This window comes from Ursus maritimus, unplaced genomic scaffold, assembly GCF_017311325.1.
Source record: "Ursus maritimus isolate PB19 unplaced genomic scaffold, ASM1731132v1 scaffold_29, whole genome shotgun sequence".
NCBI lineage: Eukaryota > Metazoa > Chordata > Mammalia > Carnivora > Ursidae > Ursus > Ursus maritimus.
Window position 1 is genome coordinate 28,729,493 of NW_024425452.1, and position 72,089 is coordinate 28,801,581.

Below are 72,089 nucleotides of genomic sequence, written 5' to 3' on the forward strand. Positions count from 1 at the left end.
CCATATTTGAAATTCATCAGTGGCAGTATCTTATCCTCTTGGATGTAACTTGAACTAGATGACAACTGGGGCCCCTTTCAGTTTGAAAAATCCTTACCCTGGCCCATAAGACCCTGTGTCTTTGTTTGATGCCACTCCCTCTCTGTTCCAGTCACACAGGTTGGCCACCAGTCCCAAAAGAGATCAAGCTGTTCCCTATTGAGGCTTATGTTCTTCCATTCATCTGGAACATTCTTTCTCTGCTCCCATTTGCTAGCTCCTACAGACCTCACCTAAAAGCCCACTCCTCAGGGAGACTTTCCCATAATCCTTAATTAAGGGTGCCCCATCCCACTCTCCATCTTAACATCCTGTTCATTACTTTTCTTCCACGTACCACAATATGGTTTTGTCTCTCCTTATTTAATTTTGTCTCACTGGAATATAAATTCCATAAGGACAAGAAATTTTCTGTCCCACTTTATCCTTTATAATTCTCACCAGAGGACATGGTTTCTAGTACACAGACTTTCAATACATTTTGTTTAAAGAAGTGATTGAAAGAATCATTGAATTCTTTCGAGTCAACTCAATTTGTCAAGCTCTTAAAAAATAGTGTTAAAAGTATTCCTTCTCTCATGCCTGTCTCCTGCTTTCAGATCCAGATTGGATGCGTTGTAATTAGCCACACTATAGGGAAAGGATTTTGAAATTGTCTCTTCATCCTATGATGTCAAATCATGTCAAATCAAGGGCTGGCGATTTCCTCATTCATTTCCAGGTCATCACGTCCCTGATTTTCTCCTTTCATTGACTCACTTTGAATGTGGCTTCCCCATTAATCCGTTCATTCATATATTTGGTGAGCTTTTGCTATGTGTTGAGCACTATTCTAAAAGCAAGACCTAGAGCAGTTAAGAAAACAGACAAAAATTTCTGCTTCCATGAAGTGCCACTCAAATCAATTCCCACACATAAACTTCCTTGAAGAGTAAGGGTACAGTTCATCTGACTTTATTTCCCTCTAAGTATCTGGCATGTTGGCTTATACGTAATGAGTGATTAAGAGATACTTTGTAAAATAAAGTAACGAAATATAACAAAACAAAACCTCAGACAATGCTAATCCTACAGAAGGTGATCAGAGGCTCTCAAAGAGGGCTTAGAGGACCATGGCTCAGAGAATACACGGGATATTATCTTTGACTTTTTTCCCTTACCACCTCACCTTGAATTCACCCCTTTCCAACACACAGAAATGTTACACATCTAATCAGGTACAGGCCCCTGTACATTCCACTTCCTGCAGCTTTCCTTCTCTGTTCTTACTGCCACCACTGAAATTCTAGACTTTTTTGGCTCATTCTCAGACAATCTCAATAACAATAAAGTCCATTTGCCCAGTTCTTTCTCCTTCCAACCCATTATATACTATGCTGCCAGATTAATGTTTCTAAGTCTTACTGTTAATCATTTCAGTAATTTCCCCAAATGTCTTCAGTATCTTTCCACTGCTCATCAAATTATATGCACACCTTATTCTATTGGTCAACAATCTCTATAGTATAATCTGAAATGACTTTTTAGAATTTGCATCCCATCATTTTACTTTGAATTATTGATAACCCAGTCAAATAGAACTATATTCCCCAAACCTACCTGACTTCTCATAACACACATTCAAATGCACATGCACACTTTTAAAAATTCCTATTAAAAAGGGGCACCTGGGTGGCTCATTTGGTTAAGTGTCTGCCATCAGCTCTGGTCATGATCCTACGGTCCTGGGATTGAGCAGCAGGCTCCCTGCTCAGTGGGTAGTCTGCTTCTCCCTCTCCTTCTGCCCCTCCCCTTGCTCGTGCTCTTTCCTGTGCTCTCTCTCGTGTATACGCTCTCTTTCTCTCATAAATAAATAAAATCTTTAATAAAAGAAATTCCTGTTGAAGAACAGTGACTGTTCATTAAGGAAATAGACACCCATGTCCCATTATGGAGTTTATTTCCCAGCTCCCTGTACTGCTGCCTGTGTGGCTTTTGACAAGTTACCTAATCTTTCTGGGCCTAAATTTCCTCCTCGATAGCAGGAGATAATATTGCCTGCCTCACAGAGTTGTTATAAAGAAGAAATGAATTGGTATATGCCAAGCTCCTAGAATAGTGACTGCTACAAAATGTATTCTCAAAACACCATACCTACTCTCAGAATTCTACTAATTTCTTAGGGATAGGAAGCCTCTTTAGACTCCCCAGGTACATTTGAGTTTTCTTTCCTTTGGACATTTTCTGGTATTTTGTTGACCATCTTTTGCCATTTAATATGTTCTTTCACATTTTGACACGCTTGTAAGTGTGTCTGATTTCCTCTGATTAAAATGATAAACCACTTAAAAGTAGATAATCTGTATAATGCATATTTTACATACAGTTTCTAAAATAGTGGCTGGTACATACTCAGAGATTAAAACAATTTTCTAATGAAGTGAATTTCACTATAACTAGACAAAACAAGCATATAACTTGTTTAAAAACATTTGGTGTCCTACGCCATATCTACAAATGTTTTAATTTTTTATATCTATACATCTACAAATGTTTTAGATCAGTGGTCATCAAAATTTGGACTAGGGATCCTTAAAATAAAACTATTCTCACAATCTATAATACTAAGACAGTTGCCTTTTTCATTCTCGTTCTCTTGCAGGTATACCCTGAGTTTCCCAGAAGCTTCATGACATGTAATAATGTGATAATATAATAGATTGAATGCAGAGGTAGATATAAGAACCCAGCTGTCTTTTTAAAAACCAAATATTTTAAGAAGGCTCTATATCTTTTGAAAAACCATTCTTCAGGAAAACAGAGTCTTATCATTTGGCTAATTCACAGGCTTGAAAACCCATTGTCTGGTAATTACTGTCCACAAAACACAAAAGCTTGGAAGACAAAGCCGAGCAGAGGGAGTAGCACTTGGAGAATTTATTTCGGTGTTAGTCACAGGTAGAGAGAAAGGGACATGTGAAAGAAGCAAAAAATCGTGGAAAATAATCAGTGTCATTTCAAAATGCTCTGCTGATACTTAGGTTTTCTATTGCTAGGTCACTTTAACTCCAGGAGTCTCTAAGGCATTGTGTGCAGTGGAAATGGAGCGAGTTTTGAAATCAGAAGGTGTAAGTTTGAATCTTGGTTCTGTTTATCTCAAACCCTTTAGGGTCGCATTCCCTACTTCTTATTGGTAATAAGAACTGCTTCCACTTATAGATTATTTACTCCCTACTAGAAGCTTTAGTCTTCATTTAATTGTGAAAGCACAACAAAAAATAAGACATGAATTACTAGTATTCTCAATTTACAGGTAAGGAAATTTAGTTTTATAAAGACAAAGTAATGTGCCAAGGTTCTCAGAAGATAAGTGTCTGGGCAGATTTAAATCTAGATAGCCTAATTCAAAAATTCTTATTCTTAAACTGTTTATTATAAAACCAAGTGAAGTTATTTGTGAGAAATTACTTTGTAAGCTGTAAAAAGTTGCCTAAGTGATAATTATTATGACTTTAAGTGTTTTGTTTCTTTTATGTGATCTTATTTCCTTTCAGAATAAAAGTTTATTGATATTTATGCTAGCAATTTTTGTTAAGAAAAGGTTGCATGGCATGTGATCTTATTTCCTTTCAGAATAAAAGTTTATTGATATTTATGCTAGCAATTTTTGTTAAGAAAAAGTTGCATGGCATGGAAAGAGGAATCCTCCAGAAAAAGAAAAGAAACCTTTTTGTGTGTGTGAGTTTCTCTAAATTATTTCATAATAGAAAACTTTTTCCATAACATTAATTTCTATATCGAATCATTAGTCTACTGCAGAATATGCATGCTAACCTAAGCACTACCCCATGCTGTTGAAAACTTTCCTAAACACTGTTTGTAATGGATGCATACCTTTCCTTCAATGGATATAACATGAGTAGCATAGTCATTCCCCTGTACTGGAATAGAATTTGTTCCTGAGTTTCAGCTTCTATAAATAATGCGAAGATGAACATTTTTGAGCAGTTTCCCTCTGTATGGGACATAAATTCTTCTAATAGTTTTTCAGTTCAATGTCAGACTGATTTGTAGGAGCAAATAAGAGTGCTCATTGCACTATGTCCTTCCTTGCCAGAGCTGATTAATCTCATTTAAAAACAATTTTCCTTATTTGATAGCCTTCAACAGTATGAACTTACTATTTTTTCATTTTAGTTTTTCTCAAGTTTTGAAAAGCAAATTATTTTATTATATTATTTTTCAGCCTTATTGAAGTATAATTGACAAATAAAATTCTAAGATATTTAGGGATCAATGTGATAATTTTATATATATATATATTATATATATTCTAAAAGGATTCTCCCCTTCGAGTTAATTAACACATCCATGCCCTCACATATTTACTTTTTTTTTTTGATGAGGACACTTAAGTTCTATTCTCTTCACAAATTTCAATTATACAATACAGTGTTATCAACCTTAGTCACTATGCTGTGAATTAGGTCCTCAGACCTTATTCATTTTATAACTAAAAGTGTGTACCGTTTTACCAACATCTCCTTATTTCCCCTACCTCCCAGCCCCTGGCAATCACTTTCCTACTCCCTGTTTCTATGAGTTTGACTTCATTTTTTTGTTGTGCATGTAAGTGATACTATGCAGTGTTTCTCTTTTCCTGGCTTATTTCCCTTAGCATAAGGCCCTCGAATTTCATAGAAGACAAATTTCACAAATGGCATTCCCTTTATATACATACCACATTTTCTTCATTCATTCATCCATGGAGGGACACAGGTTTTTCTATATCTTGGCTGGTGTGAATAATATTGCGACAAACATGGGAGTACAGATATCTCTTCCAGATAATGGTTTCATTCCCTTTGGATATATACCCAAAAGTGCAACGACTGGATCGTATGGTAGTTCTATTTTTAATTTCTTGAGAAAACTTCATACTGTTTTTCTAGTGGCTATACTCGTTTAAATTCCTACCAGCAGTGGACAAGTGTTCCCCTTTCTCCACATCCCCACCAGCATTTGTTATTTCTGGTCTTTTTAATAATAGACATCTTAATAGATTTGAGGTGACATCTCACTGAGGTTTTGATTTTCATTTTCCTGGTGATGAGTGACGTTGCACATGGGTTCGTGTGTCTGTTGGCGATCTGTATGTCTTCTGTGGAAAGGTGTCTTTTCAGATCCTCTGACCAATTTTTAATCCAATTGTTTGGTTTTATTGCTATTGAGTTGTATGTGTTCTTCTATATTTTGGATATTAACCCCTCACCAGATATAGGAGTTGCAAATATTTTTCTCCCATTCAGTAGGCTGCCTTTCATTTTGCAGATGGTTTCCTTTGCTGTGCAGAAGTTTTTTAGCTTGATATAGTCCCACTTGTTTATTTTTGCTTTTGTTGTCTTGTCTGTCTTTTGGTGTTAATTCCAAAAGAAGACTGCCAAGGCCGTTGTCATGAAGTTCGCTTCCTGTTTTTTCTCCCAGGAGTTTTATGGTTCCAGATGTTATGTTCCAGTCTTGTAACAACAAACAAATTGCTAACAAGGTAGAATTTCATTGTAAGTGCTCACCAGTAATTGGATTAGATGTCCTGACATTTAGTATTATTTTTGTAAAAGATACTGATTTAGCTACAGAAGCTGAGGGTATGGTCACACACTCATACACAAAATGGCACAAGCGAGTTTTTGTTTGGCAAGGAGAGGGAGAAAGGTCTTGTAAAGTGGCTATGAGGACAAAGAAGAAAGAGGAAGGCAGTGGAGCATCTGATTCTCCCGGCCTTTTGGACTGGGTTTGAGTTCCTATGAATAAGGAAATAAAGAAAGAGAAGGTGCTGAAACTGCTCACTTTGGGAAGCTTTACATATGCTCAGCTATTTTTAGGGCTCACATCACGAAACACAGCATGAGCTGGAGAGGAAGCCTCTCAGTCATGGAATAGAACCAGCTTTGGCTGAAAACTGGAAACTTGACAAAACTTGTAATCGTAGCTCCTAAAAGGGGGGGGGTCAAGGCTATTTCCAGTGCTGCCTTTTGCCACGAACAGGCATATGTAGTACATGGAACTATAGAAGAAGTTTGCTGTTTGCTGTGGAGTTTCACCAGTAAGAGCATCAACTCTGGAGTCAGCCTGTCTCCGTTCAAAACTTGGCTTTGACACTTGGTGGCTCTGAAAACTTGAGCCCCATTGTGCTTCAGACTCCTGACCTGTCAACATGAGGGTGCTCATAGTACCTGTGGTATGTGGTTATTGCAAGGATATGATAAAATAATCTGTAATAAGCATGGCATAGTGCCTCGCACCATAGTAAGTGCTCAGTAAATTATCTACAGCAACTCTAGCTGACAAAATGGCCTTGCATACATAATTTTTAGCTCTTTCAGGGCATTATAAAGTAACTGAGGGAAGATAAGGCTGAGGTCCTGGCTTCTTATAATCAGGGACTGATAAGCCAGGAGACTTTTGTGTTACTGTTGAAAGGGGCTAACAGTTACTGTTATTGCTAAAAATCTTTAACCACAAAGAATTCAAGGTCGAATAATTCAAGAAAATAGTCCAAATTTTTAGTTCAAAAATATTATTAAATCCCAAGGCTTTCGCTTCTCCTTCTCCATAATGTTTACCCTTAAAAATGGAATGTACAGAGTAAGAATGAAGATGAGCCATGAATCTGGATGATGTAACCCGAAAGAGCATCAGAATGGAAGTCAGGAAGTGTGGTTTCTTGTCTCCGATCTGTAGGCATCCTTGGGGTAAGTCAGTCATTTTACAGCCCTGAGGCTCAGTTATGTTAGCTGAAAAATAAGTATACTGAAATATATTTTCTTATAAAATGGAAAGTGTTATACTGTAAAAAAAAAATCTCTGACTTAGTTATCAGAGAAACAGATCTGAATCTCGGCTTTACACTTCCTGGCTATTGATCATGAGGTCACTTTACTTCTCGGTCATTTCACTCCATGGATGCACTTCTCTTCTCTGTCTCAGAACACTGAGGAATATAGACATTATAGTGCCTTTAGGTTACTTGTTGACGCACCATCTCAAAACAAATTAGAACACGTTATAAGTAAAGGTAATCAAAAACAGTCATGGAAGAGATTTTTTTATCTTTGATTTGACTGAATATACCACATCAGACAAAACTACTTTAACTCATTTGCTTCAGTTCCTATATTAAAGATGAGAAAGTTTTTAAGTTGAATATGACCTTTGAGATTATGTACATCAACCCCACTATTTTATATGTTAGAAGACTAACCTCAAAATCATGGTCAAGGAGCTAGGGGAATTGTATTCTTTTTCATCTCAGTTCTATCTAACATGGCCAAATTCATCATTTCAAGACCTATCTATGCTTTGTAATATAAGTTAATTCTTTTAAAGAGCTAGGTACTAATTTAAAAAAAATTCTCAAGATTTTTATTGATGGCTTAGAAAAATTTACATGTCCTAATATTCTTTATTCTTATAGTTCAGGTGAAATCTCATCCGTTTTTAAACAGCTCAGTAAGTCAGCATGAAAGGAAACATTCTCCTTTTCCTATGTGAAAAATGTAAAAATAAGTAAGTGTGCCTGTATCATGAGATAGAATCAGGAAAGGAAGTATTGCCACAGAATCTAGCACTGATATGAAAATTTTAAAAAGAAATTGCTCACATATAAGTAATTACAAACCATTTTAATAGTTGGAGTCATTTTAAACTAGTCTGCCTACTGTCAAAAGCCTTTAAATTAGCACAGGACTTTCATCAGCCTTTCCTAGCTTCACTGAAGTCAGGACTGTAATATAATCTGATGATTAAATGATCAGGGCTATCCTTTGCCAAATAGAAAATGGTATAGAAGCTTTTACAAAACATACCATTGTCTATCTGAGAAGTGTTTCTATAATAACAAAGTTACTGTAAGTACCCCAAAAGGTGATGAGTTTCTGCTGGGTGTGAAAGTTACCTGCAGTCTGTGTGTGTGTGTGTGTGTGTGTGTGTGTGTGTGTGTGTGTGCTCGTGGTGGGGAGAGGGGGGAGCAGAGGGAAAGAGAAAATCTTAATGGAGCCTGACATGGGGTTGATCTCAAGACCATGACACCATGACCTAAGCCAAAATAAAAAGTCCCAGGCTTAACCAACTGAGCCACCAAGGTGCCCCTACCGGGGTTTGTAAAGTGATAAAGCCACTGAGTTTATGATGAATTACCTCTCATTTCAAAAGTGCATCCCCAAATTCTGAGAATTAAAGCCTTACTGTCCCAGTGTTTTAATCATCTCTCTCTCCCACCATTTTATTTATTCGCTCTCTACTGTAGGAACAGCAGGCCCCATTTCTGACTGTGCAGGAATTGGAGGCCCACATCAAGCTGTGTGACATGCTTGAATGACAAAGGAATGGAGTGATCCCAGGGACTGTGGAGTCAGGGCAGAGATATTTATTGCTTAGCAACCCCAACTGATGTCAAGAGTTTTGCTAAATGCAGATGGTAAGTAGGACTGTCAAAAATCAAAATCACTTTGCTATAATTCCTTTAAATTGTTTTCAATAAAAAATATTAATTAATTTACCCATGTATTTGTTTGATTGATTGATATAACAGCTTTCTGGCCAAGCACTAAAGTGGCAATTACAATTGCTGATCACACTAACCGGTCATAGAAATACAAAACTTAAGAGAAGAGAACTCCCACACTTCTGGAGGATAATCAACTACTTTTCTGAATTGAAATTCAAGTGCATTTCTCTAATCACTGTTGCTACTCAGGGTCTAGGAAAGTAACAAATGATGGTGGAGTCTTTGGAAGCACATTGAAAATAATGGCATGTTACTTAAAAACTATCATTTATCAACAGTGTAATACAGTAATACCATATTTACCTTTCCATGTTGGAGGCCTTTCTTTTCAGGAAAAGTAAGTAACCGATTATATTCTCATTCATGCTAAGTAGAGTCTCACAGGCTCTTTAATTAATTTTAAATATGCCATATGGAACCAAATATAAATATGAAGCATTTCTTTAAATCAAAAGTATGTACCCAGTTTACGTCACCATAAAAATCATACCTGCTGTTACCAGGAATTACTACCGTGGGAACATGCTTTACCGGTTTCCACGTAGCTACAACCAACAACTGAAAAGAAGAGCTTATGGAGCTTTTGGATGTAGCTCCTTAAAAGGAAAGCCCAGTATGAGGATAGTACCCCTTTCCCAATCATAAACAGTGGCATGTTTTTTTCTAGCTAACAGGATGCCAACATTAGGAAAACAATAGACAACTCTCTCAGTAGTCATCCATATGGTACAGGCCAGCAGTAACGGGAAACATTTTATCCGACAAATTAGCTAGATCCTAATGATCCACAATGCTCAATTAACAAAAATGATTTATTTAAAAAATTAGACACAACACATTTAGAGAAAGAAGCAAATGAAAATAAGACCAGATTTTCAGGAGGTTTTTTTTCCTGTCATTTTTCCTGTCTTTTTCTTTTCTTTATTTAAGTATTTATGTGTTTGTTTGTTTGCTGAGATTTTCAATTTTTTCCTGAGTCAGTTTCAGTAGTTTGGGTGTCTTTAAAAAAAATTAGTCTATTTCATCTAGGTTATCCATTGTTGATACACAATTGTTCTCATATTCCTTCATAATTTGTTTTACTTCTGTAAGGTCAATCATAACATTCCCTTTTTCATTCCTGATTTTATTAATTTCAGTCTTCTTTATTTCTTGATTATTTTGCTAAAGGTTTGTCAATTGTATTGATCTTTTCAAAGAACCAACTTGTGATTTCATTAATTTCTCTATTGTTTTCTAGTCTTTATTTCATTTATTTTTACTCTAGCTTTCTTTATTTTGTCTTCTTTTTGTACTAGATTGTTTTGTTTTTCTAGTATTATAGTGGAAGTTTTAGTTATTAAATGGACATCTTTCTTCCATTTTATTTTATTTTATTTTTTTATTTTTTAGAGGGGGAGAGTAGGGAGGGAGAGAGGGACAGAGGGAGAGTCAGGAAGAGAGAATCTCAAGCAGGATCCATGCCCAGTGCAGAGCCAGATGCAGGGTTTGATCTCACAACCCTGAGATCATGACCTGAGCTGAAATCAAGAGTTGGGTGCTTAACCAACTGAGCCACCCAGGTGTCCCTTTCTTCCTTTTTGAGTTAAGAATCATAGCTACAAATTTCCCTGTAAGCACTATTTTAACTGCATTTCATTAAGTTTCTGTATGTTGTGTTTAAAATGTCATTTATCTCAAAGTATTTTCTAATTTCTCTTACGATTTCTTTGATCCACTGGTTGTATATGAATTTTCACATATTTGTGAATTTGCCAAATTACTTCTGTTATTGGCTTCCAATTTCATTCCATGTGATCAGAGAACATACTCTGTATCACTTAACATTTACAGGGATATGGTCTATCTTGGAAAGTGATCCGTGTGCACTTGAGAAGAATGTGTATGCTTCTGTTGTTGGATACAGTGTTCTATACATATCTGTTAGGTCTAGCTGGTGTATAGTGTTGTTCAAGTCTTCTGTTTCTTTACCAATCTTTTTACTGTTTTATCAAATACTGAAAGTGAGTTTTGAAGTCTTCAGCTATTATTGTTGAACAGTCTGTTTCCACTTTCAGTTCCGTCGGTTTGGGGCATATACTTTGGGCCCTAATATTAGCATATATGTTTATAGTTATAACTTCTTGATGGCTTGACCCTTTCATTATTACAAAATGTCCTTCCTAGTAACAATTTTTTGTCTTAAAGTCTACTTTGTCTGCTATTAGTAGAGCTACTCTCACTCCCTTTTGGTTACTGATTGCAAAGTATGCCTTTTTTCATACTTTTATTTTTAACGTAGTTTTGTCTTTAAATCTAAATGTGTCTCTTGTACACTGAATAGAGTTGGATCATTTTTAATCTATTATACTAGTCTCTTTATTTTCATGTGGGATATTTAATACATTTACACAACCTAATTACTAATAAATTAGGGTTTATGTCTGTGATTTTGCTACTTATTTCTATATGTCTTATATCTTGTTCATTCTTCTATTCCAGTACTACATTCTTTTGTGTTAAGTAGGCATTTTCTAGTGTACAATTCCCTTGTTGTTTCTTTAACTATAAATTTTTAGTTATTTTCTTAGTGGTTTCCCTGGGAATTATAATTAATATTTTAACTTAAAAAAATTTAGCTCAGATTAATACCAACTTAATTACAATAGTGTATAAAAACTTTACTCCTATGCAGTCCATTCCCATCCCCCTCCTTTGTGCTTTTATTGTTATACAAATTACATCTTTCTATGCTGTATATGACTATCAACAGATTTATAATTATTGCTTTATGCAGTTGTATTTTAAATTGGTTATAAAAGACAGAGAACAAACGGATGGTTGCCAGAGGAGGGGGGAGGGGGTGGGAGATGGAAAAAATGGGTGAAAGGACATGAGAGGTATAGGCATCCAGTTATAGAATGAATGTCTTGGGAATAAAAAGCACAGCATAGAGAATATAGTCAATGATATTGTAATAGCATTATATGATGTCAGATGGTAGCTACACTTGTAATGAGCATAGCATAATTTTTTGAAGGAAACCCTTTATGATGTCTAATAGGGAAAGTCTGATAGTAATGAATACGCTCAGTTTTGGGGTTTTTTTTAATCTATAATTGTCTTAATTTCTCCTTCAATTTTGAAGGATAGTTTTGCTAGAGATAGCTTTGAAGGATAGTTTTAGTTATCCTTTCTTTTCCCCCCCCCAGCACTTTGAATGTATCCTCATACTGCCATCTGGCTTTCATTGTTTCTGATGGGAAATTGGCTGTTAATCTTATTAGGAATCCCTTGCACCTAATGAGATGTTTCTCTCTACTCTCTATATTTTCTCTTTGTCTTTGGTCATTGACAGTTTGATTATAATTTGTCTATGGGATGGATCTCTTTAAGTTTTCCTACTAGGAGTTCATTGAGCTTCTTAGACATGTCAATCAATTTTTTCATCAAATTTGAGAAGTTTTTAGCCATAATTTCTTCAAATATTCTTACTTCACCTTTCTCTCTTCATACCTCTGTAAATATCATTATGCATATATTGATATGTTTGGTAGTGTTCCACTGATCTTGAGAATCTGTTTATTTTACTTTATGCTTTTGCCTTTCTGTTTCTAAAACTGGACAATTACAATTGATTTCCCTTCAACTTTACTGATTGTTTCTTCTGCCTATTCAAATCTGCTGTCAAACCTCTCTAGTGAATTTTTTATTTCAGTTATTGTACTTTTCAACTATAGTCTATTTGTTATTTTTATTAATTTCTATCTTTTTTATTTGTATTTTCTATTCAGTGAGACAGCATTCTCAAACTTTCCTTTAATTCTTTAGACATTCTTTCCTTTAGTTATTTGAACATTTTTTAAGTAGCTGATTTAAAGTATTTGTGTCAACAAATGAAGTATCAACATCTGGGCTTCCACAGGGACAGTTCTATGTATGGTTCACACTTTCATATTTTTTTGTATATCTCATAACTTTTTTTTGAAATTCAAACTCTTTAAATAATTTAATGCAACAACTTAGGAAATCAAAGTATCTCCTGTCCTCAGGGTTTGTTGATGTTGCTGTTTGTTGTTGCTGCTGTTATTGACCTTTCTGCACTAATTCTATAAAGTCTGTATTCTTTGTCAGTTCGTGAAAGTTTCTGCTCAATTCTTAGTGGTCAACTAACGATTGGACAGAGATTTCCTTAAATGCATGGAAACAATAACTCTCCCAGTCTCTGCTGAGGCGCTAAGTGTGTATTTGAGGCTGTCCTCAACACTCAGCTAGGTAGTTTACAATCAACCCTATCTTAGCCTTTGCTTTCATCATACACAGAGCCTCAAGGTGAGCCAGAGATAAGGGTTGTTGTGGTCTGAATATTTGTGTACCCCTTCTAAAATTCACATGTTGAAATCCCAGCCTCCAAAGTGATATTATTAGGACTTGGGGCCTTTAGGAGATGATTAGGTCACACAGGCAGAGCCCTCATGAATAGAATTAGCATGTCTATAAAACTTCTTTTTCTGAGAGAGATCCCTTGCCCCTTCCATTATGTGAGGACACAGTGAGATGATGCCATCTATGAGGAAGTGGGCCTTCATCAGACATGAACTTCCCAGCTTCTAGAACTGTGAGAAATAAATGTTTGTTGTTTATAAGCTATTCATTCAGTTTCTGATATTTGTATTATAGCAGTCCGAACAAACTAAGACAAGTGTTTAGGTTCTTCTCAGGTTTTCTGTTAGCATATACACATCCCTTGGCATATGAGCAGCCCTAAGCATGCAGGTGACCTCCCAGATCCCCAGAAATATGTCAGGTCTTTTCAGCGCCCCCTATAGACATCTCATGTTCCAGATTTTTAAAAAATTATTTAGTTAGCCTATTGTTTGCTCCAACTGTTAACCATAATCTTGGGCAGTCAAAATATTAATAATTTCCTCTAATTGTTTTTGACAGATGCCAGGGAAAAGGCTATTCCTACTAGGTGAGCTCCAAGTCAGATCAAGTGAAAACAGCCTTGTCAGCAAGAAACATCTGACAGGTAAAATAATGATAATTTTCTGGGAATGGGTCTTTGGAGGAGCTCCAACCCCACTGTGCACTTCCAAATGCTGCTAGGCTGCTGGTGTTTACCATGATTATGGACTACTGTTTTTTAAGGTTACTATAGATCTTGGCAGGAGGGTATGGGAATAGGGAAAGTTAAAATGCCATAATAATTACTCTTTTTATTGCAATTCAGCTGTTTTTACAGACTCTGTCAAGCCTTTGGTTAATTTTTAGAGTTCTATAAAAAAATTTCTAACAATTACTGCCATTGTTCTCATTTCATGAAGGGGAGAATATTCAGAGATCCTTCCTCCACCATTTTTGCTGACATCGTTTTACTTGGTTTAGATTTGTTTTGTTTTGTAATGTTTTCATGCACAACATAAAGTTATACAAACTTCAGTATGCCTGGGTGGCTCAGTCACTTGAGCGTCTGACTCTTGATTTTGGCTCAGGTCATGATCTGAGTGTTATGGGATTGGGCCCCATGCCAGGCTCTGCTCTCAGCACAGAGTCTGCTTGGGATTCTCTCTCCCTTTTCCTCTGCCCCTCCCCCTGTTCATGCTCTCTCTACCTCAATAAATAAATAAATAAAATATTTTTTAAAAATTTAACTTCACTTTACTCCATTGAACTAAACACAAAGAACAATAATTATCAAAATAGCTAATATTTATCAAGGTCTTAGGATGTACCATGCAGCATTGTAAATCTTTTATATGTAGTAAGTCTTTTAGAACAGCAATTCAACAGGTTAAGGTGTTCTTAGTATTCTTTTTTACAAATGTAGGAACCAAAACACAGGTAACTTGCCCATCACTACGCAGCAAGTGGTAGCCAGGAATTCAGGAATTTAGCACAAGAAAGCCTTTATCCTAAAGCACATGTTTTTATGGATGCCACACTACAAACTAAAAATTGAAGCTTGGAAAAATGCCTAAATAAAGTTATCAGCCTTCTCTATACACAATAGTCTTTTTTCTGGTCTTTTCTTAGAAAACTAATACAAAGGGAGAGGAAACTTCTTTTATTTAGAAGTTGGTTTGGGCAACTACTCTCAGATATATCTATAAAAGGAAATTTCTAGACTACCTTTAAGAAAACAGCGCATCAGTAGGACAAAAAGAGCAATGAGTTAGGGCATACCTAGTTACCATGACAATGCATAGTATCATTTTGTCTACTAATGCATCAGTATTTGGAAGTAGGTACAGAATAAGGAGACTACAACCCCTCGCTTTTCATGTTACTGATTGTTTACTCTCAAATTTTCAATTTGATTCTTTTAACAATTCTATGACATATAATCTACTCTTGCAGATAATGAAATAGAGACTCTATTAGGTTAAGTAAATTCTTGAAAACAAAACATTCAGTTTTTACTCTGTGTCAGGAAATGTTCCATGAACCTTAAATTTATTGGCATTTTCCCTCCTCACAACAATCCTGTGAGACAAGTATTATCGAATTATTCCCATTTTACAGATGAAGAACCTGAGGCAGAGAGAAGTTAAGTAATTTGCCCAAGGTCACATGATAGAGCTGAGATTTGAACGCTAGGGATTCTAGTCATAGAGATTGAAATATCACTACAATAAAATATATGAGATTGCAAGACCACTTCTTTAGTACCACAAAATGTCACATATAAAAACTGTAAAATAAAAAATACAATCCAAAAAATTAGTTTTGTGTCTGTATATGCTTTAATCCCATCTTGATTGGGTGATGCACTTTACATGAAATTAAGAAAATACTACAGGGACCCAGCAGTTGCCATTGAGCTGACCTGTTCACTAGCATAGGAACAGAGACACTGGCTGAGGGCTGCAAACCTAGGTACCAGGTCTTGGCTATACTTTACCATAAAATCCATACCGCTGCGTGGTGGTGCAACCAGTTTCCAGGACAAACTGGCAAATGGCAAAAGTGCAGCAGGACCCTCCCCCAGAGGATCAGCATGGGTCTGCTCTGTGGGGATCTCTAAAATTTAGAGTTTGGAAATCCAGTCACGTGCCTGCAAAAAAACACAAGAGTGCTGTGCCACCTGACAGATGAATCGCTCAGATGCAGGCAGGGTGAAGACAAGGATTTGGTGGAAGCCAGGGACACAACAGGGTGATGGTTTGCTCTTCTGTGAGAGCTTCCTGAAGAGTGGCAGTACGCGCTACCCAACCCAGAGAAAAGACAGTTGGATGATGCCATTCCTCCCACCCCTGTCATCACTAACCAATCTCAGTGAGCAAAACAGCACCATCTGGTGGAGGCCGCAGCCACTTACACCAAGCCCTTCCCCCTCCCCATCGCCCTGCAGTTTCATCTCCACTAGCGCAAGTCAGCCAAAGAATCAGTGTAGCAGGCCCCACCCCCAGAAGGCCAGCACAAACTTTCCCCATGCACCAAGTCTATTGATCATAGAGAGCTACAATCAAAGCTTCGGTTTGAGAGGAAGTAGGTTTTAGCTTCTTTCTTTTCTTTTCTTTCTTTTTTTTTTTTTTTTTGACCTCTTCCTAATATAGCCATTATTCAGCAGCAGGAATGCAACAGGCTTTCCTAACAAAAAACAGTGACCCAAATAAAATGACAAGACAGAGGAATTCACCCCAAAAGAAAGAAAAGGAAGAAGTCACAACCAGGTATTTAATCAATGCAGATACAAGTAAGGTGTCTGAACCAGAATTTAAAACAATAATCATAAGGATACTAGCTGAGCTTGAGAAAAGCATAGGAGACGCTAGAGAATCCCTTACAGCAGAGATAAAAGTACTAAAAACTAGTCAGGCTGAAACAAAATGCTATAACTGAGTGGTAAAACCAAATTGGATGTGATAGCAACAAGAATGGATGAAGCAGAGGAATGAATCAGTGATATAGAAGATAAAATTATGGAAAATAATGAAGCTAAAAATAAGGGAATGAAAAGTATTGGATCACAAATGTAGACTTAGGGAACTCAGTGACTCCTTAAAATGTAATAACATTTGTATCATAGGAGTCCCAGAAGAAGAAGAGAAAGAAGGTTTGAGGAAATTATAGCTGAAAACTTTCCTAAACCAGGGAAGGAAACAGAATCAAAACCCAAGAAGCTCAGAGAACTCTCATTAAATTCAACAAAAGCCAGCCATCACCGAGACATATCATAGTCAAACTCACAAAATACACAGACAAGGAAAGAATCCCGAAAGCAGCAAGGGAAAAAAGTCTTTAACCAACAAAAGAAGACAAATCATGAACACAGATCTGTCTACAGAAACTTGGCAGGCCAGAAGACAGTAGGAGGAAATATTCAACATGCTGAATGGGAAAAATATGCAGCCAAGAATACTTTATCCAACAAAACTGTCATTCAGAGCAGAAGAAGAGATAAATAGTTTTTCCCAGACAAACAAAAGCCAGCCCTGCAAGAAATATTAAAGGGGACTCTTTGAGTGGGAAAGAAAGATCAAAAGTAGCAAAGACTAGAAAGGAAAAGGGAATATCACCAGAAACACTGACTTTACAGGTAACACAATGGCACTTAATTCATACATATCAATAATCACTCTGAATGTAAATGGACTAAATGTTCCAATCAAAAGACATAGGGTATCAGAATGGATTAAAAAAACAAGACCCATTTATGTGCTGCCTACAAGAGAATTATTTTAGACCTAAAGACATCTCCAGATTTTAAGTGAGGGAATAGAGATTCATCCTTATGTACCATAGGTGGCTCAGGCAACAAGATGTCCAACAAAGTGGTCTGCTGGAAAGCCAGTCATGCCTGGAGCTGGTATGCAGCCTCGGGACTGCAGCTGAATGCACAGCTAGAAGGTTGGCTTTAACAAGTACAGTCTGCAAGAGCCCTGCTAGAGCCATAATTGCACCCCATGCAGGATACTGTGGGTCTTGTGCTGCTCATGTTTACAAACAAGTGGATCCATCTATTACCTGGAGAATTTTCATCCTTGGGCCTTCTCATCATGTGCCTCTCTCAATGTGCACTATCCAGGGTGGATATACATAGGATACCTCTGTATGACCTTTGTATGGACCAAAAGTTTTACAGAGAACTACGGAAGACAGGAATATTTGAACACATGTCTCTGCAGAGAGAGGAAGATGAACACAGTATTGAAATGCATTTGCCTTATACAGCTAAAGCCATGGAAAGCCACAAGGATGAGTTTACATTATTCCTCTACTGGTTGGAGCTCTGAGTGAGTCAAAAGAACAGGAATTTGAAAAATTGTTCAGTAAATATCTAGTGGACCCTAGTAATCTCTTTGTGGTTTCTTCTGATTTCGCCATTGGGGTCAAAGTTTCCATTATAGTTACTATGATGATTCCCAGGGGGAGATTTATAGATCTATTGAACATCAAGGTAAAATGGATGCGGGTATCATAGAACAACTAGACCCTGTATCATTTAGCAATTACTTGAAGAAATACCATAATCCTATATGTGGAAGATATCCCATTGGGGTGTTATTAAATGCTATCACAGAGCTCCAGAAGAATAGAATGAATAAGAGCTTTTACTTTTTGAATTAGGCCCAGTCACGCCAGTGTAGAAACTAGCAAGACAGTTCAGTGAGTTACGCAGCAGGAGTACTCACGATCCACTGAAGCTCCAAATCCTCAGGGATGGAAAAAGGACAGTCTCTTCAACAAATGCGTTGGGAAAACTGGACAGCAACATGCAGAAGAATGAAACTGGACCACTGTCTTACACCATATACAAAAATTAATTCAAAATGGACGAAAGACCTAAATGTGAGACCTGAAACCATCAAAATCCTAGAGAAGAACACATGCGGCAACCTCTTTGACATTAGCTGTAGCAACTTTTTTCTAGATATGTCTCCTGAGGCAAGGTAAACAAAAGCAAAAATGAACCATTAGGACATGATCAAGATAGAAAGCTTCTGCGCAGCAAAGGAAACAGTTGGCAAAACCAAAAGACAGCCAACAGAATGGGAGAAGGTATTTGCAAATGACATATCTGATAAAGGGCTAGTATTCAGTATTTATAAAGAACTTACCAAGCTCAACACCCAGAAACCAAATAATCCAGGTAAGAAATGGGCAGAGACATCAATAGACGTTTTTCCAAAGAAGACATCCAGATGATTAACATACACATGAAAGGTTGCTCAACATCATTCATCATCATGAAATACAAATCAAAATCAAAACCACAATGAGATACCACCTCACACCTGTCAGAATGGCTAAAATTAACAACTCAGGAAACAGCAGATGTTGGCAAGGATGCAGAGAAAGGGGAACACTTTTGCCCTGTTGGTGGGAATGCAAACTGGTGCAGTCACTCTAGAAAACAGTATGGAGGTTCCCAAAAAGTTAAAAATAGAACTGCTCTATAATCCAGCAATTGCACTACTAAGTATTTACCAAAGAATACAAAAATACAGACTCGAAGGGGTACATGCACCCCAGTGTAAGTCACTTCACTTCAGTTAACCGTTTTGGCTTTAAAATTAGAGGGGTTTGTTTCTCACTTCCTGGACCTATACTTTATATATCTGAAACATTCTAGTACCTTTCTGTGGCCATTTTGACTTTTCATTTAAATTATGAAACATTTCAAACTCACCTGAAGTTTTGGTAGCCTTTTGGTCTGTTGGAAAGGCTATGTTTAGAAGCCTTCACCATTAATCCTACCAAACTCTGGTCTCAATTCCATTTACTCAAACCTACATTCTAAGTTAACTAGGCATTAAGCAGTATTATTTCTATGCTGACTTCATCTGTGATTTTTATCATTTCACGTAAATTTCTTCAGAATACTATTTTGATTCCCTGATTCCTTTGCATATGACTTCTTTGAATGCAGTGTCCTTCTAACCATTGTATACCCAGAAAATCAGTCAGTCCTTCAATTTCAACAGAGAAGTTGCTTCCTCTGTAGATACATTTCTGGACTTCCAGCCTCTGTATACCACTGGATCGGCACGGCACTTTTTTTTTTCGTTTATTTACCTGTACCTCCCAAACCAGACAAGAATTCCTCTGAGGGAAAGGACTGAGATCCACTCAGCATATATCCAATAGGATCTGACGAATAAAAGAGCCCAATATATATATTTTAGAATTAATAAATGAGTGAAATCAATTTAAAAACTAATTAATTCAGAATAATGGAATTTTTGGGGCGCCTGGGTGGCTCAGATGGTTCAGCAACCGCCTTTGGCTCAGGTCACAATCCCAGGGTCCTGGGATCAAGCCCCACGTCGGGCTCCCTGCTCAGCGGGGAGCCTGCCTCTCCCTCTCCCTCTACTGTTCCCCCACTGTGCTCTCCCACTCTCTCTGTCAAGTAAATAAAAAAACTTAAAAAAAAAAAAGAATAATGGAATTTTTGCCAGGTCTGATTTTGTAAAAAGTCTGAATTGTAGGATACCTTATAAAACAGCAACTATGTTTAAGTAAACAGTTCTATTAGATTTGGACATAGTAAATATTTTAAGACAAAACTGAAGGCTAGTTAACCAGCAATATGTGGGCAAGTTAATTTCTAACAAGTCACAATAAGTCATAATTCGTATACATTACAAACTACCAGGTCATTAATGCAAAAGTCCTTTTATATGCAAAAAAAAAAAAAAGTTGATGATCCCTAATGGGAGATACACAGACACAGAATCCTTGATTTCCTGAGAATGTGGCTTTAATTCCACAGCCCTAATGGTTGATGAGCAAGTAACTACTTAAATATTTTTATTCAAGAGGTGTTATAGCTTTTCACAAAAAAGAACTATATCCACAAAAGAAAACTTCCATGTAAAAGGAATTTTATTACATTCATCTTCCGTGATTCCATACGGTTTAGTGCTGTGTTCTGTATGATGAGAGCATTTATAAATTGAGGGAAAAGCAAAAAGTTAGATGTAAGCACATTTGACCCCATAAAGGATTTTAAAATATTTTAGCGTCAGCTGCAAATCTGTTTGAGGTGCCCAGCTCTTTAGAGGATCAGTTTTAGTAAGGGATCTGAGAAAAGAAAGAAAGAGGAAGATGAAGGCAGAATGTGAAATAATCTATTGCCATCATTAATTTAACGCTGGCCAAGTCACTGACAAATTTGCCTAAGTGTTTGAGGAGCCTTAACGTGACAAACTGACGCAGCTCTGAAAGATAGCATCATCCCCTATGAATTTAATTTGCTTTTTGGGGGTGCCTGAGTATTGCTGTTCAGGGTACTGGAAAAGAATAAACATACTTAAAGCTGCATGGAAGGGATCATTCACTCAACCTAGGTGAATAGTTTACTTCACAGAATAGATTTTTCATCTTTTCACTAACCAATTTATTACTATGTCTTCCGTTTTGCGTGCATTTTAGTAACTGGTTATCAGCACATAAAAAAAGATGGAATTACTATATTCTATTTATTTATGATATATGTTCAAAATAACCACCAGAATACCCCTGAGCATATTTCAAAGAGAAAAATTCAAAATCACCTATAAACAGGGAGAAAAAGCTTAGAATTTTCTTCCCGGGGAAGGGTGGAATCTTAAGTAATATGCTTTTGAAATTACATAACATCAGCTACCACCTAATTTGGTTTTCCTAGTATCTAGTCTGGTTTGGGCATTTAGTATTATTTGTATTTTTTTGTCTTTTTTTCATATTTACTGTGTCCTTATTACATGTATATTTTAACCTGTAATTACAGGTTTATGTTATATGTATGCCTATAAGCTGTTGCAATAGGTATTTTTTAATAAGCCAAATTAATAAATAAAATGTGATTCTTTTTTTGTGATTCTCACTTTTGCTGACTCTTCTGATCTTATCTTCTGCAATCACAACTTTCGTTATTACTAATATTAATAATAACTACTTTCTCCTTCACTCCAAAAAAGCAATAATAATATGAATGTTGTATCATATTTTCAAAAATCCAGAAATGTAGTTGAAATAAATGAACAATTCAAATGTAATCTTGATGAATAGTTCCTCAAAGTCTAAAAGCTCTTTGGAAATAAGAATGAGTTATATGTCAATTTAGAAACAATTATCATCAGTTTTTCTTTATCTTATAGAATTTTTGAGTATAAACCCAAATCCTCTTTTTTTTTGCTGCTATGAAGACATAGATCTTATCTTCACACACAAGGAATATGGCAATAATACACACTATATTTGTAACTTATTGCACACTATTAATCTCTGCTCAAATCTCACCGTTTTCTATGTAATCTTTCCACTTTAAAATCTCATTATTCATTTATACAACTCCAGCAATTCACTTATATTGCTATAGTAATGGCTTAACCTCTATATGCTTGCATCCCTGCAGATTTCATTAGGGCTTGGGGCTGGGGGCAAGAAGAGTCTTTCGTGCCTCTGATACTTACATCTTCCCTAACACAGTTCCTATGAATTTATTTTATGATTCCTTAATGTAGAGCCATAGATTTTTTTCTAAGTTATTAGAGCACTTTTATGACTTCAATTTTTTTATTCTTCTTCTCCCTCACCTAGAAGGCAGAGACAGTAGCTAATATCTCCTTAACGGTTAAGCAACTCCCTACCTGGGAGCTGATTAATCTGAGCAGCATGTATGGAGATATTTATCTGACTCAGTGAGAGAGTTTCCACAAACACAGCAGCCTCATTTCTGTTTCATCAAGAATACTGCCATTTGGGCCTAAGGAGGTGGTGAGCAATGGAAGGGGTGAAATAGTTGGCAACAAACATTGGTCACCCCTGGTGAAGGGGCCCTCAGTTAATTACTCAGGTGCCTTCAGCCAGATAACAGCTGAAGGGGAGAGGAGTTGTGACAACTGAATCCCTCAGATGTCAGTCATTATTATTTTTGCAGCTATCCTCAAAACCATGAAGGGTATAGAATAATTCATATTTATCAAATCCATATTCTAAACCATATTTAAAAAATTAGGGGGCACCTGGGTGGCTCAGTCAGTTAACCGTCTGCCTTCGGCTCAGGTCATGATTCCAGGGTCCTGGGGTCAAGCCCTACATCAGGCTCCCTGCTCAATGAGGAGCCTGCTTCTCCCTCTCCTCTACTTGTGCTCTCTCTCTCTCTAAAACAGATAAGTAAAATCTTTAAAAAATAGTAAATAAAATATAAAATAAAATAAAATAAAAAATCAATTTTTCTCTCCTTCCTCACAGTTCAAATGCTTCTGCAATGTAAACCTCCATGTGCATAAAAATAATCTTAGTAAAGTTCCACAGCACAGTAAACTGCATTGAATAGTACGGTTTCTGTTAATTTCCATTTTAAAAAATGGATCATTTTTGTCAATCCTATCATCTAAAGTGTGTATATAAAGGGATACAAAGCTGAAGAGAACTGATTTATGGCTCAGACATACGGAGGTCTCAGCAGCCAGCCACATGCACAACGGATGGCATTTTTGAGGCCTCAAATGGCAAAGGAGATTTGTTTCAGGTCAATACTTAAAGTGGCCACACACAGACACACAGAACACTGGCATCCAAACATTTACCCTCTGGGCAAGATGAATCTGAGGCATTTCCTCTGGAATACTTAAAGTGCATATGGTCATAGTGGAAATGGGCTCAGGACTGAAGATAGGACTTATTTGATAGCCTTTAAGTTTGTCAACACTCAGACTTCCTTGCCCATGTCACAGGGGGATTTCTGATAGCCAGGCAGTCCTTAAGCACTTAGTCAGAGTTTCAAACATTTCTCTTCAGAGAAATTCAATAGGAACAGAGAAAAGATCTCCACATCTCTGGTTGTATCTACCTACATGGAATCTTTTTATCACAAGGCTTCCCTCGGGTACCTGATTCCATTCTTAATGTCTCACATTTAAACATGAAGAAGACTAAAAATAACCACTATTTGAGGAGAGCTTTTTAACTCAAGAAAGAGCCTAAAATAATAAAGGAACAAATGAAGTAATGGAGGGAAGGTGGATGAGAAAGAGAATCCACCAATAAAACAAGAACAAGTTGCTGTGTATATTAGTTTTCTACTGCTGTGTGGTAAATTACCACAAACCTGTGGCTTAAAACAACACAAATTTATTATCTCACAGTATCTCTGCTCAGGGTCTTGCAAAGCTGCAGTCAGGTGTTGGCCAGGTCTGGGGTCATATTTGAAGCTCAGACTCCTCTTCCGAGCCAACTGGTTGGTGAAAGAATTCATTTCCTTGTGGTTATAGGACTGAGTGAAATCCCTGATTTTTTTGCTAGCCATACACCAGCAAAAGAGAAAGGCCAGCTCTCTCTCATTTCCTGGAGAGCACCCAAGAATTCCTTCTCAGGTAGCCCCCATAACCCATTTTTTTCTTTCTTTTTTCTTTTTTTATAATTTTTATTTGGTACAGCCACTTTGGAAAACAGTGTGGAGGTCCCTTAAAAAGTTAAAAATTGAGCTACCCTATGACCCAGCCATTGCACTACTGGGTATTTACCCCAAAGATACAGATGTAGTGAAGAGAAGGGCCATATGCACCCCAATGTTCATAGCAGCATTGTCCATAATAGCTAAATCATAGAAGGAGCTGAGATGCCCTTCAACAGATGACTGGATTAAGAAGATGTGGTCCATTATATACAATGGAATATTACTCAGCCATCAGAAAGAACGATTACACCCCATAACCCATTTTTAACCTGAATGCTACTTGCCTCTAGACCAGCAAGAACACAGATCTCTGACTTCTTCTATCACTGACCAATGGGCTCCCTTTGAAGGACTCAAATGATTACCTTGTCTACCCACTACAATCTTTCTTTTAATTAAGTCAAAGTCTACTGATCAAAAACTTAATTACTTGTGCAAAATCCTTTCTTTCATGTAAAGTAATATAGTCAAGAAAACAATATACCATCATAATCATAGTTTCCTCCCACACTCAAAAAGAGTTAATTATTTAAGGTGTGTGCATGAGAAGCCAAAAATTTTGGAGCCCATCTTAGAAATCTGCCCACCATACTTTGGAAAAGAAAAATATCAGAAAGCAAGAAAGAAACTATTTTATAAAATATAATTGCTGAAAAAATTGCAATAGAAACTTTGAAAGACAATATCAAGCAAATGAATAGAGAGAGGAGAAGAGAGAGAGAAAGAGAAAGAACAAAGGAAACTATGAGCAAAAATTAAGAAACTTAGAGATATTATATAGAAAATCCAATATTCAACAAATTACAGTTTTACAAATAAAGAAAATTTGAAGGAAGAGAGTATTAAAGAAAGAAATCAAAAGAATTTCCCTGAAATAAAGAATATACATTTCTAATTGAAAAAACCTTCTACTACACAGCAAGAAGGAATAAAAATAGATCCATAATGAGAGCACACATTATAAAATTTTAGTATAGGAAATAGAAAATTCTAAAGTCTCCAGAAATGTAAAAGAAACAAGTCATGAACAAAGAAGCAAGACTGATATTTCTCACAAGCAGCACTAAAAATTAAACACATTGGAGCAAGTACTTTAAAATTCTGAGGGAAAAATGTTTTTCAAACTAAATAACCAGCCAAACCCTCATCACATGTGAGGGTACAAGAACATCAGGCATTTTCGTATGTGCCAAATTTCCACACATTGACCTCCCATGAAACTTTCTTGAGAAGTCCTGAAAAACATTGTTCAGCAAACTCATGAGTAAATCAAGAAAGAGAAAGATGGGATTCAGAAAATATAGGATCAAATCAGGAAGACAGAGAAGAGAGACCTCAATGTGAGGTAACTGCTAGAACTGCTGGAAACCATCCAGATTATGGGGAATGCACAGAGAGCTACAAATGGAAAGGTATAAATTAAAAATATCGAGACAGCAAACTGGGCACGTGGGAAGTAAGACAATTACTGTTCAATACAAAAACCTCGCAAGTGAGGGTTTGCCCCATGGTGCATTACTTTGACAATGTGTTTGCTGTGTTTGCATAAACCTTGATGGAAGCAACAATCCTTGATTTAATTTCAGTGTTTGACAGGGTAAAGTTAACAGAAATGGAGGAGTGCTGAGAAGGTTTAAAAAGCTAAACCTTCATTTTTATTATAGAAAGTCAAATGGTATAATCTAAAAATCATCAATCCAAAAAATATTCTTAGAAACATATAATCTGGGGCAGCCTGCGGGGCTCCGTTGGTTAAGTGTCTGCCCTAGGCTCAGGCTCAGGTCTTGATCCCAGGACCCTGGAATCTAGCCCCGCAGGGCTCCCTGCTCAGCGGGGAGTCTACTTCGCCCTCTGCCCCTCCCCATTGTTCATGCTCTCACACACACTCTCTCTCTCTCAAATAAGTAAATAAAATCTTAAAAAAAAAAAAAAGAAACATATAATTTGGAAAAATATCAGAAGAAACAGCTGAGTTAGAACTTTGCTTCTAGGAAAGGGAGTAGAATGGGAACTGCTCATTATTAGCTTTCTGTTACTCTTTGATTTTTTCTAATAATGTGCTGTTATATTTTTTAACTTTTTAACCAATTAGAAGCATCTTCTGCAGCTGTTTGTTGAGTCATAATTGAACTTCAGATATTCTTCTGGAAGAAAACACTATTGCAATGTTTTGTTAAATAAACACAAAAAGCTAAGGTTTTAACACGTAGAACTTTACTCTGATGTAGCATATACCGTCTCCCACGACTAACAAATTGAAACTTTGATTTCTGGCTTTTTCTGGTGATAATATTGTCTGCATATATTTTTATTAACTATATTAAATAAAGCCTATGTTTGTAGCACTTTGGAGGTATTAAAGCATTTTCAGTTTTATGTTGTTAATTATCCTTCCAATTACTCTGTGATAAAGGTAAATACTCAGTAAATATTAATGATAATTATTAACATTAAATACTCATTCTATTTTATAGATTAAAAACCTGAGGTTCATAGAGTTAAGTACATACTCAGAATCATGTTTTTTTTTCCTTAGAAAGAATGTTCTAACATTAGTATAGTATATTGTTCATCACACCACACTTTTTCCTGTATGTTAGGATATAATACTTTATTTTTACTTTGTAATTTCCAGACTCAATGTCATTTTGATAATCACAGTATTTTGTTTACCTGACATTTTTTATTTTAAATATACCACTATGTACATCCACCCAATGTCATTGTGAAAGGCAATTTCCTTGTTTTTATATATTCATAGGTAGAAAATATGTTTTTAAATATACATATATACACTTATAATGCATTTACAATTTCACTTCTACTTTGTCCAAAAAAGTGCATGAATCTATATTTGCTCTTCAGAGTTCCTCAATACATTAGAATATATGCCATGCCTCTTAAAAGAAATGCATACACCAAAAGGATCCACATCTGAAAGTCAAGTAAATAGGTGGCAAGCATTAGCTTATTGGACTTTCCTTCAGTCCTCCATGCTCCATTTCAGAAAACTCCCACACCTCTCATTCTGTTCATAGGACATTATAAGAGACTGGTACTGAGAACTATTGGTTCTGCCCTCAGAGAGCGACTAGATCTGAGATTTCCCTTGGAGTCATTAAAAAATGAACCCAGACAGAAGTTAAGAAAGGGGAGAGATGAAAGTAGACTCCAGTAGTGGAGAGAAAAGATGATGACTCCAGCAGAAAGGAAAAGTAGTTTACTTCTTCTCAGGCAAAATCAGTGAGGGTTTGGGATGGTCATAAAGGCATCCTAGCATCACACAAGCAACCAAACAGCAAGTATATAGTGGTTCCAAGATGGATCCCAGAAGAACAATTCCATTTATCGCATGAGAACTTTAGGGAGCCAAAACATCACAAAAATCTGTACAGGAAGATCCCCCACATCCTTAGGCGTGTAACTACTTTTCAGATACAAAATACATATATATCCAAAATTTGGCACCACAGAGAAAGTGGGCTTGCCAATTTCATAAAGAACAGATGAATTGCTGTTGTTTTACTTTAATTAAATGTATTTAATATAAGTCTGGCAATAATTCCTGTCCAATGTCTCAGCTATTTCCAGTAGTGCTAAGAAAAATGAAATATGCCAACACAGCCATATTCTATAAAGCTAGTTACTTAGAAAATAGTTGACAGTTGCAAGCAACAACAACAAACTGCAATGAAGCAAATGCTATTTAGAAAACTTTGTTCATCTGCTTGTATAACAAACATGTATTGAGTCCTGCCAAATTGCCACATAAAAGTGCCAAATAAGGCCTGGGTCTTGGTGTTTCACACAATACTGTGGCCAGGAGACCAGGAGCTGACACAGAGACACTTGAAATACTTGAAGCAGAAGAGAAATGGAGGAGCCATAGAACATTAGGGATGAATACAGGAAGACCCAAGACCATGGAGGAGTTGCCTACTGTCTACACTATTTTCCAATATAGAGGTTCAAAATAGAGGTTGTTATGGTGACAGACTATGAAGCTTTTATCAAAATCCCAGGCTGTCAGAAGCAGGGTCTGGTCTGTTGAACTCACATGTGATCCTGTTGCATGGATAAGCCCTCTGAGGTAGTAGATGTCAGAGAAAAGGTGTGGGTGAAACTTATTGGCTGATAGATGAAAAATGATAGGATAAAAGTATCCTTCTCCATAAAAGTTGTCAACCATGGGACTGAGAAAGACCTTGACCCCAACAATGTTATCACTGAGCAAGAAGAGAGGCAGAGGCAGTCCTTCCATGATTACACTGGGAAGATCACCCTCAAGGCTATCCTGTACACCACCTACAAGGTGTGTGTTGATAGAGACTACTTTGCAAAGGGTTGTTTTATGCAACCATGAGGAGCTAAATATTCTCTGATACCTAATGAGGAAGAGGTGAAGGAAGAGGAAAATAAGCAGAGTTTGAGAAGCGTGACCCAATGAGGAATTCTTCTAGAAAAAGAAAGAAGCTCCTTAGGTTCCTTCAGTCAGTGAGATCTGCCCTCAGTTTGCAAAGTAACTGAGACTGACTCCTGCTGCCGCTGCCACTGCTGCTGCTGCTGCTGGAAAAGAAGGAAAAAAAATGAAGAAGAAGGAGAAGAGAAGAAGAAGAAGAAGAAGAAGAAGAAGGAGGAGGAGGAGGAGGAGGAGGAGAAAAAGAAGAAGAAGAAAAAGAAAAAGAAGAAGAAGAAGAAAAAGCAGCATCAGAAGCAATGGGAAGAAGAAGAAGAAGAAGAAGAAGAAGAAGAAGAAACAGCAATGACAGCACAAGGAGCAAGAGTGAAAAGAGGACAGGGGTGATTGAGAAAAGAAGGAACCAGGAGTCTTGTGCCTTGAAGCCCTAGCTCCTAGAAAGACTCAATAGTGAGAATACGGTCTCCCACCCCATTGACCTCTCTCCCACGGGAGATGGCTTCCCCTCGTGGCACAGGTAGGTTTGGGAGTTAGATGACAAAAACATCTATCTGAATGAGTTGTTGTTAACTTACCATTCCTGGTCTCCTTGCAAGTGACCCTTGCAGCTCATCCACTCATTTACTCGACTTCATTTAGCAGGAGGTCCTATTACCCTCTCCAGCTGCCACTGCCAGAGCCAGATTTCTGTACAGGAATCCAGGCTAGAGCCACAGGTAATGCTGTGCAGGCAAATCTGGCTGTAGTTGGAGAACAGTGATTGGTCCCTCTCTGTTGGGCCAGCCCTGGACCGATTGGTGAGTGATCTCTACAGCATCCAACACGGGCAGAGGGAGACCTGCGGTATGAGGGAGAACATGGTGAGAAGTGGTGCTTACTTTTTCCATTTCCCCATTATGGTTCTACTGTGCTAGAACTGACAGCCAGAAAACCATTATTTGCAATGACTGAGCTTGTGTGTGACATTCTGCCAGACCACGGAACCGGATAGCTCAAGCCAAGATCATTGCTTTACTTGTATTTACTACCATGTAAGTCAATTCCACTTCAGGTCTCTGTTTAAATTCCTGTCATTACATGGGGGGGAAATGCCAAATAAAAGGCATAATGCCTGCCCTCATGAAGTTGTTTAACGAAGAAAGGATCATAAATTTAAAAAACAATGCAGTGAGATAAAGCATGAAAGAAGGTTGTATTTGGTGTGAAGGCAGCTGAACAGGGCCTTCATACCAAATACCAAATACTGTTTTAGAGTAGGATGATGGAGGTCATCCTAGTGAAACTTGCCTTGAGATGAATTTTGAAGGTGAAGTAAAAGATAGCTTGATTCCAAATTGGGTGGGAAAAAGCAGGATGAATAACTTGCTAAGATTATGTTTAGTTCACATAACAAAAAGTTAACTAGCACAGCTTAAACCTATAGGATTTTTCCCCATAATAAACACTCCTTTAGTGGGAACCTTAAGGATGGTGCAGCTGCTCAAGGAGTTGATGAAGAATTCAAGTTGTGTTTGGTTTCTTCCTCTGCCAGTTTTAGTGGGTGGTTTTTGTTCTCTTGGGCACAAGAAAGCTGTTGTACGTCCAGGCATCATGTATATGTATTAGTCAGAAAGAAGGGATGAAAGGCGAAGGTGTCCCTTTTATTAGAAGAACAATAGCTTTTCTAGAAGTCCTAGCCAGTAGACTTTAGCTGTTTTATTATGGGCCAAAACTTGATCACATGACCACCCCTAAAGGCACAGGAGTCTAGGGAGGTAAGGATTTTTAACTTATCACATTGCCTCCCCAAACAAAACTCGGGATGCTAGTAAGAAGGAGAAAATAGATGCTACGTAGGAAACTACCACCAGGATTTCTACTTTTGAGATGTTAAAGTAGTTGTATTTTTCCCTATTCCACCTACTAAATAAAACTAAAAACTTTGGACATTATGTAAAACATTTGTTTTCTTACCACAATGAAATCAAACTAGAAATCAATAAAAGAAAGATAGAAAGGAAATATTAAAATAGTTGGAAATTCTGGAAAACTAAATCAATATTATTCAATTTCCATTTTGCTTTTAGTTTATGTATCAAGAAGAATAGTCTCCACACTAGAAAATTAGAAAAAAAAATCAACATTAATGAACAAAATCCCAAGATACATGAGAAGATAGTAAGAATATTTTTAGTAGGTCTTAACTGTCCCAGAGTATAACTGATAAATGGAGGGATGGATGGATACTCCTTCACACTGTACTGTTACCTTGTGCTTATATTTCTCTCCTGCCCAATTATTTATAAGCTCTCTGGAAGAACAGCTATAAGGAGATATCTTGTCTCTTTCTTCTTTATATTAAATGCCTTGAACACAGTGGTCACTCAAAAATTATAACTGAATTGAATAATTGATTAATTCATTGATCATTTGAATGAATTAGTTTCTAGCCATAGATAATTCATTTATGAATAAACCAATTCAAGTTGATGAACCAATTACCTCTAAAGCACTGCCAAGTTGCATAAATTACTTTTCTCTTAGTGAATATCTTTTCTTAAAAGACATACATGTGAAATGAATGAAAAATAAAAATCAAGCAAAAGAAGCCAATAAATTGCCAAACACAGGCATTTACAATTAACCTTACAGCTTTCTGACAAAAGGATCAGACATACACACACACACAAATATGGTCAAACAAATTTTATTATTTAGAAAAAGAATAATACTGTCCTCAGATTTTCTGTGAACAAATCAAATGATAACTGCCAAATGAAAGTGCATATTCAGGATATGATGATGGAAGCATATGGCTAGATCACAGGAAGTGACAGCGAGTAGGCTCTGCTGGTCAGAGCACATGCGGAACATGGTGATCACTTTTGGCACATCATTTAAAGATATATATTAATAAATTCTAGTGTGTTTCAGGGAGTGTGAGTTAAATAGTAAAAGGTCTTGAACTATATCATTCAAGCAATGGGTTAATTAGTGAGAAGAGAAATCCATGGGAAAACATATGAATTATCTAAATACTTGAAGGTCATTCATGTAGATGAGGGAGAAAATTCTGGAGGAGTTGAAATCATAATGACGTGGTTGAGAGACACACCATTAGGTTCAATATCAGTGAGAGTTCTGAATGGCTGTAACATCTCAATATCAGGCATCCTTCCCATGAAAAGCGACCACCCCATTACAGAAGAGTTAATGAAACCCCAGATAAGCATTAACCAAGGATGTTAAGAGATTTCTAGAGGAGTAGGAGATTGAGTCAGATGACTTCAAAAGGCCATTTCAATATTCAGATTCTGTACCTCTAAGAGCTACTGGTAGATTTTCACCAATTCTCCTGTATGACTTTACTCAATTCTATTTGCCAATGATAACTTATATTTGGCCTAATTTAAGACTAACATCACAACTTTTTAAATAAAGAAAATTAATTGGGTCACCCAAGATTCAAACCTAAAGCCTGGGTTTCATAAAAACAGTGTTTCAAATAACTCAATCAGTAAGGTTTATATTTAAATGGGGCCACATTTCTTATCCAAGACTTACTGGCATCTATGGTTCTAGTACATAATTCTGGCTTATTTTTGTTTAAGAAGGTATAATTGTCATTGATAGTATGTTTTAAGCAGAGAAGTTTTCAAAGATGTATGGCTATATTTACAAAAACAGTTCATGTTTAAATACATAAAAATGATAATGGTATATAAATGTATTAAGGCAGAAGGTGAGTCTCTTCAAGTAATTCTTACTAGAATTTATATGATAAATTACAAAATAAAAGTTAACTCCATGTTTATCCAGCTTAGCTCTACAGTCAGAAGGTACTTGCCTTCATTTTAAAACTTAGGTGTTTTGAGAAAAGTAATTATACTTTTAATTATGAATAGTAATATAAACTGAAGTATTGACAACAGCAACACCAGCAGCAGCAAAGAACATATGTCTGGAATATTCAGTACTCAATACCTGGCACCTTACAGGGCAACTACAAATGCTATATAAACACTGGTAAAATGAATGACGGGAAATCTCACACACAAGAACTGGGTGCTGACATAGCACGGAGTTCCTGTTTTCACTCCATTAAATCTGGTTTCCACATATGACCTCTGGAATATCCAAGTTAAAAGACCAGAGCCTCAGGTGAACATTACAATTTATGCACAATGCACAATGTGTAGCTTTAGGAGTTATCTCTTTTTTAACATTTTTAAAGAGGGAAACACTCAAGAGAAAAATGACTGGGGGTGTCTAGGTGGCTCAGTCAGCTGGGCTTCTGGCTCTTGATTTGGCTCGGGTCATGGTCTCAGCGTTGTGGGATTGGATCCCATGTCAACTCCACTGGGTATGGAGCCTGCCTGGGACTCTCTCTCCCCCTCTCCCTTGGCCCCCTTCTCTGTAAGTGCGCAATTTCTCAAAAAGGAAGGAAGGAAGGAAGGAAGGAAGGAAGGAAGGAAGGAAGAAAGAAAGAAAGAAAGAAAGAAAGAAAGAAAAGAGATAGGAAGAAAAGAAGAGAAAAAGAAAAAAGTAGGTGACGCTTAACTTCAAGAAAATCGTGATTCTTGACATTTTTGTTACCGAGAGACTCTGAAACTTGGATAGCCATTGTCTGGTAAAGGAGTTATGTTCCTTTATGAAGCACCAGAAATAAACCCTCAAGTTCTCTAAGATTTGTGAGGTATTTGGGGAAATATCTGAGTAAACCCATATTTTCTCTTACAACTTCAAACAACGAGAAAAAAATTATGCCTAATGAGGTTCTTTTTGAGGCTTAAAGCAGAAAATTTAATAAATACATGAGAAAAGCAGTATGTGTTCATGAAATAGTTTTAAAAGAAAGGATTTCCGGGGGCGCCTGGGTGGCTCTGTTGTTAAGCATCTGCTTTTGTCCCAGGGCGTGATCCCTTCTTCCTCTCCCCCTCCCCCTGCTTGTGTTCCCTCTCTCACTGGCTGTCTCCCTCTCTCTGTGTTAAATAAATAAAATCTTAAAAACAAAACAAAACGAGAAAAAGAAAGGATTTCCTGAGAACAATGTGACTGCAGAATTTCTTCCATCCACTTTCTTGAAAAAAGTTACTTCATGCACTGATGACAAATTGATTAGATAAAGATGGAGGGAGGCAAAAGAAATTCCTTATAGCTTTTGATAAAACTCGCTAAAATTATTGAACTTAGAGACAAGACACTTTAAAATCCAAGGCAGTCTTGCTTGATGAGAAAATCCTAGTTTGGAGGGGAAGAAATAGAGTGTTATTACCTAGTATCAACTACCTTGGAGACTTTGGGAAAAGATCCTTAATATTCCCGCAACCAGGTCTACTCAGCTACAAGTCATCATGATTGCTACTACTGAGTTTGTCCCTACTATGTTGGATGCTTTACTCAGCTTCCTTTTCTAGTCTGGTGAACCTGGGTATATTATTTAACTCCAATCTTCCAATTTCTCACTGAAGCAAAGTTAATGATAGTTACATAGTCGTGAATGTTTTAGCACTTAGCATACAGAGTGCCTGGTATATAATAACCATTTTATACATATTTGCTTATCATTATTACCTCTTGAATCATAGCCTAGAAGTAGGTATTATTTAAAGATGGGTATCATAGTAAAATAATGGAATAGATTAGAAGCCATAACTTTTATAAACTGGCTAACGTATTTTGTTTGGCAGACTGTGTAGTATTTATTCGCCCCACAGAATGTTTTCATTTTGAGATTTTGAGTTACTTCTCAATGTATAAAAATAGATTTCACAAACAAATTTCAATTTCCAGCTTTCATTAGAAATGTAAAATACCTGATCATTTTCGGCATTCCAACCCAAAGGACAGCCACGAGGGTAAACTTGGAGCCGTACTTTTTAGCAAAGTTTCTCGAGTTTGCCATGGCTTCCACTTTTACTATTATCTCCACAACGAGAACAAAATGAATAGAATTCATCATGGTGCTTGCAAAATTGTGGACCAATATTAGTATTTTTCTTAGATTTTTTTTTTCCATAGAGTTTCCAAACTGGTTGTGCCTTCCTTTTGACTGAAGTATACAGACTTACCCCTTCTGTCTGAACTACCGAGGTAAGTGAAATAAAAGTTGTTTTTCAAGTGTGTGCCATTTGTTTGGATGCAAATTATGTCACCCTTTCTGGGACTGTTTCCTTTATAAACATAAAATAATAAATAAAGTATACATATGTACATACATATTTGAACTAATGCGATGCTGTGCTTAACGACTCCTAAATAGAAAATGCTAACGAGTCTAATGGCTAATTATGCCATCCAAATATCCTTAACTTAGATAAATATTCTAAGTAAATTTGTGTGTGTGTTTATCGAAATATAATAGACATATACCATTGAGTAAATTTAAAATGTATCACTTGTTGATTTAATACACATATATTGCAATGTGGTTACCACTTAGCCTTAACTAACACCTCCATCACATCATATAATTTTTATTTCTTATTTGTGGTGAGAATACTTAAGACTAGTCTCTTAGCAACTTTCAAGTATGTAATACAGTATTGTGAACTCTGATCACAGTGCTGTGCATTAGACCCCCAAACTTACACATCTTGTAACGGCGACTATATACACTCTGACCAATATCTCCCCGGTAACCACCATTCTACTCTCTGCTTCTGAGTTTAGCTTTTTTAGATTCCACGTGTGAGAGATATCACAGTGTTCGCCTGTCTCTGTGTGACTTATTTTATTTCACATATGCCTTGAAGGTCCATACACACGGTCACAAATGGCAGAAATTTCTTCTTTCTCGTGGCTGAATAATAACCCATCATATATTTACACCCAATCCTCTTGATCCATTCATCTATTGACGAACTCTTAAGTTGTTCCCATATTTGACTATTGTTAATAATGTTGTAATAAACATGGGAGTATATGGGACGCCTGCGTGGCTTAGTCACTTAAGCATCTGCCTTCGGCTCAGGTCATGATCCCAGGTTCCTGGGATTGAGTCCCGCTTCAGGCTCCTTGTTCAGCAGGGAGCCTGCTTCTCCCTCTCCCTCTGCCTCTCACCGTGCTTGTGTTCTCTCTCTCTCTCTGACAAATAAATGAAAAAATCTTTTAAAAAATCTTGTTCATAGTAGTTTCTTATGATCCTTCGTATTTCTGCATTATCACTTGAAATGTCTCTTCTTTATTTCTGATTTTATTTGAGAATTCTCTCCTTTTTTTCTTAGTCTAGCAAAAAAGGTTGTCAATAGACTAATCAGAGGTAAATTTAAAGTATAATCTCTCATATCCACACTTCAACTAGAAATTTGAAACTTGAAATTTGAAATGATTTCAAAGAATATCATTTACCCTGAACGAACAAGATCTGCTCTATTTCTGGATTTAAAATGTTTCTGGGGTTTGGATAATTTTATTCCCAAGTACTTTTCACTTCTACCACTTAATATAGCCCTGTCATGTCCCAAATTTTTGGTCTTGGTTTTTCTATCTTTTATAGTGTAAGAAATTAAATACATAATAAATGTTTGCCTAATAGTAATGTAATGCACTGAAACTTTTTTTTTTTTTACCTACCAAAATATCACAACTAGGAGCCATTACTTCTTAACTATGACCAGCTAGACTACCGGGACGTTGATCCTGTTAAATGCTGCACTTCTTTTCCATATCCCATAGGATGGGCAAACTGGTCATCACAAAGTTTTAGGACCCAGTGTATCTGTGTCAAGCCTCAAGTATTCCAGCAAATGATTTTTCCAACAGTACTTTGATATTACTTCCTTTTTTAATGGACAAGCATGAAAAGCTCTTTTAGGACAATTCCATTATTTGAATACTTTCATTATTCAGATTGCCAGATAAGTTTTGTTATGATCTTTCACGTAAGTATCCTATTCAATAATCCCCCCCAGTCTTGCTTTCCTGTCCCTCCAAAGCACCTTCAAAATCCTTCACCATGATTCCTTCCTCCCCTCTTTTATTTCTAGCTTAATCAGTTCCAGGCTAACTCCTCCCTAACTGCTTCTCACCTAGTCTTCTCTTTTACCCCATGAATACCATTCAACCTTCTTTTCAAACTCTTTCCACTTCTTTCCTTTATTTGAAACCTGAAAACACAGTGTTTCTTACAAATGGGCTGGTACACAACTCTCTTTACTCCCAGAATGTTGTTGCCACCCTCTTTCAATTACTTCTCATTTTGAAATTCATATAACTTAAATAACCCATTTTCTTTTGTTCTAATTAATTCTCCAAGCCCTAAGACACTCTGCTAAGTTCTTCAGTGATTTGTACATGTGGCAAATGTTGTGTTCTTCTTGGTGGTGGTGGTGGTGATAGTGATGGGGAGTGATTGTGTTGCTGCAGATGGCATTTAAATTTTACTTTTGTTTTACTCACAACTATATTCCTGAGAAACTTCTTAAAATTCCTAGCTTCACATTTTTTGTTACCTTCACCAATGACTTTTATTTTTACTACACTCAACACTTTAACCTCACTGTTAAACCCCTTCAACAATCCAAATCTGTTATACCTTCAGGACTTTGAACTTACACCAAATCTTTTACTCCTCATTATCCTCCTCCCTTCCTTCTTTGTCCCTAGTGTGATATTCAAAACATTGAAAGATGTCCCTACCTCTTCTAGAATCCCTTACACTTTTTATCTTTTGCCATTCCCACGTGAGAGGTTCTAGCTCAGGATACAACACAGTGTTTTTTTTGTTTTTTATTCTTTTTTCTTGCACTTCCACTGTAAGACTGTCCATCATTTCTAGAGATGTAAAGAAACTTCTGAAGACACTGTACTCACTCATACTGGGTCTTTAACTACTACTGTGCAAAGTTGTATTAGTATCTTGACTCCCTTACAGTTTCACTCAGCTGTCATTAAGACTCACAATTTAAAATGTCATTAGATTTCAAAGGTTAATTTCTAAAAATAAACACATAGATTGAATTTAACTTATATTTCTCAATTACTAAATTTTATTTTTAAGTAGAATTATTTTCAAAATTATTTTTCTAGAATTATCACTTAGTGAGGCTTCATATCCAAGACATTTTTATTTTAATTACCATGCTTTCTTTCTACATGATAAATGAGAAGATTACAGAAGAAAAGTATTATTTTCATTAAACATCTTAGAAAATACAGTTTTACAAATACAAAACGTTACTCTCATAATGATTCATATCTCAAATCTAACCATTTATAGTGCATAAAATTAAGGTTCTCATATTTTCATGTTTTAATATTTATTTATGGTTTCTAACTAGAGATGTATCTTAATTCCAAAGAGAAATATCAGTCTGTGAATTTGTTAAGACATAGCAAAATGAAAATACACATTTAATATTAGAGTAGGTCGTTCTCTGAAGTTTAATAAAGGATTGTAGCTGGACTTCTTTGCCAGTTATTTGTGGAAAACTACACAGTGTTCCTTCAGAAAACAATGTATTTCAAATGCCCTTTTATAATTAAAATATAAATGTGACTTATGTAGAAGAGCCCTTTGTATCCCAAAAGCAAACAAAATTGTTTGCTTCAGCTTGCACTGGATTACCAGTGCACAGACAATACCTGTATTTAGAGCACAAGGAAATAGGAATAATATATAGTTGATATATATAAATATTATATATATTCAAATTTTATTTAACATATATAAATGTATATTCCATAATAAGTATGTAATATACTAAGTATATAATTATATGTAATTTAATATTTCAAAAATGGAAAAAAAATACACCTCTATTGTCCTTTCTTATGGTTATCTTAGTGTACAGTATTAAAACTGTGTGTATACATGCATGGTGAGAAGGGAAATGAGACAAATATCTTCTGTGCCAACTTTCAGGAAACTGCTGACCTTATTCTTCAACCATTTTCTGTAAGTTGCACAAACAGTAAGAAGAAAGATTTTCTTTGTTTATTTTCTTAAACTATAATTTCAAATATACACAAGTCAAGAAAATCTATATGTAATACTTATGTTTTTAGGAGCCATTGAACACCATGTAGATGCAACAAGTAGAGTTACAATCATCTAGGACCAGCAGACAATTTTCTCAGGAATCTGTAAAGATGACTTCTATTTTTGACAAATAAAAGAAGGGAAGATGATAGTGATTTTTCATCTGATCTCATAATATTTATGGAACTCTTAGGTAAAGACAATCCAATCCCAATAATCTTTTTGAAAGGCAGCTAGACAATCTTTGTTTTTCTTTAATGGTAAGTTTGGATTTTTGATACAAGACTGATAATTTCTGGTTCATGACTATGTTTCCCTTAAAAATCAGAGTGTCTCTTTTTCCAAAGATTATAACAATTTACATAATGACCATGTATTGCAGAATTGACCTCCCCCTGAACCAAGGAACACAAACTGTTTAAAAGATCAAAATGTATTACTTAGATGCATTTAGTAAAAAGAAGAAAAAAAAAACTTTCTCATACTACTCAGAACAAGCTAGAAATTTCTGTAGGACTGTTGGCAGCAGGGAACTCTAAAAAATGTTGAACATCTGAGAAGGCAAACAGTGAACATAGCTTTTCTCATGTAATCTTTGCAACTCGTCTGTGAAATGGTTATTATGGTCCCTATTTTGAGGACACCATGGTTCAGTAATAATAAATTGCTCAACAAAATAAGTTGAACAGACAGTGAGTAGTAAAGCAGTATTGTAATTCGTATTTCTGTATCTCCAAAATCTGTGTATCTTCACTAACACTACTGGTTTCCCAGTCGCCATATTTCTACCACTCAAGTTAAGAGAGAGAGACCACAATATAAGATTCCCAAACTCTTTCTTTACTGAGGGTGGACTTTAAAAATCAAACCAGCAATTTTCTTCTCTGTTGATGCTGAAAAACTATAGAGAAACAGGGAGGAACACAAAACACAAAAACTCAAACTTCGTTTTCTGCCAAAGAAAGAGATAAATATAATCTCATACAAAGTACAGATTCTAAATTAAATATAACTGCTGAAATTAAGCAGAAAGAGAAAAGAAAAAAATGGAAAGACATGAGGATGAAGTACCAATAAAACTCAGAAAATACCAGTAAAAATCCACTTTCTGTCGGTGGAAAGATTCACCTTGAAATAGTATATTGCTAACTTACAACAGATGAAAGGACCTGGGGTTAGCAGGACTATTGGCAGAAGCCCTTCTCCACACTAATTAGCTCAGAGAACAAAAAATTGGGGAGCTCCTTAGAAATTACATAGTTGAGCCAGGGACATATTTGTTATCTCCGAGGCAAAAACCAAAGTAGTCTTTAGAGTGTAAAGCCTTAAAAAGTGCTCTAGCCCTTTCCTTCCCTTTAACACTACAAAATATGTTCCAGGAAATACAACTCTGAGAGTCCATAAGACAAAAGAAATTCACAAACAGGAAAATTTGTGAACATCTTTTATAGTGAAAGTCTGAATACTTTATTCTAAGATCAGGGACAAGATAAGACTATACAATGTTGAATAGAAGGAGTATAGGATACCAGTTCTGAAACCACTTGTATACTAAATTTGAATAAATAAGTAAATATATTGTAGATAATGAGAGGCAAGACTTTTGCTGATGGAGAAAGAAGTTACAAATGAGGAAAAGGAAAGCATCAGATAAATCCCGTAGTGCTGGACTGGAGTCAGATATCAATATGGACAAATTTTTAAAATAGATTTTCCGATAAATAGATACAGAAATAAATATAGATGTATTTTATACTTATTTATGTATTTATTTCCCAGTTTAATGGCACCAAAGAAGCAACGAGCCCTGCTTACACCCAGATCTCAATATCTAATACCATTCTCCAATGAAAGGAACCAGAGTTCCTTAGAAAAGTAGTTGATTCTCTGAAACTCAGCATTTGTGCCAAAAAATAACAACAGTTGTTCTATAATCCAAGGACTGAAATAAACATCCATCAGTCTATACTATGTGCTACACTATAAATAAATAGCTGAATGAATGAATGAATCAATCAATCAATGTAACATTTCTTCTTCATAGAAGAATTCCAATTAATAAATGTAGAAAGAATGAGGAAAATAGAAAATTGCCTTTATAAAATCATCCTAATAATCATTGCTGGTAAAATTCACTAATGAAAGCTAAAATCAGTGTGCAAAGTTTAAGTAGAAACAGAATATTTGCATAGTCTCAAGGTATTTTTCCCCAAAGACTTAATAATTACAAAGGAAAAAGTAGCTTTGCAAGACAGAATCCTAGAAGACCCCACGTTAGTCAAGTAATAAAGGTTAACATCACAGTGACACATACTGACATTATGTATCCCCTGATATTATGCCCTGAGAAGGGAACAAGATCCTATCACTTCTGTGGTATCCTTCTCCAAAATGCATAGCCTCAAGCTAATCAAGAAAAAACATCAGACAAACCCAAACTGAGGGACGTGCTATAAAGTAACTGCCCAGTATTCTTCAAAAGTGTCAAGGTCATGAAAGATAAGGAAAGACTGAGGACAGATTGCAGTTGGGAGGAGACTATGAAAACATGATAACTGAATAAGAGGAGGGATTCTGTATAGATTGCCGAAACTGAAAAAAATAAGATCAATGCAAAAATTTTTTAAATTTGAGTAAGTTCTGTGCTTTAGTTAGTAGTATTTGACTGAGGGCCATTTCTTAGTTTTAATAAATGGTCTATGGCTATATAACATGTTAACATAAGTGCAAGCTGGCGAAGGATATGCTGGAACTCTCTGTATTATACTCACAACTCTTCTATAAGCCTAAAAATATCTTGAAATAAAAGATAAAGCTTAGAATTTAAAATAAAGTGAAACAAACCTATTTATTATCCAGATGCTGGTACAATCACCTGGAAGGAACAACACAAGTGATTTTAAAATGCAGCATACAATCAAGAGCAACACAATAATGTAAGTGCTTTAGTAATTATATTGTTAGTAGCAATATTGTAGTTGCTATTCTGAGATCGCTGCATGGGCGAAATCAGATAAAGCAAATGAGAAATTATGTGATAATCTAATCTATCAATCCCAGAGTTCTTGAGAGACAGGCTTTCAGGGTAGGAGAACAGAGAAAAGAGGAACTGGTTAAGTAAAAAGTCCGGTAGCCCTAAATTTAAATTAAAAGTGTTAGTATGAACTTGTGAGTATTTTATAGATATTCCTATATGTATAAAATACTATATATATAATATGTATATTATATTTATGTACATTTATGTTATTTATACATTATATATTTTATAAAATATATTTATTTCTATTTATGTCCATTGAAATCTTTGGAAACAATGACTATCCCAGACTCAAAAGCTCTGGTGATTATGGTCGACACAGGTCAACAGAGAGAGATGAGGGTGGGAAGCACATATGGGGAGATCAGAGAGAAGCTATGACACAGGTACAAAGATACTCAAAAAATACTCACAGTGGATAATACTGAGTTATAGAAGAAAGTATGAAGGAGAGGAAGAATAAGCACTAGATATATCATCTTGCAAAGAAGGAAACTAGGAGATTAGTGTCCAAAGCAGTAGAAAATGAGGAGTATTATGTAAACTTATAAAGACAATCACTAAAAAAAAAAATTACAATCCTTGTCAAATACCACCAAGCAAGAAAAGATATTGCCAAATAGTCTTTCACAGATGTTGTAGCCCCCTAGACACCTGCTAGCAGTGTACGAGGCCCAATTTCCTGCAACCTTAACGAGTGTGCTATAAAACTTTCGAAGTTTGCTAAGCTCATAAGTAAAAAATGGTACCTTAATGTAGCTGACTCCATTTTCTCTTTACTAAGTTAGGATTCAAGCTATGTCATATGCCGAATTTCTATATGTAGTCGCATGTACTCCACTTCATTGTTCTGTCTGTTCAACTGCCAGCATCATCCTGTTATAATTACCCAGGACTTTTACTGTGTCTTTGGGTCTGGCAGCACAGTCTCCTCAGACTGTTTTTACTTTGGAGAACTTTTCAAGCTATTCCATTTTGTTTATGTTGTCATATTAATTTTAGCTTGTCCAGATTAAAAAAAAAAAAAAGCCTGTTGAGGTTTGGTTGACATTGTATTAAATTACAAAATAATTTCGAGAAAAAAACTTTATTATAATGGTTATATCTCAAGAATATTGCTACAGATGTATACACATTTTGACCCAGCAGTTTCACTGCCAGGAATTTATCTTACTGATATGGTGCATATGTAAGAAATGTTGTAAGTACAAGACTATTCACTCCGACAAAACAAAGTCAAAAGCAAATGACGCAATGAAAAAATATTAACAACTCCTGACACAAAGGACTAAACTCCCTAATATACAGTGAGAGTTCTATAAATAGCCAAGAAAAATTCCAATAACCCAATAGCAAAATGGGTTAAAAAAAAAAAAAAAACACATGAAACAGCAACTCCTCTCCGTTCCAGCCTAAAGCAAATACAAATAGCCCCTAAAAAATGAAAACTTGCTTAAATTTACCTATCCGAAGACAAATGCAAATTAAAACTATACCATATGAGACTATCAGAAATTCTGACATCAGACCCTGTTGGTGAGGCTGTGGGGAAACAGTTGGCTCATACACTGCTGATGGGAGTACAAACTCTGGGGAGGACAATATTCAAAAATGTATAAAAAATCCAAGTCAAATACCTTTGATCCAATACTCTCACTTTTGGGTATGTATCATGGAGACACACATAATTGTACCACAAATATATATCTCATTATTTTTTAATTATAATAGCTATAAATCAGAAATAATCTAAGTATCTATATCAGAAATAGATCTAAGTATCCATCTGTAGACTATTACCTAATTAAATATGGTATTTATCCATAATATCATATTACAAAGTTGTAAAAAGAAATAAGGGATCGCTCTATAAACTACATTAAGTTTCTCCTGTTTTACTACTAAGAAAGAAGAGGAGAGGAAGAGAGACTCCCAAGCAGACTCCATGCTGAGCATGGAGCTCAAAGCAGGGCTTGATCTCAAGACACCAAGATCATGACCTGAGCCAAAACCACGAGTCCAACACTCAACTGACCTGGCCACCGAGGTGCCCTGAAGGATAGCCTTTTCAATAACCAGTGCTTGGACATCCAAACGCAAGAAAATTGAACCTCAACCTAAACCCATACTTCAAGCAAAAATTAACTCAGAGTCAGTCAGGGACTTAAATATAAAACATAGAACTCTGAAACTTTTAGAAAAAATTATCAGAAGAAATGTTCAGGACCTAAGAAGAGAAGAATTTTTAGACTTGACACCAGCAATACAATCCATGAAAGAAAAAATTGATAAATTGGACCTAGTTAAAATTAGGAATTTTTACTGTGAAAACCCATATGAAGAGATTAAAAAGACCAGCTACAGATTGGGAGAAAGTATTTGCCAGCTACATATTAGACAAATTCCTTCCATCTAAACATGTAAAGTATTCTTAGTATTCAACAACAACAAAATCCAATTTTTAAATGGTTAAAAGAAATGAACAGATATTTCACCAAAGATGGCAAATAATCCAATGTTAACAACACTAGCTATTAGGGAAATTCAAATTAAAACCACAATGAGGGGCGCCTGGGTGGCGCAGTAGTTAAGCGTCTGCCTTCGGCTCAGGGCGTGATCCCGGCATTCCGGCATCGAGCCCCACATCAGGCTCCTCCGCTAGGAGCCTGCTTCTTCCTCTCCCACTCCCCCTGCTTGTGTTCCCTCTCTCGCTGGATGTCTCTATCTCTGTCAAATAAATAAATAAAATCTTTAAAAAATAAAAATAAAAAAAAATAAAACCACAATGAGATATTAGTACACATCTGTCAGAATAGCTCAAAGACAGAGTGGTAACACCAAATGCTGACATGCCTAGATTGCAGTGGGCATGAAGAATTGTCCAGTCATTCTGGAAAACAGTTTGGCTGCTTCTCATAAATCTAAATATGCATATGCCTTATGACTGAGCAATTTTACTCCTGGGTATTATCCCAGAGGAATGAACACTTATGTCGACACTAAACTGTACACAAATGTTCCTAGCTGTTTTATTTGTAATAACCAAACACTGGAAATAACTGAAGCGTCCTTTGATAGTTTAATGGCTAAACAAACCGTGACACATCCTCATTGTGGAATACTATTCAACAATCAAAAGGAACTAATGATTAACACATGCAACAACTTGGATGGATCTGAAGGGGATTCTGCTGAATGAAAAGGCCAATCTCAAAAGGCACATACTATATGATTTCATATATATATTATATGTATATATATATATTTTATATATGTAAATGTCATATATATAACATTTTTAAATAACAAAATTTTAGAAAGGGAGAACAGATTAAGGGTTGCCAGATTTCACTGGTTCTATATATAGAAACATGTAAAACTGGCAAAGTCTGAGTATGCTCCGTAGATTGCAGCAGCGCCAATTTCCTGGATTTGCTATTGTAATGTTCCGATGCAACAGGTTACCATCAGGAAAACTGAAGGAAGGGAACAGGACTCCCCTATGCCACTTTTTGGGCACTTTTGGTGCATTTATAATTATTTCAAAACAAAAGTTTAAGAAAAAACAATGTGCAGGGGTGCCTGGGTGGCGCAGTTGTTAAGCGTCTGCCTTCGGCTCAGGGTGTGATCCCAGCATTCTGGGATAGAGCCCCACATCAGGCTCCTCCGCTGGGAGCCTGCTTCTTCCTCTCACACTCCCCCTGCTTGTGTTCCCTCTCTCGCTGGCTGTCTTTCTCTGTCAAATAAATAAATAAAATCTTAAAAAGAAAAAAAAAAAACAATGTGCAGAACTGTGTGTATCATATGCTATTGTTTTGCGGGAAGAGGATAGGAGAGAGAAACGTGTATTTGTTTTTGCTTCTGTATGCATAAAGGAATTGCAAAAGGATAGCATTTATAGTGGCAGGCAATAATGTGGCAGGGAGGGGCAACTGTAGCAAACGGAAGACAGGTATAGAAAGGAATGTCATTTTCTTTTTAATATTTTGAACCATGTTAATTTATTTCTGACTTTAAAATCAAATCATTGTTATAGGTGTAAAAATAATTATCACGACTGTGCACTATTTCTATCATTCACAAAAGAACATTTAACACCAAAAAAACTAAAATGACATAACCTTGGATTTAGGTCAGGTATTCAAATTTCATCACTGCTACTTTATGAAAACTTTGGTTTTTCGTTGGTATTTCTCTTATTTCCTGGGGATTTAAGTAAACTGGACCACGGGTTTGCGCTGGTCTTGGCAACGACACTCAGAAAACCCGGCACTAGCTCACACCGATTTTACCCAGGTGCCAGATGAATGTCTCAAGTTTTGGTTTCATCCTGCAGCTTCAGCAAATGCAGAGCATTGTTCTCTCGGACTTTAAAAGGAAAACAACAAAGGGATTCTTTTTAAAACCTCCACAGATTGGAATAGAATGTGCCTTTCCGCGCTTTAGTGTTTCTTAGGAAATAGACTTGTGTGGTGTTATTTGTTCATTTCCCAAAAAAAGAAAATAAAGACAAGGAAAATGCAAATGCTGAGACTCAAAAGAATTTTTGAAAACAGTCAAGAGCAATAAAAAAAAGTGTACAGGCAGCACTTAAGCACAGTTTATTAACACAGCACGTAAAAGTAAAATGCCAGCCTCCACGGGTACTAATGAAAATCAGTAAATGTCAGTGTGCATAGTGCTGCTATGATGGAAATCTCTGCTTTTTTATTTATCTGCTAGAACAGAGAAAAGGGAAAGTTAGTAACTTGGGCCAATAAAGTATGAAAGCTGCTCTGAGGTTATTCACATTCAAAATTGTAATATTCTGAGAAGTTAAAGAGCCATTTGCCTATGCATCTAAACTTTATGTATCAAAGTTCATTGCAACATTAGCCGTCTGTACATTTACTCCTCTCGTTGCTTCTTTCGGTGTATTGACAAAAGGAGTGATCAGGTTAGCCAATATTTACAGGAGAAAGTCACGGGCTTTTAGTAACTATGAAAGCAAATTTAAGAGCTCTAAATTAATGATTTTTTTAAAAGTACACATGGGAACACATAAATGTGTCACCAATGCGACAATCTCCTGTTCTTGGGGAAAGTCAAATGTTTTGAATTTCAATGGAAGCAGCCCAGTGAGCCCGAGGGTCTGCAGGAAGGTGGCTCTGAAGTGAGCACACATCCCACAGACAGTGTCTCTCTTCGTAGGAGCTTTGTTTCCATTGTGACCATCGTGGTTACGAACACGTCTTCCAAGTTTCAGCACATTCAAAGCAATTATTCCGGGAATAATAACGGCTGACCTCGTGGCCCAGGCGCTCTTCCCCATATCAGTCTGATCCATTCCCTCACTTTCTTGGGTTTCTGCTTAAATGTCCCCTTACCAGAGAGAGCTTCCTTGACACTCCAATAAAGGGCACACGGCTGTGAACCACCCCGTTTTCTTCACAGCACGTATCACTACCGCCTATTTCATGTTTATTTGGTTACCGTCAGCCCCCTTCGGGGATGTCAGCTACATGAGGGCAGGGATCCAAAGGGTTTGACCCACTTCTATGCACCCACTAGGAAAAAACAGTGACTCAGGAAGTCCTTCTATTCAGACCTCACAATGATTCTGTAAGGGAAAGGAGGCCAAAAATTGTTGAGGCCCCAGTGTTACCAGTCTAATCAGTAGGAAAATGTATGACTAAAACCCATGTCTGAGTTCTAAATCCCATGCTTTTTCCAGCAAGTCACAGAGCCTCTTATTTTAAGATAATGTGAGTTACTTTAAATCTGGAAATTTTCATCAAACAAATAGGCTATTATGAAAGCTAATTGTCCACCAAAAAGAGCATGTGTTTTTTATTAGTTGGTTAGATGATGTAATTCCTCCTTTGTGTGCACAAGCAAAAAGCCTTTCTTTTTTCAGAAATAAGACATACTTTTAATCAGGAATAATATGGAAGCAAAAAAAACTTGACACTCCTCAGGATAACCCTAGATGTGAATGCAAAGGTATTAATAAATCTATGAAATTAACAGCAACCATTTAACAATTCAGTGAGCATTTACTGAGTATCTTTCATTGGTCAGACCCTCTGCTAAGACCATGTAGTTACAAAGAGGAATAAATGATAGTCCACATCCTTTCCGTTAAACCCACTGAAAGATATAGACATATGAACATAATTATAATATAATGTAATCAGAGGCTTTCGTAAGTTTTGTAAGTGATAAGCGGAAAGGGAATCTGTAAGCAGTTTTGCCTAGGAAGACCGAGCAGAAGAGTTGAGTTTGAGCTGCATCTTCAGAGATCAGTAGTCATTCCCAGGTCCAATAGCAATAGAGAGAGTGGCATATATATGGGGCTGGGGAATAGCCTGTGTGTTCCAAAGACGAGGACATTTAACACGTCTGGGCATCAGGTACACTGGGAGGTATTGCTGGAGATGGAGCTGTCAATGAGCACAGTAATACTACCTAAATGTTGTTGAGAAAGTTCAGTGAGATGATGCATATAAAGCCATCAGCATAGCGCCTCACTAAGGAGTGAATACATGCTGGCATTTGTCTTGGAGAGGAGGATTTGAGATTTTTATACATCCATAATTCTAAAAGAAGAAAAATACCTCCTGGTACAAAAAAATAAATCTACTGTTTAGCAAGTACAATTCTTTATCCGAGTACCTGTGTAGTAGAAAGGGCAGGCATATTATTTACACAGAGCTGCGTTCAAAACAGAGACTCCAGGCAACATTATCATCTGATGTTTTCAGCGAGATCCAATATACTTGACAGGGAGCTTCGGAAGTAATGAAGCAATCCTGTATTTAATTAGAACCAGTCATGATACAAATTTCACTTGCTTAGATAGCAGGTTGATTTTCCAGAGAAGAGGGTGTGAGTTTGGTTTCTTCTTCCATTACTCATGACCTCAATCCTTAGGGAAATGACAAGATAATTTAATTCTCAAACACTCATTTGGGAGTGTCAATGATAAATGATCGGAAATATTGCTGCTCCCACTGCACTGCTTTTCTTATTGGTTCTTCCCTTTTCTTCCCCTGACTTGCTTCTCCTCTCCACTCAGCCCCAAGAAAACTAACTTGATACTGGAGTGATTAAACCTGTCACAATAAACGTAATCTTCAGTCACAATCGTTCTCCTTTTTTCTTTGTCTAATGTTCCCCCTAAAAAATCTCCAGTTTGATACTTGCATGGCAACATTATACTTCTGTATAATTAAGAGCCAACACTAATTGATTCCATTGTTTGTACCAGTCAGCACAAGAAAATCGTAATTTTCCTTTTCTTTGCATCTTACAATCACCTAATAAGCAGCTCTAATGCTGGGCTATTGAATTATACAATAAACAAAAATTTCCCATCATTTAACATTTGTTCAAAGACTTAATGCTGTGGGTCCACAAAAGCAGAAATAAGAAGGGAAATGTGCACTTACCCAGAGAATCCAATCAATGCAAACCACAAATCTAAATTAATTATTCAGGCCACCAAAATCTGTTGTTGTTATTGTGGTTGTATTAATGCCTAAGCTATTTGAAAAAATTATGCTAACCTTACATGGAGGTTTGGTCTTTGTTGACATGAGTGTGACCAATAAAAATCCTTTTCTATTCTTAAGCACCGCTCGCGGGCGTGCACATGTGAGTCGGGGGAGGGGCAGAGGGAGAGACTCTTCAAGCAGACGCCCCGCTGAACAAAGAGGAGGCTGAGGCCCAGGCAGGGCTCCATCTCATGATCCATGAATTCAGGAGCAGAAACCAAGAGCCCCCCACCCAACCGACTGAGCCACCCAGGCGCCCCTCCTTTTGTATTCTAATTGAAACATTACTTAAATTATTTTGCAAATAAGCAAGACACTTGGGGTAGTTGTATTTATCCCCCAAATCTGAAAAGATGCAAGGGCTTCATTACACAGGGATCAGAAACCATCATCTTTTGGGCCAGGGTGAGATCTTAACGCCAACGGGATTTTACTATCTACCTCTGCACCTATGAACCTCCGCACATATCTGACTGCATCTGGAATTCCCACCAGGCTCTTCCTCGCCACAACTTCCACTGAGTGTCAGGGACTCAGTGCGAAGCACAGACAGCCAAAGGCAGAACAATGCCTTCCTTCGGGGAGCACTGCCCTCCCGCCTCAGGCCCATGACCGTGCCAGCCTCTTCCTGACTGCTTTAGACTCACCTCCATACATACTCATTTAGTTAATTATTTTTTCATCCCTTAAAAAAAAATCTCTCCTCATCGCCCTGTGCAGAAGGACAATAGGTATTTCTAGAAGAAAAATGTGATCCCATGAGAGACCAAAGTAAGAAAATTTCTTTTTAAATCATTTAATGACAATGAGATTATAATTGCGCAGGAAGCTTAGAAAATGAGTCCTTCCATTTAAGTTTGCTTTCTAGTGCTAACTGAGAGGTGTTTGGCTCACACGTACCATGACCAGTGACTGTGACCTATGCTATTGAAAGTATTCCTAGAATGTATTAGCGCACTGTTCCTCTTGAGTAAGTAATGTCACTTGGTCTTTTTCTGATGACTCGCCATCTCACAGCACCTTTGTAAGAACAGATAGGTAGCTTCTCTTTTAAGCTAACACATTTTTCTTTCATTTGTGTGCTTTTTACTAAAAGACATTTAGGAACCATGTGAGTGAAAAATGTTTGAGCAGCACCATGGAAGGTCACACGTTCCTTTGTTCGTTCATTCACACACTCATCTCCTGAGCATGTAAAGAGCTCCTACAAAGTACAAGGCACTGCGTCAGGCCCTGGAATGGAATGTTGAGTACCTCTAAGACCTCTGAGGAAAGGAATTTGCCATCATACTCACCTGAGATACTGCTGAGCTCTCCTGAAAACCCAGTCCCCATTCCTGTCTGAGCATCACCATCCACATGGTAGGTGGTAGGAAGACTGCAAAGACAGCTTAAAGATGACCAAATATTTTCATCGGCAAGAATCAAAGAAAACTCCTCCTGATGAGAAATTATAAAATCTTCTCTCTTAGCAACTTCCAAATACACAGTCGGTATTATTAACAATAGTCACTGTGCTGGGCTTTACATCCCCAGCACTTAAACTTATCTTATAACTGGAAGCTTGCACCTTTTAAACTTAGTTTTACCCATCTCCCCCACCAACCACCCCTAACCCCTGCCCACCTGCAGCAACCACCAATCTGTTCTCTGTACCTATGGGTTCAGGTTTTTAAAAATTTTTTTATTCCACTTACGGGTGCCTGGGTGGCTCAATCAGTTAAGTGTCTGCCTTCGGCTCAGGTCATGATCTCCGGGTCCTGGGATTGAGCCCTGCATCAGGCTCCCTGCTCATCAGGGAGTCTGCTTCTCCCTCTCCCTCTTCCCCTCCGCCCCACTTGTGTGCTAGTGCTCTCTCTCTCTTTCTCAAATAAATACACAAAATCTTTAAAAAAATTTTTAAAAATTATTCCACTTAATAAAGTCAATCATATGGTATTTGTTTTTCTCTGACTTATTTCATCTAAAACTAATACAATGTGATATGTCAATTATATCTCAATAAAAAAGAGAAGAGAAAAGAAGGAAAAGTCTCAGAGATGATGGCAAGTAAGGTGGGACAAGGAGGGGTTTGGGCATCCAACCACATTTTACAATAACCCTACATCATCATGCTCTTCATTAACAATGATTTTTAACTTTTGGGGGACCAAGTACTTCCTAGATTCATAAATTCATAGATTCATAAAGAATCTATAAAAACTCTTGTCCATTACACTTAAAAAATAGTTGAAATGGTAAATTTTATGTTATGTATATTTTACTACAAGTTTTAAAAACGCTTTGTCCAGGAAAAATATGCAAATAGATGCAAAAATAGATAATTTTATGGGATCCGCAGATGCCCTGAAGTCCACCATGGACTTCATGGAGATTCAGGGACACCCTGTTAAGAACCTGTGTATGAAACAAGATATGAGAGACTATGTGGCAGTTATTTGAATAGTCTCATCAAAATGACGGCAAGAGAGTGATTCCGATCCCTACACAGATCTGCCGCTAAGACTTCTCATTTGACCGTGTGCCCAGGGCCCATCAAGGGACGCTTGTCTATGTCTCAATATATTTTTGGTTGCCTGGCAAGGAGGTGAGGTTGGTAGTAACATCTCGCACATAGATACCACGGATGCCCGTGAACCGCCTAAAATGCACAGGACAGCCTCCACCACAAAAAACTCTCTGGGTGAAATGTCAACAGTGCCAAAATTAAAAAACCCTGGCCTACACTAATCAGTTGCTCAAATATCTTCTATAAGAAAAGGTTGGTCACCTCTAAAATTGGTTATAGAGAGAAACAAGAAAAACGTAAAGAAGCATCCATTTTAACCCAAATAAAAAAAAAAAAGTCTTTTTTTTTTTTTTTTTTGGCTGTGGAATAGGTTATCATCTTGGTGTTCTTTAGTTTTATAATTACACGATATATTTATTGTTGTCCTTTGAGGGCAACACCAGTTTTACCTAAAATAAATTGTAAAACTAACAAATAGTGCAGTGTTAAAACCCTTATTTTTAATCTACTTTTGATCTAAAATAGGTCACAGGCACCATTTCATAAAGGCAGGGGGATCTCGTTCGTGGAATGAAAATAATCTGGCCCGTCCATCTGCCCAGCGGTGTTAGCCTGTGGCAGTTGCTATAGCAAATATCTGTGTTTTATGAATACCACCGAGTAACACAAGCCGTCAAAAATGAAAACAGACTTGATTAAATGCAGGCTAAGTGACCTTTAAAATTATTTCATTGCCTCTGGACAGTGGTTTGGGTTATTGTGGACAAATAACTCCTGTATACAGTATACATTTGTGGCACTTGGGACTGCATCTAAATAAGGCCAGGCAAGCAGATGGCCACACATCAGCCAGTCTTCCCTCTTAGAAGTACACACTGGCCAGCCACCTTGAACTTGGAGAAAGCCATAGTGATCATGAAAAAGCTCAGCAGGATAGCTTATATGGGCTCTGTTCTATTTTCCAGCTGAGCATGGGGACTTACTTACTATCCCAAATTAAGTTTTCTCACTGTTAACTTGGATGCTCATGGTATCTGAAAAAAATTAAAATCTTACAGAAACAGATAGTATAAAATGCAAGCATGCTGTTATCTACGTAAACTATAAAGGAACTCAACTTTGTTTTTAATAAGCCCTTAAATTTCGCTCTTCCCCTAGGGCCTTCACATTGCTGTTTATGACAAGCTACTCATTTTTGCCTATCCAAAAATATCTTAGGGCTCAAAATTAGTCCTTTCTTACCCTCTAATATTCAAAATTCACATTATTTTAATGTTCTGAGGGCACCTGTGTGTCTCAGTCCGTAAAGCGGCTGCGTTTGGCTCAGGTCATGATCTCAGGGTCCTTGGATCGAGCCCCACATCGGGCTCCCAGCTTGGTGGGGGGTCTGTTTCTCCCTCTGCCCCTCCCCCCCACTCATTCGTGTGCACTCTCTCTCTCAAATAAACAAATAAAATCTTTGAAAAAAAAGTATCTCGTATATTTTAGTGCTCTGGACTTAAATAATCTTTAGCACTGACAAAATAATTCACATTAAGATATAAATGGGTGATGGCAACTAGAATGTGCTAAGACTTCAAAAAGTAATTCTTAAATTTTAAAATAATTACAAGAAATGAATTTTTAACTAATAAATATCCGGCAGGAAGCAGGGTAATTTTTTAGCATCTCTTGAATCACAGCACATAAGCAATTCTCAGATAATATCAATAAAACTGGTTCTAAATCCCAAATTCGTACAGATCTCACTTTCAACGATAAATGAGATTTACCAACACTGAAGCATGGCAGGTGACATCAGACCTTAGCTCCTAAAGATGGGAAAGGAAGTTGAAAGAGGAAATCTAATTTCTCCTGAGCAATTGTGTTGCTCTGAGAACTGTCTCAGGTGACTATGCTTACTTAAGGTAATCCTCTTAAAGTCTTTTCAAGATAGATCATATTAGTCCCATTTTAGAGATAGGAAAACTGACATTTACAGTGATTAAATAGTTTGCCCTAAGTTGTATACTACTAATAAGAAAAAGAAAAAAAAAAAACCTTGGATTTTAAACAACTCTGTTAACTCAGAATCCCAAAATCTTTGGATAGACACCTGGCTCATTTTGTCTGAACAGAAGGAAACAGCATCCAGTAAACACTTCCCATGTTTAAGCAGCTTCTGAACTAAGTACTGCCACACAGTAGTTGTTTAATGCTCAGAGTCTGTGAATAAGACACAGTTTTCTCCACATTAACAGATGAAGAAACTGATGCCCAGTGAGAGGAAGGTCACACAACTAGCAAGGGGCGAATCTGGAACTGGAGCCAAGGACGGCCTGCGTCTAGATTCTAATTCTGGTTCCAAGTTTACTAAAGTTTCTGTGTCATGTATTCTTTGTTTCAACTAAAAATGGGTGATAACTGGAGCACCTGGGTGGCTCAGTCGGTTAAGCATCCGACTCTTGGTTTTGGCTCATGTCATGATCTCGTGGGTCCTGGGATTGAACCCCAAGCCCGGGGGGGGGGGGATGCTCCATGCTCAGCGGGGAGTCTGCTTGAAGATTCTCTCCCTCTGCCCCTCCCCCCCACTGCTCACACTCACTCTTTCTCTAAAATAAATACATACAATCTTTAAAACATGGGTGCTGATAATCAAAGGCACTGGGCAAAAAAGTATTTTGAGCAGAATTTTCCCCAATTTATTCATTCTTTTTATCAGAATAGAGGAGATTCCACAGCCTTTGCACACGCACTATTATAATGTTTGATCCTTAAAGAAAGCAAATCTTTCCTCTATATATAATCTCAATGTTCTGGCTTTAAATCAGTTTTGTGTATACCGATAAGTTGCTGTCTTGAGGATTTATTGGTTTTGTTGTTTGTGGCAGTGTTTTAGGATCTTTTGGAGAGATAAAAGGGGAGAGGAAAAGAACATAGAGCTGGCGGTGAACGGGTGGAGATAATACAGCACACAATTGCAAAAGAGAAGAAATAGGCATTAATGTAGAAGTTTGATCTATACAATGCTAAGACAAACCTAATATTTGAAAACATCCTGGTACTTTCCTGAATTGACTTTTTACTCGAAATTTGACTCCATGTAAAAATAGGCATAATGTCCCAAGTACCAAGTTTTTGACACACATATCTCTCGGTAACTTTCCATAAACGGGCAATACCTCCTGTCACACATTACTCATCAGGGCAGAAGCATCTATATTTAATGCTGCCATATCCAGCAGCTTAAATGTACATTTTTATGCATACCAATTCCCCAGAAGAGACGAGTGGGCATGGCGTGTGCCCTGGTTGGTCAGACAAGGAGGGACAGGAATTTGGGAGCAGACCAAGAAGGAAACCTGTGTCCCCTTGATAGAATGTTGTACGTACAAAAAAAATCCCTAAAGTTCTATTACAATTTAATGCTTCAGATTAGCACTGAGAAAACACTCTTCTCAAAGATTAAGTGAAACGGACCTAATAATGCAGTTTCCTTTCCAAGTCTGAATACAAATTATTCACCTGGGGCTGTTGCCATAATTCTCTAAATCACAGCACTGAATGAAATTGTTGTAGTACCTTGTTTCTACTGATGGTGACGATGATAGCACGATAATAAAAAAGCACTGATATCTACATCATGAGAGCATAGCAAGGACTAATAGGGGAGGGTGGTTATTTAAGGTCTGGGACACCAAGTACTCAGTAATGCTAATTCCCTCCTCAACTTCTGCCCCTTTTAAAATGAAGCAGATTCCCAGCAATGTCTTTGCTGGACTACAACTCTAAGCATCATGATTGCACACGAGGGACATGAAAGACTGAGCTATGTTTCGTAACGTAGAATAAAAACTTACTTGGACACCGACACACACATTCACTTAACTCAAGTAAAACTCAAGTTAAAACTAAAAACTAAAGGACAAGATCCTTTCTGAAGTAGGGTCATTTGATTCTTATTCCCAACCCAGGCTTAGGAAACCCAATAGTTTCCTCAGTTTTATGGGCGGGTGCCAAGAAGTTGACAAACAGTGTTCATTGGTAATTTAAATGACTTTCACTGAAGAAGTAAAAATAAACTTTATGAAATATTTCGGGAATAAAAAGTGCGGAGGGGCCTTCCCTGAAATCAAAAGGCTGCTCTAGGATATTAAGTTTCTAAAATGCAATAAGAATAAAGTATAACAGAAAACATACCTCTTTCACCTTTGATTAAATAGTTACTATGTTTACAAAAGATGAAACCGATGTAATATGTAAATGTGTGTGTCTATAATCCAGGTGGGCTTCCTAAGTGAAAAGGATTACCAAACAATTGTGCCACTTGCCACTTTTTTTTTTTTTTTTTTTTTTTTACAAAAGACAAAGCCCTTATTTGGAAGTAATGTAAAAATAAAGGACTGAATCTAAGGGTCCTGCTTTGCTGATTCAGATCCAGCAGTAAGCTGTTTGTTTTAGGGTAGACCGAGGATCTGAAACATCTGGGAGAAAGCATGTAAAGGGAGCCATTTAACAGCTGGTGAAGCTGTGACAGGAATATTATGCAAACAAGTCAGGAAAACACCACCTATTGTACATTAAAAAGCATACTTTCTCATCTGGAAGTTTTATGTTGCTTTTGTTGTGGTTGTGTTTTACATATCTAATCTTGGGAAATGACTGATGCTTTATAAGTCAGCCATGTTTTCCTGCAGATTCTTATTACTCAGCGTGGTCCATAGAACAGCATCATCGGCACTTCCGGACAGCTGGTCGGGAACACAGAATCTCAGGCCCACCCTAGACCTACTGAATCAGAACTGCAGTTTAACCAACTCCCCAGGAGATTCATATGCCCATCAAATCTTGAGAAGTACCACTACGGAAACCAAATCCACTTCCCTTGCCATTTCATTCAGGGGCCCCCTTCGCACCCACAGATACTCTGTGTGCCAAGCAACGTTCTAAAAGCTTTATATACATATTCTTAGTGGATCTCACCCTAGCCAAACATTGCAATTAGCTGAGGAGAATTTTTAAAAGAAGAATTTCAAACCCTACTCCAAATAATGTAATTTAATTAGTCTGAGGCAGCGTCTGAGCAAAGACTTTTTTTAAAGGTCCCCTGATGAATCCAATGTGCAGCCAGGGTTGAAAACAGTTGCATTATTCCATTTAATTTTTATGCAAACATAAAGGTGTGTTCTATTACATTTACAGAGGAACTAGCTCATGGTTGCAAAACACAGATTTTAACTCAGGTCTTTCTGATGTCAAGGACTTGCTCTTGCAATGAAACCTACCAACATGTTGGGGTTCTTTGTGGGAGTGATCTTCATGCCAAACTTCCCACTGTGTGATTGATTACCCCAACATACTAGGCTCTGCGGGAAAGTCTCTAAGGGGCAGGGGAAAAGAGAGTGGATTCAAGGACCTTACAGCCAGACAAGACAGGTGGAGACGTGAAGGGCCAAAAAAAGTGCTTCCCCACAAACTCAGATCAGTATAATGCTGAATCCATTGAGGTTATTCAATGAACTAAGGATAGATTGATGAATGACGTGATGTAGGTCCACACACACAGTCACAAACTGGGTTAGCAAATAAGCTTGGAAGAGACAACCAGCTGTGTTTGCAGAAGTACCCCGGGGCACAGCTCCTGGACCAAGGAACCTACACTTCATGGACTGCTCCATCCTTGTAGTCCCATCACCACACTTGTGAGCAAGAGATACCCTAAAAACGAGCTATTCTAATATGGAATGACCAATCAGAGGCCGATGTGTGGAATGTTCCCACAGAGTCAGGAAGGATGTGAGTCATGCCTTCATGCATCATTCAGGCAAGCCATGTGTAGATTCTTTTAAGCATTTACCATAAATGGATCCTCATATCACCATCTGTTCACTTTAGGTACAAGAAATATTCTAAGGCCATACTTGTTATATAGATTTCCAGTTGGTAGTTTTGGAAAGGATTTTTCCTATCTTTTGAAATATGAACTAATAAGTCAAAAAGAAATGGGCATTTTCTTTTACAAACTCCATAGTGTTAAGTCTTCCCTTTGTCAGCTGGCCCAACTCCAGGGATTGGCTCTCTCTCAGGGAGTACTGAAAATCCTAGTATAATCCTAAACTGTGGATGTTGACTTTGAAAGTCAGATTTAACTGACAGATGTGTGAAATGGCACAGAGAAAACTCCCCGCTGGGGATCATGAAAATGTTAGGGAGTAACAGTTAAGGAAGAATGGCAATGATATAACCTAACTTGTTTTCTCATTTTATATGATCCATTCTCTGACACAGAAATTTATGTTTGTGATACATAAGATTGTACTTACATTTATATGTGCCTCTTTTTAAAGTAAATGCCCAAATTGCACAGACTTAAATGTCTGCCTTCTGGGAAAAACTGACACCTTAGGTCTGTGCAAAAAACCAGCCCTCTCTTTAAATGGTAAATGACACACGTTCTACCTTTGAACTATGGATGTATCAGCCTCAAACCAATGAAATCTTGGAAAGAAGAACAAGGTGATGAGAAAAATCATATGGTGAAAGATACATCTAAGTAATTAGCTCTCCTTAATTTGATTATAAATGCTCTGTCTTCTAACCTCTGAATTCATCCATTGCCACGTTAATCAAAGGTCACAATGTTTTAAGTACTAAGATTTTAGCATTTCCCAGGACTAGAGATGATTAAGAAAATAATTGATTTTGCATATATGAAGAAAAATTTTAGGTTTTTTAGGGGTCCTCTGCCTGAATTTGCAGTTCTGAAAAATCTATTTTAAATAAATGGTAAGCCCCCTCTCTCTTGGCTCACGGATCTTCATTTCACTGAGCCTAGAGAAGTCAATACTATTTGCAGTATCCGGAAGGAGTTAGAGATTGCAAATGGTGAGCACCTGAATCCTGGAAACAACTCAGCAGCACTCTGCCCCCTAGTGGAATGTTGAAGGATGGACTTTGATGAAGGGCGCAGAAGCCTCGCTTGGCACCCACTCCCCCTACCAGCTTCTACCCTTGCAAAGCTCCAGTAGATGCCCCAGTTAAAAGCTTTTGCCCCCACTAATTACACATTAATTTGAATCAACAACTCTTTTATATATGTAAAAACCCTGGGCTGCCAAATCAGCCCTCCAGAGCTAAAATAAGAACCATATTAGGTCAACACGTTATCATTGGTGATCATGGTTTTTCATGGGTAAGAGAGAAGCAGAAACGTGCAAAATGAAACACTAAGGAAACATGCAGATGCGGTGAGAGGCTTTGAATTCTGGGGAAAATCTCTAGACAAATAGGAGGAAGAAGAGTTTAAAAGTGAATAAGAGGATGCAATAGGACATGAAATATTTGGCAATTTCCTTTTGGCCACTGAGGCCACTGCAAACCAACCCTCACGTTCGCTTTTGGCCTTTGGGCTCTTTCTCAGCAGCCGAAGAAGGTAAGTGTGAAAGACTCCTACTCTCCATCACTTCTATCTAGCCAGGTTTCTCCCATTCAGGCTATCTTGGTGCTCCCCAGTTCACCCTCTCCCCAGTAGCCCTCAGTTTTTCTATGCTACAGGTGCCGTGCACCCACAATGGAGGCAATCAGGAAATAATGGCTAGAGAGGAAGTACGGGTGCTGAGAGTCAGGCATTTTGACAGGTGCTCTACAGGCATAGGTGCATGCAACAAATTGCAAGTAGGCTGACTTTGAGGAGAGCCACACAGCTCAAAGGTGCTCCATTTGCAATTCAACCTGAGGACTTTCTGATTCCAAAGCTGTTTTCCTGTCTATTCCTCTGCTGTTCCGATAGGTCAGTCTCCTCTCATGCTTCCCCAAGGCTGCTTCCCTGTTTCCTTTTTCTGTGTTTCAAGCGCCATGCAGTACCTTGGAATCTCACTACCTAGCCTAGAGACTAAATGTTCCCTCTAAAAATAGGGACTGGAAAGCTCTTCTGATGGTGCACCCAACTTACCTTATTTGCAGCATGTGAGAACATGATCTGCCTCATACCTTTTAAATTCTTCCTACAAACGAAATCCCCCAAATTGTGGCAGTACTTGTGTCCGTCCACTACAGTCTGGTTTCTCATCGATATTCTCTCCTGAAGATTCAAAGTCCTAAATGCAACCCAGAGTCCAAAGAACCAAGCTTTCCATACTAACAGAATCACCACCCATTCTTTTTTGAACACGAAAAGGACTTTATTTCATTAGTTTCCTACATGTCATTTCCAATCACACATTTGTTGAAAGATGGAACACCAATGGCAAGTTTCAGTCACAGCAACTCCACCAAATACACATTATCTGAGATTTTACTGCTTGAGTGAATTATAGTCCTCTCAGGGTTTCCTGGTTAAAGAAGATAAAACTAAGATAATAGAGAGGAAAAGTGAAGAATATTACTCTGTAGGAACTTTGTTGAACTCCATAACCATTCATTCATGGGTGCCGTGTCCATTTTTAAAAAGGAAACTCTAAAATTCCTAGAAACACAAGACAATATTGGTATTTTTGAATGAGTATACATTCGTATATTTGTGTGAAATTTTGTGCAATTAAACATTATGGCAAATGTTATTTGTTACCACAGCCAATGAAAATATATTTTCATTTCTATGTAAGTTAAACATTTCCATCGCCCATTTTATGTTCTGCGAAAAAGCCATATGTCTAGTTTATGAAACAAATTATGCTAGAGGCAGCAGTAACTGACAAGGAATGTAACAGTCTTAACTACATACCCCTGGGATGAGTACACTTTGCATTATCATGTGCAATGCTGGATGATGATTCTAGATCTCTTATAACTACAAAGATTTGCAAGCTTCTATTTCACACAATATGCCTCAAATTCAGTCAATTCAGCCAAATAATAAAGCAAAACCGTAAGTGGGTAATCTACAAATGGCAAACAACCCATGTGACTAAGTTGACCATGTTTTGTTAATACGAGGACACAATCATTGTAGGTGCCCTATTAGGAAGTCATTTGTAAGTGGCTATTTATTTCAATTAATTTTTCCCCCTCAGGCTCCTAGAAGTTGGCTTAATTGTTTCTTAGGCCCAAAGAAAACACAGCTGCATAGACAAAAGACACATATTGGTAACATAGAAACAAATACCGTGCCGGATGCACATTCCTATCAGTAGTAAGCTAGATTTCTCCATAGGAGAAATGTCACAAAACAAACAAAAACCCTGGGGATGTAACAGAATATAGGGATTGTCTAATGCCTAAAATTTTATTTTACTCCAGCGACAGGTGTAAATGTTGATCAAAATCCCCCTTTTTACTTAATTTATGGGTGAACTTTTGAATAGTCTGTTTTCAAGAGTCATTACCCCAGAGTGAAGGTCTGCACAGTAGAAAAGCAGCAGCATACTTCAGCTCAATACATCTATTGTCTGACAGTCTGGACTGGGAGCTTCAAGCAGGGAGTGAATCCATTTTACAAAGACAACTTGCTTCTGCAGACAAAAGGTATCAAACTGCAGAAAGCTCTCTGAAGAATGGAGTGTGAATCTTCTTTGGCATATTAAATGCTCCACATACAGATTTTTTTTTCTGTGCAGATGATCCTTCAGGGCTACTCCTTTTTATTTAGATAATGTATTTTTCATCTTTTGTTGTGTAATCTTTCCCTGTGCTGGAGAGTCCTCAGAGTGAATTTGAGATAACAATTAAGTATTATTGAAATTCGAAAAGACAGATAAATATAAAGGACTACTGATATTATATTCATTGAGGTATCAGGTCAGTGACGAATTTCCCAGATTCAAAAGCTTGTCAGTTCCCTGATTGCCTAGTAAGTCAGGTTTGATTCCATGAGTTACAGGAAAAACAGGCTCAATTTCAGCTTCTCTAAGCTTTTATAAAGTCCTTGCATGTCATTTTCTAATAATCTTTGTTCCCACCCAAACTTCAATAGCAAGGGAAAATAAACAAGTTTTTTTTTCTCTTTAATATACTTTTTGGGTTCTTACTGCACTTTGAAGATTTTTGGAAAAAGGAGCTGGTTCTCTCGGTTACTTTATGTTAGCGCACGAAGGAATTACAGACGGGAAGGGGTGTAAATGACTATCGGAAAAAAGTCTCATGCATTTAAGATTTTTTACAAGTCAAAATATACATCCTCCTCTTGCCCCCCATTCCTTCATTATAGAAGAACCATTTCTATTTTATCAGTCTCCTTTACATCTCACTGAATTGGAGAAAGAATAAGGATACTTTCCTTGTTAAGGAGCAGTATATGCTCATCAGTTTAACTGACTGCATTAATAAGAAATATAGCAGCAGCTTGGGCTGAGTCACCCATCATATCCTTCATTTATGAGGATTTAAATGTGTAAAATAACAGGTACATGAAATTAGGAGGAAAATAAAGCAATCTGCAGACTTTGGCACTAGCACACATACTGTTTTGTTTGAGTTGTTAGAATGTGCTTTGACAATCACTAAATAGGAATTTTAAAAAATTAGAAATCTGCAGAAAACAAACAATCATAGGTGTTGGTTCTCAGTTTAATGCTCCCCATCTCCCATTCCCCCACCCACCCACCCCATATAGTTTCAATTATAATAAAAATAGAGATCTTAACATCAGAATTTTGCTGTTAACTCTTCAAGGTTTTTCTGCATCATCTAAGCCACACATAAGGTTTGAAGCACCAAATCCACAAGTTTCTCCAACCAAGTTTAAATAAACAAAAACTGGAGACTGAAGGATGCCAAAGTAACTCTTCTTAAATGAAGCTGTAACACAAAATTCTCCCCAAAACAAAGGGTATTATGCGTCTAGTTCAAGTACTGCCAGGCTGTATGTAGATCTGTCTCAGACAGGCTTCAGACAACTACGAGTACCACTGGTTCTAGAGGGCATGATCCATGATACCAAAGCAGGGCAGGGATCCCCTTCCATCACTGATTTTTAAAAAGTTACAACCCTCCCTTGTGATTGGCTGCCGCAGGGTCAGTGCTGGACCTGGGGTTGGAGGGGAGGAGGTGAGCCTCTTCCTCTGCAGGGAAGCTCTATCTTTAGTTTGAACAGTTCTCCTCTCAGAGCTCTCTCTCTCAGGGCTGTCCTGGCTTCTCAGGATCCATTCCCCTTGTCCAGAAGATAGAGCCTCAATCCGACCCATTAACAGTGAAAGAAGAGTCGACCTACCTGTGGAACCAGACCCAACATGGTCCCCAAAGGCCGCTCAGGCTACCCCATTGCAACTGACACGTCAGCCTGTGCACTTAAAGCGTATCAGTTTATGGAATGCTTGTTTGAAGTCCTCATTGGACATGGTATAGATGATGGGGTTGATAAGGGAGTTGAGATAGCCCAGCCACGTGAAGAAGTCAAAGATGGCCAGGTGGAACCAGCAAGCACCCTTGCAAATAGGCATCACCAGGGAGATGATGAAGAAGGGCAGCCAACACACAATAAAGGCTCCCAAAATGATCCCCAGGGTCTTAGTGGCTTTGCGCTCCCTAGCGGCCATGAGTTTCTTCTTCTCCAGCAGGGCGTCGGAGACTCTCACTTTGACTTGGTTCACGTACACGGGGGATCCGGATTCGCTGGGCACATCGGGAGCCCGCGAGTTAACGGAGGTGACCGAGGACGTGGACCCGGGGGAGTCGGTTATCAGCTGGGCTCGGGTCAGGCGCTTGCCGGTCCTGTTGGGCGTCTGTTTCAAAATCCGGGAGCGGGCTTCCACATAGATGCGGCCATAGAGGGCGATGAGGAGCAGGGTGGGGAAGTAGAAAGCGCCCACCGTGGAGTAAACCGTGTAGAGGATGTGGTCGGTGTTCACCACGCAGTCCGACACCTCCTCCTCGGCTTTGGCTTGACGCCAGAAGAAGGGCGGCAGCGAGATGGAGATAGAGAAGACCCACACCAGCGCGATCATGACCGCGGCCCTCTTGGGAGTCCTTTTAGCTGAGTACTCCACGGCGTCCGTGATAGCCCAGTAGCGGTCCAGGGCGATGACACAGAGGTGCAGGATGGAAGCAGTGCAACAGGTGATGTCCGACGACAGCCAGAAGTCGCAGACCACCTGGCCCAGCGTCCAGCGGCCGGTGACCGTATACATGGTGCTGATGGGCATCACCAGGATGGATACGAGCAGGTCGGTGACGGCCAGGGAGGCGATCAGGTAGTTGGCTGGGGTATGCAGCTTCCGGGTCCGGTACACAGTGGCGATCACAAAAGCATTGGAGAGCGTGGTGGCCAAGGTGATGAGTGCCAGCAGCATGACAAGTAGTACTTTCCAGGGCAGGGCGATGGAGTCCTGGTAAATGTAGCCCTCGGCGCTGCAGTTGTGGGGAGCAGAGGAGAGATTGGCTTGAGGAACCCCAGTCTGGGAGCCCGCGGGCGGCGGCGGGGCGCACTGAGTGCCGGTTTCTTCCATGTCTCTCCTCGCCGCGGCTCTGGAGCGCAGCTCTTGAGCATGGAGCAAACGAGGGAAAGGGCGGAAGGTCCAAGGAGACCACAGTCTTGTCTCCCGGTTGCTAGTCTGTTCCGTGGGCTCCTCGATTATTCCTCCACCCCGATTCCCTGCTGAAACTAGAGGTCAAGGGTGCGGCAGCCTGGGCACGCGAGCGCGTCCTCTGCACTTCCAGTGCGCCAGGCGCTGCCGCCGCGTCCCTGCCTGCTCCTCTCCACGCCCCGTCTTAGCCCTGGGTTGCTAAGGACTGGTCCACCGAGCCCCGCTCCACTCCGAATCCCACCTAGGTGTCTAGTGCCGGAGGGCGATGTATTGTTTGAGGAGGGAGCATCAGCCAGGTGGGGTCTCTTACCCCAACTGCTCGGGGCTGAGTCTCCTAACCCGGGCGCTCCTTGATCTGCAGAATCGGCCCGCAGGAGTTTCCTAGCAGTCGAGACCAAAGCTTGCAGGCCAGCCCGGAGTCTTGGTCTTGCATTCCCGCCCCCCTCCCCAGACTGGGGCAGTTTCCTGCGGCGGCTTCGGCCGCCGGAGCTGGGTGGGGTGAAGTCTGGGAGCCGCGCTGCGCCGCGCCTCGCGCCGGAGCTCTGCCCTCCCTTGTTTTCACGCGCTGGCCACTCCGGCGAGCTGCCCCGCGGAGACGGGGCCGCAAGAGGGGGGATTCGGGGGTTGGGGCTGCGGCTGCTCGCAACGCGCCGCCACCGCCGCCGCCACCTCGATCCCACAGGCACCGCTTGGAGCCATGCTGCTGGGCGCACGGGTCTGGGGGACCTGGCGCGACACGCGGGTAAGGGGCAGGTGTCTTGGGGAGCTGGAAGAACGCTGCGTGCGCCAGCCCGGGAGGAGCGTGTGAGCGGCAGAGCAGATGGGCTCCTTTTATAGAGTCCAGGTCCGGTCTGCGGGAGCCGTGCAACTCGTGCGGCTCAGCAAGTGCGGACGCCCGCTCCCCATCACCTTCCCCTTTTCTCTCTCCCTCCCTCCTTTCCTCCCGCCCGGTTCCCTCCCCGGCCAAGGAAGCTTCCCGCCGGGTCCTACCGCCCTCTCTCCCCGGTACCCATCCCCTGGCCCCTCTCCCAATCCTGACACCCAGAAGCCGCAGTTCTGGCCAGGATTGGGGTTGAGGGCGTCCTGTCCTTGCCTCTGTCCTTTTCGGAGCTTGCGGCGCGGCCCTCCAGTTAGATCCACGCCCTCGGCCGCGGGCACAGGCACAGTCCCCGCGTACCTTCCGGGGCTTCTACTTAGCACCCCCACCCCAGCAGACCAGTGCTAGGCGGAGCCAGCCCCAGGCTCTGACCTCTCCACTCAGGAATTTTATCCAACCCTGCGGACCACACCCAGGTTAGAAGGAGGCACCGGTAATATCGCCTTAGAAGGAAATGTCCAATAGTGCATTTTAAACTTCGGGCTTCAAGTCATACTTAACTCTTGGTACAATGCAAACTAATTTTTCACAGGGGAGAAGAAAAAAAGCATCGCAAACCGTAGCCTACTGTATGTGAAACTAAACCTTCCATTCCACCCTCCCTCTCCAGCCGCTCAGCAGTTCAGTGCCAGTGGAAAACAGTTCACAGTAAGCACCTTCCCTCCCACAGCCTGCCTGGAAAGGAGGTCAACAAAATTCAAAAGAAAAAAAAAAAAGAAAGAAAAAGAAACGGGCTTTGGGACCATCACCACCAGCATGTCTTCTCTGCTGTCAAAAAATCCCAGCAGGGTATGAGCCATATGCGGCACCAAGCAATGCCTGCTCCCAGGCCCCATGACCTCTGAGCAGATCCCTGGTGCTCATTTCCTCCTCCATCCTTCACAGAAACAAATGTAGGGAAGAAGTACAAGTTGGAGAAAGTTTAAAGAAAAGTACCAGGAAAGGGCAATGTACTTTCACCCCCAGAGCTAAGTGATCCCAACTAGGGGTTTCTAGCACCTCGCTCAATGTTTGGCAGGTATAATGCATTCAGTGGACCCCACGTCATAAGTGAATTTATCAGGTTAAGTGTAAGCATATTCTAAAGAGAATTATTCAGTCTAGGGCCCAAGATTATCTCACCCATCCATTTAGTTTAGAAGAATAATGGAGATCATTTGAGAGAAGAGCTTTTTACCCAAGGTGACACAACCCTATAACTCAAGTTTTCTTATTTTCCAACCCCCCTACACCAGGCAGGCAGGCAAAAAAGAGTGCTTACTCTAGGCTGGGAATTCTAGACATCAGGAGTATAACGGGGTATACCCAGACCCGGTTTTCAGCAGCTTACATTCTAGAAGAGGCAAATAGACAACAACCACATAAACAAGTAAATAATTAGCATATGTCCTGATAGCAGTCAGTATTATGAAGAAAAGAGCACATTTCTGCATTGAGAGTGACGTACTCCTTCAGGTGGCAGCTCTTCAAAAACGTCCTCTGGAAGCGTAGCAGCAGCCACACTCCGGATAAAAGCAAAACCTTCTCTTTCCTCTCCCCCTGTCCCTAGTGCCCAGCATTGCTCCTGCTAACCTGAAGCCTCATTTGCACCACATATTAAGGGGTTCTGCCCATCCTCCCATCCCACTCACATCAGGCGCCTAAGTAGACTCCCCCCGCCCCCCGCCCCAACTGCAGCACTCTCTTAGACATCACTGTAAGGAAAGCAAGGCAGGCGAGCTGAAACCACTAGGTGGGGGCGTTGGCCAGGAAGGAGGAAAAGTGTGTGTGGTTGCGGGTGTGGGGTGTGCCAGGAAAACTATTTTCCTGCTATCGTAGGGGAGCGGGGCAAGATGAGGAGAACTGTTGAAAGGATGCGAAGCGGAGGAAGGCAGAGAGGAATTTTACCAAGCTGCAGGCAGCCTTTCCTTTTTAAATTTCGTCTCCAGGGGCGTGCAAAGGAGAAAACCACTTGCTTCTTCTAGCGTTTGGATTTAGCGATCCGGGGAACCTGTGGCTTTCTCCAGGCACGCTTTTCCACTGTTTCGCGGAGTCCCGAACCCTGGGTGGGATCTGCCCCCTTTGTTCGGAGTTTGATTTTTTCTAGGCTTTGGTTAATTGAGAATCGCGTGAACACACCAAACCGTCCTACGGAGGGGATTTCGGCAAGGGTTTAGGGGAGAACCACGTTTCATTAACTTGGCCCCCTCATTTCACTCCCTTAGCACTTTAAAACATATAAAACGTAGATATTTGCATATGAAAGCATGTGTGTGAAACACGCAGAAGAGCAAGGAACCTTTAAAGTCACCTCTGCTTGGATCTCCCCTACCGAGGAGGGGGCCCTTCGGCGGGATGCGCGCGCCGGCTCCGCAGACCCCAGCAGCCCTGGGAGGAAACTCCCTCCAAGTTAGCTGGAAACGCAGCCCCCAGAGACTCAGCAAGAGGGCAAGGAGCGAACGAGTTGGAAAAGATTGAAAGGGGGTGGTAGAGTGCAACAAAGGTTAGTTGGGTTGAAAAAAGCTTTTGTTTAGCCACTGGGCAGTGCGGCTGCAAAAATTAGTGTGCTCCAGGCGGGTGGACCTCAAGCAGAAGCTGAGGAGGTGGAGGATGACGCTGGAACCGCAGTGAAGCCTGGGATCAGACCCGAAGTCTGACTTGGTGGTGAGCTGTGGAGGGGCCAGAGAAAAGTCGCCTCTCAAGGAGAGTTTGTCTAAGCTAGAAAGATTTGGAATTGCTGATGCAGCGAAATGCGAGGCGCAGGCTTGGAAGTCTGCGTGCGGCGTGGAGCTAGCTAGAGGAAATGCTGTGAAGAGCAGCTCCTTCCACCTCCACGAAACCACAACAGATACCCCCTAGAACTTAACTGCGACTCAACTCTGTCTGGGCTAAAAGCCAGCCAGCCAGCCAGCCAATGTCGGGGCACGTGGGTCATGCTTGCAGCATCCTGAGAGCGCAATTTCCCGGTTTCCCGGAAAGTGACTTAAGAGAGCTCCAGGCACAGGAGCAAAGAAAGTAGTTGTTGGATGAAAATTTCTAACCTAATGCTTAAAGTAATATAAGCAGAGAGGGGAAGGGGACATTGAATTTTTTCTTTTTGGACCAACAGTGGGATTTGGCAATAACGAATCTTTGGTTGGAAAACAGTGCCAATGAGACCAAACTCAGTAAGGACTTGCAGCCTTAATTTGACAGATCATTAAGTAGCTGTAGTAAGGGTGAAGTCTCTCCTGAAAAATCAGATAAAAACATTTAACAATGAGGCTGTCCACTGGCCTAAGGAAAGAAGCAATAGAAATTGGGTTTTGCCTTATTTTTAAGGTAGGAAAAGTTACATTATTCTATTTAATTAGTTCCAGTCTTACAAACAAACAAACAAGAAGCAAAGCAAGCCAAGCTGGTTTATTGTTTCTTCACCTGTAACTAATGAATAATAATCATTAGTCTTTCTTGAGCATCATGAATTAAGCCTTGTGCTACGGGTTCCACATATGTTCTCCCGTTTAATTCTTTTTTTTTTTTTTTTAAAGATTTTATTTATTTATTTGACAGAGACAGAGACAGCCAGCGAGAGAGGGAACACAAGCAGGGGGAGTGGGAGAGAAAGAAGCAGGCTCCGAGCTGAGAAGCCTGATGTGGGGCTTGATCCCATAACACCGGGATCACACCCTGAGCCGAAGGCAGACGCTTAACCACTGTGCCACCCAGGCACCCCTCTCTGCTTTAATTCTTATGAAAGTACTTGGAATTGTCATTAGCATACTCATTTTCTGGATGAAGTTGAAGCTTAGAGAGTGTAAGTAAATTTGCTAATGTCAGCTGATAAGTGATAACATTGGTTTTCAAATCCAAGTCTCTCTAATTTCAAGGTCCAGCTCTTTACCAGTAGTCTACACTGAGCCAGCCAGGCAGCTCAGCATTGGTTTCCCTTTTAATCCTGCCTGTGATTTTATCTCATCTATGAGGTGGAATCACTGTTCATAGCTATTTAAGTCTCCAGAACAATTTTCTGTTAGGTGACTTCAAATTTTTCTGGGGATGGTGATGGTTCTAAAAATCAGGTGACGATTGTGCTCCATGTTTATGTTTAGTCAGCTAATCATCAAGTTCAAAGTAAAGCTGATAGGTGAGCACATACCCTATATTGTGAAGTCCCCAGCCCAAACAGAAACTAGGGTAAGCCCTTCCTCAAGAAGCTGCTTGACTTTCTTTCCTGGTCCCATTCATTACCTTCAGAGTGTGGTTTTTTTTTTTCTATCTCATCTACCTTTTTTCTTTTCCTTCTCCTTCTCTGTTGCCCCATCTTTACTTCCTCCACAGCCTGCCACACACACACACACACACACACACACTAAATTAAAAAGAAAACAATAAATTAAAGCCTTTTAAAAGTGTATAGGTGGAATGTGTTAAATACAGTGACCGTCCCTGTGCTCCATTTTAACCACATTAGTTTAAATATCAGTTAGAAAAATAACCTAAAAAATTGAATTGCTTTTTCCCCCTGTGTGTTGAACATATTGACTTTTTTCTCCTAAGAGTTAGTAATTCACCAAAGAAAAAGAGGCCTATTCCCAGTGAGAAAATTATTCAAATCTTATCAACCAGAAATCAGGAAGTTTATCTACGAAGAATCTGCCAAAACCAGGAATATAAGCAAAAATAAATTTAAATTCCAATATCCGAAAACTTTTGCACTTTATGCATAAAAGAGCTTCTCCTAGCCTCATTCAGATCTTATTTCTTCTTACTTTATATATACTTCTAACATATTTGGCTCTGTGATTTCCAAGGTCCCTGAAGATTAGAAGTATCACATTATAAATGGGTGAGAAAGTTTGTCAGGTGAGCATCTGAATGCAGTAAGATGCCACAGCTTGTCATCATGATTGCAAAATAGGAATATTTAGGTTAAACTTTAAAAAATAAAAACCTAAAATGATGTTATTAACATTATTATTTGTGTTAACACATTTAATAGTATGGAGTATTAATTCAGACTTTTATTGCAAGTGATGGAAAACCAATTTAATCATCACTACAAACAAAGGAAGGCATTTGTTTCAGGGAGAGTGGGGCCGTTCGAAGTAAAAGGAAGAATTGAACCACCAAGCTTTGGGCGCTGAAGGAATGCAGCTGAGCCCTGCGAACAGAACTATCCGAACAATCCGCATCCTGGATCATTAGCAGGACTTGCGGTTGCTGTCTCTATATTGGCTTCTTTCATCTGTTTCACATTGTTCTCCACATTGTTGAAAATCTTTTTCACCATTAATACCATTGGAGGTTCACTTCCTCAGTGTCAGTCATTTTGCAGAAACTAATCTGAATCTGTTCCAAATTCAGAAATTCTGAGAAATGGATTCTGTTTCTGAGAAAAATGTAAGGAGACCATGACAGGTCAACATCCTGAAAGTAGCAACTGGAAAAGTTGCAAACTTTTAAAAGTTTGATAAGTTGTGGAAGCAAGGAGAATTAGACAAACTAAAATTCCAGAAAAGGATAAGTATTTCCTCTATAAGCTAATGATTGCTGCCCGTTTTGTTTCCTTGAGACATTTGCTGATTCCGGGCACACGTTGTGGATTAGACTTGGTCAGGGCAGAGGAATTCTACTGGGAAAAGAGAAACAAGCAGAGATTTTGATAGTCACTGGGGTCAGTGTGGAAATTTGGAATCTAGAAGAGCCCCAAAGGCATGACCAATTTTCACTGTGGACATTTGCTATGGGTTGCAGCAAAATAAGAGACCAAGGGAGTGGATAGGAAAATTCTAACAGGCAAACTGAAATCCCCCACCGTTCCAGAGTGCTAAGAAGAAAAAGACCCTCTAGAGAAAAGAGCTCTGCATTAAACATGACTGGTCTTCCCTGAGGAGACAGACACTTTCCAGGCTTTCAATCAATGGGCCAGGATGGCAAGACCCAGAGAACAGAATGAATCACAGATAGACTGAATCTAATTGCTAAGCAGCCTTGACTCAGCTCAGTGTCTGACTGGTTGACATAGACAGCTCTTCATGCATTCTGCCTAACTTAGGAAAGGGTGAATAGTCTTTGGACAAAACAATATCATTTAGAGCCTCTAAAGTCCATTTATATATGATATCTGATTACAATTTTTAAATGACCCATGCATAGTGGTGATAAAAATGTGACCAATAATAATAACTGAAAAAAATTAGACCATGAAGTAAATCCATGTGCAATGCAGATAGTAGAGTTAGCAGGAAAGAACTTTAAAATAACTATGATTGACGTGTTCAGGAAAATAAAGGAAAATGGGCAAAACAGATTAAAATAAAGAAGATTTTAACAGTGAATAAGACTCTTTAAAAAGAGGGACACTCTAGAAATAAACATCAAGTATTTGATATTAAGTGTTCACTGAATGGGTGTGATGGCACACTCAAAACAGTAACCTCATAAAGTTAAAAAAAATGTCTCAACTAAAGCACAGAGAGAAGAAAAGTACAAAGAAAAGAACAAGAATGTAAAAGTCTGAGACTGGGTCATATAACCTAAAATACACGCACAGAAACTGAGGAACAAGAGAATGGGAAACAAAAAGTATTTGAAGAGATAATTTCCAAGAATTTCCAGAAATGCATTTGTTGGGTGAATACCAACAAATGACCTCCAACAAAGACACCTCAAATGACTAAAAGAAGCTCAAAGAATTATGGCCAGAACACATACAAAGAAAGCCACAGCCAAGCACATAATGGCCAACCTGCTGAAAACCAACGACAAAGGAAACATTCCTTAAACTGCCAGAGAAAAAGACAGATTACCTTCAAAGAAGCACAGTAAGGCTGTGGTTAACTTGTTGTCAGAAATTATAAAAGTCAGGAGATGACATCTTATAATAGCTGAAAGTTTTTTTTTTAATTGTCAACCTCGAATTCCATACTTAGAATTAATATCCTCCAAAAATGGAGGGTGAAATACAAATGTTTTCAGCCAAATGAAAGGTGGAAGAGTTGGTTGACAGCCGAACAAGACTGTAGGAGGTGAGAAAAGAAGTTCTTCGGGCTGAATGAAAATGATACCAAATGGAAGCACAAATTGAAAGGAGGAATGAAGAACATGGGAGAGTACGAATATATAAGCAAATATAAAAGTGTAGTTAACTGTGTATAATGAGTATAATGATGTCTTAGAGGGTTTACAACAGAGGTAGAAGTAAAATATATGAACACAGTAACATGAAGCGCTGCTACCCAAAAAGAATGGGGGTAAACAGAGTGAACTATAGTAAAAGTATTGCATTGTTAACGAAGTGGCAAAAGTCGAGGATGCATTATTGTAAAATCTTTAAGGTAGTCATTAAAAATCAGTGCAAGGATATAAATAGAATCATACAAGTAGTTGATTAATACA

At 38.5% G+C, this 72,089-nt stretch overlaps 1 protein-coding gene and 2 pseudogenes across 1 annotated transcript; 2 read left to right on the top strand and 1 right to left on the bottom strand.

Moving 5' to 3' along the window:
• The first annotated feature begins 17,316 nt into the window (after positions 1–17,316).
• On the top strand, positions 17,317–18,211 carry LOC103657403 (annotated as a pseudogene).
• A 9,741-nt stretch (positions 18,212–27,952) lies between these two features.
• On the top strand, positions 27,953–32,903 carry LOC103657491 (annotated as a pseudogene).
• A 29,082-nt stretch (positions 32,904–61,985) lies between these two features.
• Positions 61,986–63,858, bottom strand: HTR1B (5-hydroxytryptamine receptor 1B). The gene has a single exon (XM_008684843.1). It carries the CDS (start codon positions 63,773–63,775, stop codon positions 62,606–62,608), a length of 1,170 nt encoding a protein of 389 aa, XP_008683065.1. The 5' UTR covers positions 63,776–63,858; the 3' UTR covers positions 61,986–62,605.
• Between the last annotated feature and the right edge of the window lie 8,231 nt (positions 63,859–72,089).

Coding starts and splice junctions, on each gene's coding strand:
- HTR1B (XM_008684843.1), bottom strand. CDS start 63,775: ATGGAAGAAACCGGCACTCAGTGCGCCCCGCCGCCGCCCGCGGGCTCC.